General features: G+C 40.8%; 3 protein-coding genes across 4 annotated transcripts in view; all 3 read right to left on the bottom strand.

Annotated features, from left to right (window-relative positions):
* The window catches only part of LOC123759871 (ice nucleation protein InaU-like), a 4,196-nt gene extending 288 nt beyond the window's left edge, over nucleotides 1-3,908 (bottom strand). Inside the window, exons 1-2 of the mRNA XM_045745121.2 lie at nucleotides 3,872-3,908; nucleotides 1-1,596 (exon numbers count right to left, since the gene is read on the bottom strand). The exon at nucleotides 1-1,596 is cut by the window's left edge and continues 288 nt beyond it. Coding sequence (XP_045601077.2) covers nucleotides 328-1,596; nucleotides 3,872-3,877 — 1,275 coding nt within the window. The 5' untranslated portion in view covers nucleotides 3,878-3,908 and the 3' untranslated portion in view covers nucleotides 1-327. The remainder of the gene's footprint in view (nucleotides 1,597-3,871) is intronic.
* A 9,402-nt stretch (nucleotides 3,909-13,310) lies between these two features.
* Nucleotides 13,311-16,548, bottom strand: LOC123759613 (uncharacterized). The gene is made up of 2 exons (XM_045744745.2): nucleotides 16,445-16,548; nucleotides 13,311-14,424 (listed from the first exon to the last, which is right to left on the bottom strand). Exons 1-2 carry the CDS (start codon nucleotides 16,448-16,450, stop codon nucleotides 14,002-14,004), a joined length of 429 nt encoding a protein of 142 aa, XP_045600701.2. The 5' UTR covers nucleotides 16,451-16,548; the 3' UTR covers nucleotides 13,311-14,001.
* A 30,262-nt stretch (nucleotides 16,549-46,810) lies between these two features.
* Nucleotides 46,811-54,718, bottom strand: Rab39 (RAS oncogene family member Rab39). 2 transcript variants are annotated; one of them, XM_045744743.2, is made up of 5 exons: nucleotides 54,512-54,718; nucleotides 52,646-52,755; nucleotides 52,099-52,255; nucleotides 50,626-50,775; nucleotides 46,811-49,103 (listed from the first exon to the last, which is right to left on the bottom strand). In XM_045744743.2, the coding sequence occupies exons 1-5, from the start codon at nucleotides 54,617-54,619 to the stop codon at nucleotides 48,981-48,983; spliced, it is 648 nt and encodes a 215-aa protein (XP_045600699.1). In that variant the 5' UTR covers nucleotides 54,620-54,718; the 3' UTR covers nucleotides 46,811-48,980. The 2 variants fall into 2 exon arrangements, with proteins under 2 accessions (XP_045600699.1, XP_045600700.1); XM_045744744.2 differs by lacking the exon at nucleotides 54,512-54,718 and adding an exon at nucleotides 54,260-54,446.
* Nucleotides 54,719-72,089: the final 17,371 nt, after the last annotated feature.

Below are 72,089 nucleotides of genomic sequence, written 5' to 3'. Positions count from 1 at the left end.
GTCGTCAGGTCCTGCTGGTGCAAGGGTCGTCAGGTCCTGCTGGTGCAAGGGTCGTCAGGTCCTGCTGGTGCAAGGGTCTTCAGGTCCTGCTGGTGCAAGGGTCGTCAGGTCCTGCTGGTGCAAGGGTCGTCAGGTCCTGCTGGTGCAAGGATCGTCAGGTCCTGCTGGTGCAAGGGTCGTCAGGTCCTGCTGGGGCAAGGGTCGTCAGGTCCTGCTGGGGCAAGGATCGTCAAGTCCTGCTGGTGCAAGGGTCGTCTGGGTCTGCTGGTGCAAGGGTCGTCTGGGTCTGCTGGAGCGAGAGTGTCAGGGCCTGCTGGTAGCAGGGCCTTACTGGGTGCCAGGGGCGGGAGCGTCGTTGATATGGTGGGAGGCGTAACCCAGACCGGCAGGGAGAGGAGCGATGTGTGTGGCACCTGGAGTCTTGGCCATGTAACCGGCCTTCACAGCTTTTGTGTTAGTGGGCTTGTACATGTAGGGCACAGTGCCGGGTTTACGATACATAGAGGGCTCGGCCTTTTGATACATGGAGGGCTCGGCACCTGCATACATGGGGGACTCTGCGCCGGCATACATGGAGGGTTCGGCTGTTTGATACATGGAGGGCTCAGTCTTTTTATACATAGAGGACTCAGCGCTGGCATACATGGAAAGCTCAGCTTTAGCAGCATACATGGAGGGATTCCCGGCGGTATACATGGAGGGATCTGCGGCGGTGGAGGGCTTTACAGCAGTATACATGGAAGGCTCCCCGGCGGTATACATGGAGGGATTCCCGGCGGTATACATGGAGGGATTTCCGGCAGTATACTTGGAGGGCTCTTCGGCGGTAGAGGGCTTCTCGGCGGTATACATGGAGGGATTCCCGGCAGTATACTTGGAGGGCTCTTCGGCGGTAGAGGGCTTCCCGTCGGTATACATGGAGGGATTTCCAGCTGAATACATGGAGGGATTTCCAGCTGAATACACGGAGGACTCCCCGGCGGTATACATGGAGGACTCTGCGACGGTAGAGGGCTTCCCGTCGGTATACATGGAGGGATTTCCAGCTGCATACATGGAGGGATTTCCAGCTGCATACATGGAGGGATTTCCAGCTGAATACATGGAGGACTCCCCGGCGGTATACATGGAGGACTCTGCGGCGGTAGAGGGCTTCCCGTCGGTATACATGGAGGGATTTCCAGCTGAATACATGGAGGACTCCCCGGCGGTATACATGGAGGACTCTGCGGCGGTAGAGGGCTTCCCGTCGGTATACATGGAGGGATTTTCAGCTGAATACATGGAGGGATTTCCCGCTGAATACATGGAGGGATTTCCCGCTGAATACATGGAGGACTCCCCGGCGGTATACATGGAGGGCTCTGCGGCGGTAGAGGGCTTCCCGTTAGTATACATGGAGGGATTTCCAGCTGAATACATGGAGGGATTTCCAGCTGAATACCTGGAGGGCTCTGCGGCAGTAGAGGGCTTCCCGTCGGTATACATGGAGGGCTCCCCAGCAGTATACATGGAGGGCGCGGCCTCCTTAGACTTATAGTTGGATTTCTTGGGAGCGGCGGAGGCGGCTCCCAGGACACACAGAGCGAGGAGGACCTGTGAGGGATAGCAACAGCCGGGTGAACACAACACAACAGTCACACTAAACTCCTCTACCACCAATTAGTTTCAAGATTACAAGAAAGTGTCAGTGTGAACTGTCACTTAAACGGTTGGGTGTGAGAGCATTACAATGAACAATTTATTGGCGTATAATGAAAGGCTTTCAGTGACAGAGTTAATGTGTGATATATATTTTACGTAGCATGTTACGAAGCGAACACACATGCAAGGTTAATGAACGTTAGGACTATCTTCATGTATCTGAATATGTATCCACAAACAAATCTTTACATACGCTAGACTCGTTCTAGAATATGCAACGTTAGCATGGAAGCTCTAGTTTTCCAGCTCATAATGTAGGTAAACACACTTGAAGTGCGCCACCACCATACCGCCCCCAGAGGTAAGAGGAAAGACTAAGCCTCACGTCACTGGAGGAGAGAAGAATCAAGGAAGTCTTGCTGCCGAAGATCTTAAGCTTGCCGGCAATGTCGCACGCGACAACAACAACTGTATCATCCTCCGTGAAGTTCGCCATCCGCGATGATCAAGAACTGAACAACCTTCTGTCTGGCGTAATCACTAATAGGTTACCAGACACCAGCTAGGATACACACACTAGCCACCCCAGCCAATGCACTGACAACCCTACATATCACCCAGCCAAACTAACTCACGCTAACCAGACAAACGACCCACACCGCATGTCAACCCATGGTGGACAGGCACTGACATAACGTACAAAAGAACTCTGTGGAATCTACATTTAGGTAGGCAGACTTTGGTTATGGCGGGGGATCAGGTAGCGGTGAGACGTGGAAAGTACTCAGTGCAGCCCGTCCTCCCAACGTCAAGAAAACTAATTTTAAAGTGCCCTTATCCCAACCTACCAGAGGACCCAAAGCAGAAAACGGGACAGTACGTCACTTTCGCGAGCCGCTTCCATTTTCTAGACGACATTTTTTGGCCTCATATAACGCATACGTTCGAAATGCGACGTTCTTTGTAGGAGGACAGGTTGCTTAGTGAGCCAGAAGGACGCGGTCATTAAAAAAACCTGTGTGCCAGGGTTGTGACGACGTAAAAAATAAAGTATTACATGATGTGGAGGCAGAGACCATTCATGGATTCAATGTAGTTGCCAGATTCACAAACAATTGTACTAGTTGATATAAAGTGTGGTTGAAGTGTGTGATATAGTTCTAATCCACAAGAATAGATATGTGACTACATCCCCCAGTTATTTAAACCTACTTAGAAGTGATTACATATTATTGAAAGTATTGTATCAAGTTAATTACAACTTGTATAATGAGAAACTACAAAACACTGATTAGAGCGGTAGAATTATATGAGAGGAATATATGCTAGAGTAATATTCCAGAATAACTAAATGTAATCGAGAAGAACAGATAAATAGTATATATTAAACATTTAACAACTATAATATAGAAACCGAGGCGCAAAACATTTCTGTCCGAAATTTAGAAAACAAACGAAATGACAAAGATTCGTTCAACAACAGGTGTTGGAAAACCCCTAGTAAAGAAATAATGATGTGAACTAAAACAAACACCATCCCATTCCACAAAGCTTCCAGAGACTCAAACAGACTAAACACGAAAGCATCAAGAGTGTCTTCACGCCTGGTGGATGGGTCTCCAAGCCTAGTGGATGGTCACCAAGCCTGGTGGATGAGTCTTTAGGCCTAGTAGATGGGTCTTTAAGCCTCACAAGCGAACCTTCAAGCCTGGTGGATGAGTCTTTAGGCCTGGTAGATGGGTCGTTAAGCCTGGTAGATGGGTCTCGAAGAGAAGACAATAGGTACACAACCGATGCGAAGTTACATACAGAAGATGCACCAAATAGCCTCATTCCTATCAAACCAATAGGCAGATACAAATAGGTGTCCCCAACTCTACGAAATATGCCAATGTGCCAATTTAGAAGGCATTTCGAAATGCATACATCGGACAATAATAGAAATTGTAATATTTTTGTTTTGATAATACTTGTTTATACTTATAAGCTACAAGTAATAGAGTTAAACTGTCACTGTCTTTATCAAGTGTTTTGGTATAATTAAGTTCTCAAAATCCACATAAAATATAGTTGGTATATTAGTGCACAATAGCCTGAGATTCTTTTAGTTAGTCAGAATTTGTAAGTTTAAAAATATTTGTTTAATTGTTGCCTCGTGGGGCAAGAGGCAGACTACGGCGAGCCACAACCCCATCAAGGTGTCCTACACACACACTAAGACACTTACCTTCATGGTTGAGACTTGAGGTCAGCAGTGACTAGCCATGGCGTGTCCCTGCCCGTGTATATATACGCAGGTGGTCAATGCTACTCCCTTCCCCCCCCCCACCCTACTCCCACGTTTGTTCTGCCCCCCCCCCCCCCCCCACTAAATCTGCTCCCAGTTGTTGTTGAGTCCAGTTCCTCTTACTCAACCTGACCCACTAATTCTTCCCTAAGTCATCCCACTCACTCAACCCTAACGTACCTCACTCATTCACACTATTTTTTTCCCCTTAACTCCCCTTGCCATTTCCGGGGGAGGGGATAAGGGTATTGATCAACTTACTTACCCCATCCCATCTACCCTAATTTACACCATTCACTTTACCCAACCTTGAAACACTCACTCAACTCACACTTACCCCATTTACTACTCAGATGTACCCAGCTACCTAGCCGCTTGTTCCTCATCTCGTCTCTTCTTCTAACAACTTATTTTTAGCCTTTAATGGAAATGATTTTTTTTGTCGCATAAGTAAAATCATCACATCCAGGTTCATTAATACGTATTTGGCTTGAATCAGTTTTTGCGAGGATTTTGTCACTACTGCGGAGTAGTAGCCTAGTGTGAGTATGTTAATACTTTTATGTCCTTCAGAAGTGTATCTTGTTTAAAGTTGACATGATGTTTTACCCTATGTTTCACCTGTCAGTAAAGTTTCATCTTCTGCTTAGTGAAACAAGTTCTTTCTTCAACTTAGTTTATATGTCATGTCTTAAATAGTTCACGAGGCTACTCAAACGGAAAAGTAAACATGAATGGCCACTTGGCGCCAGGCTCAGGACAGTTTCGTGACAGACGGCCATTACGAGCTGTTAAGTGAGGTCTAAGCACCATTGGTGAGACATTCACAATTACATACCTGGTTGGAGAGTTAACCTTGGGCTCCAGGTCACTCGAGGCAGTGTAATCACAGTGCCTGGAGTGGTATAGGTCACTGTTGACCAGCGGCAGGGAGCGTGTCAGGTGCCAGGAGAGGCATTACGTGTACCAAGGCTTCAGGCATTTTGGAGTCTCGCCATTCCTCAGAACGTCATGTGGAGGTGAAGGAAAAACGAGAAAGGTCACTAAGTTCCAGGCGCGTAAATCAATACATCCTTGGATGGTGAACCAGGTGAGACAAGTTCTTCAATGTCACAGCTGTGCTACATGTCTCTCACCAACCAGATGGAACATCCTCAGAGCTATGCTACAGATCTGTCACCAACCGGTTGGTACATCCTTAGAACTGTCTTACAGATCTGTCACCAGCCGGATGGTATGTCCTTAGAACTGTCCTAAAGATCTGTCACCAGCCGAATGGTACATCCTTAGAACTGTCTTACAGATCTGTCACCAGCCGGATTGTACGTCTTTAGAACTGTCCTAAAGATCCGTCACCAGCCAGATGGCACGTCCTTAGAACTGTCCTACATATCTGTTACCAACCAGATGGTGCGTCCTTAGAGGCTCTTAGGTAATTATATACGTCTGATTAATTAATAATTCATAATTCAAGGTCCCCCCCTTGAGTTTGAAGGTTATTCAAACCAATTTTAATCTTCAAGTTTCATCTTGAAGCAAGTGTAACAAGTTTTATCTTGAAGTTAGTCTAGAAAGTTTCAACTTGAATCTAGCGTATAAAGTTTATTCTTTAAGTTGGTTTAGCAAGATTCGCCATTATGCTATCGTAACAAGTTTCATCTCTAAACTAATATAACTAGTTTTAAATTGGTGATAATTTAACAAATTTCATTTTAAAGCGGGTGTAACAAAATTCATCTTGAAGCTACTGTAGGAAGTTTCATCTTCAAAGTGTACCGAGTTTCATCTTGATGTTATTATAAAAAAAGTTTCATCTTCAAGTTAGTGTATCAAGTATCATTTTTACCCTAGTGTAACAACATTCATCTTCAAGCTAGTATAACAAGTTTTATTTTAAAAATATTGTAACAAATTTAATTTTAAAGCGTGTCACAACTTTATTATTGAAACTAGTGTAATACGTTTAATTTTGAAGCTAGTGTAGCTAGTTTCATGTTTAAGCTAGTGTAACATGTTTCAAATTGAAGCAAGTGAAATAAGGTATATCTTCTAATTAGTTCAACAAGTTTCATTTGAATGATAATATGACGAGTGAAGTTTTTCACGCTAGTGTAACTAGTGTAAGTTCTTCACACTAGTGTAAGTTCTTCACGCTAGTGTAACTAGTGTAAGTTCTTCACGCTAGTGTAACTAGTGTAAGTTCTTCACGCTAGTGTAACTAGTGTAAGTTCTTCACGCTAGTGTAACAAGTGTAAGTTCTTCACGCTAGTGTAACTAGTGTAAGTTCTTCACGCTAGTGTAACTAGTGTAAGTTCTTCACGCTAGTGTAACTAGTATAACAAGAGTCATCTTCACATTAGTACAACGAGCCATAAACTGAAACAAGTTTAATGTTTTGTAGGTAGTGTAAAAAGTTTCATCTTGAAGCTAATCTAACAAGTTCCAGTATAAAACTGGAGTAAGAAGTTCCTTCTTGAAGCAAGTGTAACACTTTTCATCTTTAAGCAAGTGTAGCAAGTTTCATCTCGAAGCTATTGTAACACATTTCATCTGGATGCTTATGAAACGAATTTCATCTGGAAGCCAACATAGCCCACATCAACTTGAAGTACGTTATATCCCAGCCTGAGATAGAACTACTAGAACTATATAAGAACATCAAAGCCACTACTAGCCAACAAGAACAAGACAGCAGTTGAATTCATAAATAACTTTGAAAATCAGTGGAAAATACGTACAAATAAACAAAGCTTCCAGATAATACACATTGCAACAAGAAACCCAGACCACATTATCCTTGACAACCGCCTGATCCAATATGCGGATGTAGGCAGAATACTGGAGCAATAGAATATAGATCAATAGAACAGGTATAAAAATTCACGTCAAGGATAGAATAAACAGAGCAAAAACGGCCTGATGAAAACTGAGAAGATTCCAAAGCCTCAGCACAAACATACAGCCACACTTATATAAGGCTCTAGTCCGGCCGCATCTAGCATACCCTTCAGTACCGCTACTGGAGGTAGCTTACAGAAAACAAACATGCAAAAACTACAAGTAGTGCAAAATAAGGCGCTAAGGAGAGAAGCAAAACACCGTCCACCATACGATCAGACAATCTAGGAGCTCGATGAATTCCAGAATTGAAGAACTTGGATTTTGACTCCAAGGTCTTTTTCTTCAATCTGCTGTAATGTTATTAATTTGGTAGTTGTGGCTTGGGTTGTTATGCCCCACATGCATGGTCGATATTAAAATCTGCAAATTTGATGATATAGTTTGTAATATTCTCAACTATGTCATTGATGTATGATATAGTTCACCTCCAACTATGTCATACTTCTAAGAATTTACAAATTCTTTAATTCAGCTCTTACATCATTAAGCTCGTGCAGCTCTTGTCAGTCTTGACACAGCCAAGGACCCCTTGTACTGTATTTAAATTAATTTTCCCATGGACTTTGAAAGGCTCGTGTAGTCAACAAGTCAATTTTATTATTAAAAACAGAATCGTGTTTGCAGTTTCATCTCTCAATTGAAAGAGATGTAGATGTAATAATAGAAAAAGATGAGTAGAAATAGATGCTGTAGCTATTGTAGCAAGTTTATATTATATTACCGTAGCATCATCAAGCTAATGTAATACTTTCATCAAGCTAACGTAATTCTTTCATTTTAGGTAAGTTCAACAAGTTTAATTTTAGGCTATTGTAACAAGTTTCATCCTGATGATAATGTTACATTTTTCGTTTTCATGTTAGTGATGCAAGTTTATTCTTGAAGTTACTGTAAAAAGCATCATTATCATCTTGCATCATTAATTTAGTGTAAAACGTTTCATCTTAAATATAGTGTTACAAATTTCATACTTAACTTATACAACAAATTTATTTCTTAAGCTAGTTAAATAGCTTTCAGCCTGAAGCTAATATAACAAGTATCATCTTGAATCTATTGTAACAAATTTAATCTTGAAGGTTATGGAACAAGATTATGTTAATACTAGTTAATCATGGTTCATTTCTAACCTAGTTTCATCTTCAAGTTAGTGTTTCTGGTCATCTTGAATCTAGTGGACCAAGTTCCTAATTGAAGCTTGTGTAACAAATTTCATCTTGAAGCAAGTTTACTCTTCAACTGGTGAAACAAGTTTTATATTAAAGCTAGTGTACCGTTTCATTTTGATGGTAGTGTAACAAGTGTCAACTTTAAGCAAGTGTCACAAGTTTCATTCTCACAGCTAGTATAACAAGTTTCATCTTGAAGGTAAAGTTTCATCCTGATGATATTGTAATAGGTTTCACTGTGTAACAACTTTTATTTTGAAGCTAGTATTCCAAGTTTAAGCATTAAACTTTTGAACATGTTTCGCCTCGAAACTAGCTTAACAAGATTCGTATTGGTGCTAGTGAAGCAAGTTTCATCTTTAAAATCTGGTGTAACAAGTTTAATTTTCATGCGAGTGTAACAAGTTTCGTCTTCAAGCTTGTATAACAAGTTTCGTCTTTAAGTTAGTACAGTAAATTTTATTTTGAAGCTTGTGTAATAACCTTCATTTATGAGCTAGAGTAAAAAGTTTCAACTCGAAACTAGTGTAGAACGATTCGGGTTGAAGCTTGCATAACGAGTTTCACGATGATGCTAGTGAACCAAGAATCATTTTGCAGCATGAGTAAGAAGTTTCATCTTGAAGCTAGTGAATCTAGTCTTGTCATGATGCTAGTGCAACACGTTTCATCTTTGTACTAGTTGTAACATGTTTTAGATTGAAACTAGTGTAACATGTTATAGATGGAAACTAGTGTAACATGTTTACTTTTGTTGCTAATCTAACAAGTTTCATTTTTATGTGAGTGCTGTAAATTTCATCTGCAAGTTGGTGGGGGGGGGGGGTAGAAATAGCCTAAGCTACTCTATCCCTTTGAGATGTATTTTTTTCTTGTCTCCATAAACATACTTGAACTTGAACTTGAACTTGCAAGTTGGTGTAACAAGTTTGATATTAAAGCTGATGTAACAAATTTCATCTTGATGCTATTTTAACAAGATTTTATATTGATTCGATTGTAAAAAGGTGTTTCCCTAAGCTGATGAAATAAGTTTCATCTACACAAGTGTAGCAATTTTTTTTTATCTTTATGATAGTGTAGCAAGTTTCAACTTTAAACTAACGAAACATATTTCATCAAAAGGTGTCAGGTTTCATGTCCAAGACAGACATACAGAGATAGACAGAGATAGACAGGAAGAGAAGGAAGAAAAAGGGGAAGAAGAAGTATGTTTGAAGACAGAGTCAGTCTCTCTCTCTCTCTCTCTCTCTCTCTCTGCCTCTCTCTCTCTCTCTCTCTCTGCCTCTCTCTCTCTCTCTCTCTCTCTCTCTCTCTCTCTCTCTCTCTCTCTCTCTCTCTCTCTCTCTCTCTCTCTCTCTCTCTCTCTCTCTCTCTAATTACCATAACATGCGAATGTCACGTAAATTTGAACAAATGTTATGCATAATACATTCTGAACTAGAGTCCTATTAGTTTGACATCAGTGTTTTGATAAAAAACAATTACACACAATTTATTCAGGAACTATATGCAGGAACACACAAAATTATTAATTATGCAGGAACATGATAGTATTATTCTAGTTGATCCCAACTCATAATGACTGATAACCAACATAAGTTTCGTAAAAAATATTCCTGCCTAACAAATCTATTAGAATTCTTCATTTACATGCACAAAAACTGGGACTCCAAACTTTGCACTTTGCGTAGATGTAATTTACCAAGACTCTCAAACAGTCTCAGACAAAATTGGAGCAAAAGATTACTTAATAATTATGCTTCATTACCATGATATTAAGTGTGGATTACGAGCCTCTGTTCAAGACTTTTTCGAAAGAAAATTTAATAATATTGAATACAGAATTGTCCAACTGTAACGGATGTGGTGACTCAGGATACTGTACTATGTGAATGAATGATTTAGAAGGTAAAATAACCTCAAAAATCCATATTTTTGCTGATACATAACTGCGAAAAAATATTACAGTAAGGCAGATTGTATATTTAAGTTGCCAGGTTTCATCTGGTACCATCCTTCTTGTAGAAGTTAGTGGGCGACTCCTGACGCGAATTACCGTACTTAACTTCCTCAATTAGGCTCTTGAATTCTACAGTTGTTGTTGTTTTAGATTTAGCTACTCAGAACTAAATGTCCATGTAGTACGGGCTATAGTGAGCCCGTAAATTATACAATCTAGGATTGAATTAAGTAGCTACAGTGAAGACTGGGTTGAGGTGGGGCGCTGACTCCAGCCTCACAAAATACGCTAGGCTGCCAGGTCCCGTTCTCACTCTGCTGATCTCAAAAGCCCGTTTTCTCAATTGTCACAATGTAAAAAATGGAGCAGTTTTACATAAGTAGGAGCAACCCACCTAACCTTCCGGAGCCGATATCAATGAGTCGTAGGAAACATCAAAATTGCGGTAATGTGAATTTATCCAAACCACCGCAGTTCTTACGTTAGGATCGAGTATAAAAAAATGTAATGTGTTCAGTACAAAGTTAATTCAGTTCATTTATACCCATTTTTTGGACTGTAGTGGAAAGGGTTACAGCGGCACATAATGGACTCAGGGACTGAGCCCCAAAATTCATTTAGCTAAGCAAGTTACAATCTTGATGAACTAGTTACAAAATTCAATGCACCTCGTTACATCAACAATGGGTTCGAGACCGACCACAAGTAGTTTCTAAACTTAGCAACTGACATGTAGAGAGCTAGTGTCACAATTGATATGTTTGTCCTGCACACCGCCCCCCATCCAGTGGGCAGCGGTGGATAGGTCAGTCACTTAGTACTACCTACAGTTAGCAAACTGAGGATATTTGGCTAAGATTTCTGGCAGCTTATCATTTTAAATAAAATATTTACACATCTCTTGAATATATGCTAGAGTTGTTTCTGAATTCACGTATCTTTTCACATTCCATCACATAGTGACGGAGGGTGTGCGAATAATTTTGTTGACAGTTTAAATTTGGTCAGGTCTACATCAGCAAATAATGAGAATTCCCAGAGATACTTGTAACCGAGTCTAAGCCGAGCAGTAGTAACATCTAGAAGTCTGCTGATTTTATTGGATGAACCATAAATGTGTGGCTCCTCTTGCATGATAGTATGATGATAGATGGAATTACTGGTGTCGATTTACTTTGCTTCAGATCTACAAGATAGGCTCCAACTTCACCACACTTCATTACCATGTCATAATCTGCTTCAACGTGATTGTCTTGTGGTGTTGAATTATCCAGCTCTTCACACTTATCACATTTACATTTTGTCCTCAACACAAGCTGGATATGCAGTCATTTGGCTTTTCCTCACTCGGGTCCTCTAGATTCCTTCAAAAGCTTTAGATGCCTTCAAAAGCTGTAAAAAACTTTTGAAGCTTCCTTCAAAAGCTTCTTCCATCGCCAGCTGCGTCTTCTTCATTCACGCCGACTATTTCTTGTGAGTTTTTTTTTTTTTTGTAATGACTTTAAATGACTTGTAATGACTTGCAAACTTTTGCACCTTTTCCAGCTTCCTTGTATGTTTTTTTAAGAAGGGGCTCGATGATGGGGACGGCATACTCTAAAACTCGTCTCACATTGGCGGTATACAGTGATCTAAAACCCTCCTCATTTAAGTTTCTCGAGGATGTTCTGACTTTTGGTAGGGTAGAGTATGCGGTTGCTTTTATTCCATTTATATGATCCTCTGAATTTAGGTTTGGTATTATGTCCACTCCGAGGTCTTTGTATTGGCCTTTCGGTCTTCTGGTTCCTGTTTCCATTTCCATCACCTTGCACTTGCTGGTATTGAACTCTAGCAGCCCTTTCATGGATCACCTCTACAGCTTGTTTAAGTCATCTTGGAGAATCTTACAATCCTCATCAGTCTCAACCCTTCTCATTATAAGACTCAACTCTTGCAGTCAAGGCGTTTACATAAATGAGGAATAGTATGGGTCCCAGCACCGGTCCTTGAGGCACCCCGCTTGTTACTCTACGCCAGTCGGACTCCTCACTGTCACTCTCTGATACCTGTCTGATAGGTAATTCCTTACCCATGTTAGTGCTTTTTCGCTTACTCCCGTCTACCTTTCAAGTTTGTATAGTAGCCTTCTTTGTGGTAGTGTATCAAAAGGCATGTTGGGAGTGCAGAGATACGCAATCTGCCCATACTTCTCTGTCTTGCCTTATTTTCCTTACCTTATCATAAAACTTCAGGAGGTTCGTTAGGCATGATTTCCCTTCCCTAAGGTCATGTTGATGTCTCCTTGTAAACCTCATTCTTACCAGGTGTGCAACTAGTCTTAACCTTATAATTGTTTCCAGTACTTTACAAAGGATGCTTGTGAGTTACCCTGTCTGTAGTTAAGTGACTCTTCTCTAGCTCCTTTCTTTCCATCATTTCTTCGGACTGCACCACATTTGCCTTCTTCCAGCAGCTGGGCAATTCGCCCTTTGTAAGTGAGATTAAAGATCACTTCCAGAGGTATGCTGAGGGCCTGTGGAGCTTGATTTATCATCCATGGTGTTCAAGTTCAAGTAAGTAGATTGAGACAATAAGATACATGCCAAAAGGATGTATGTTGACCAAACCACACACTAGAAAGTGAAGGGACGACGACGTTTCGGTCCGTCCTGGACTGGACCATTCTCAAGTCGATTGTGATGTAATATAGCACAATCGACTTAAGAATGGTCCAGGACGGACCGAAACGTCGTCGTCCCTTCACCTTCTAGTGTGCGGTTTGGTCAACATATTTCTACCACGTTATTGTGACTCCTCGTCTGCAAAAGAATGTATGTTATTGTCTCGCCTGCCGAGAACCGCCTACCCGCAGAAACCGTAAATGCCAAAACTTCAATTCTAAAATCATGGAGACAAATGAGGGAACCTTTGACACGCCACTGTCTTCCTGTCCTCGTCAAGGCCACTTGAGTGTTAGTGACCCTCAGGTAAATTTCAGGTAAATATGAGGGCGAGGAGCAGCGATGTGAGGACAAGGGGCGTGGACAAGTGAACAAGGAGCTGGGATACGAGGAGAAAGATCTAGGATACGAGGACAAGGAGCTGCGATATGGGGACAAGGAGCTAGGATATGATGACAAGGATCTGTAAAATAATGCTAATGAGCTGAGATACGACGAAAGGATCTGGGTTATGAGAGCAAGGAGCTGCGGTATGAGGACAATTACGTAGCTGGCATGTAAGAACAAGGAGATCGGATATGAAGATAAGGAACTGAGAAATAAGGACAATGAGCTGGGATACGAAGGCGGGTGAAGGAACGGTGCCCAACAACTAGGATTTGAGAACAAATTAAATCACATACTACGGTTAACAAATTTATTTAAAAATTTATCACAAAATGTAATATAACAAAATCGCTGTCATGTCGTGCTAGTAAAACTGACAACCAAAATTCAGTCTGAATACAAAAATAATGCTTTTGTCTATAGTAACATTCTTGATAAATTTGGCTGATATGACGTTATGACGAGGTGGAGTCTGGGGGTCGTGCAGGCTGCTGGAATAGCGAGAATATGTCACCTACAGTCCCATCTTCTACTGCACGCGGCTGCCTGCTAGTCCCAGGGTCGTCAGAGCCGGCTGGTACCAGGGTCGTCAGAGCCGGCTTGTGCCAGGGTCGTCAGAGCCGGCTAGTACCAGGGTCGTCAGAGCCGGCTGGTGCCAGGGTCGTCAGAGCCGGCTGGTACCAGGGTCGTCAGAGCCGGCTGGTACCAGGGTCGTCAGAGCCGGCTGGTGCCAGGGTCGTCAGAGCCGGCTGGTGCCAGGGTCGTCAGAGCCGGCTGGTGCCAGGGTCGTCAGAGCCGGCTGGTGCCAGGGTCGTCAGAGCCGGCTGGTGCCAGGGTCGTCAGAGCCGGCTGGTGCCAGGGTCGTCAGAGCCGGCTGGTGCCAGGGTCGTCAGAGCCGGCTGGTGCGAGGGGTCGTCGGGGGAGGCCGGTGCGAGGGTCGTAACGGAATGTTGATCACTGAGTCGTCGGAACCTGCTGGCGCCAAGCTTACTGGGTGCCAGGGGCGGGAGCCACATTGATATGGTGGGAGGCGTAACCCAGACCGGCAGGGAGAGGAGCGATGTGTGTGGAACCTGGAGTCTTGGCCACGTAACCCGGTTGCACAACCTTCGCCTCAACGGGCTTGTACTGTACTGGTACAGAGTACACGGAGGGGAACCCGTAGCCGGAGTGCGCGACGCCGGCGTAGGGGATGACGCCACCGGTGTAGGGAAGAACGTTAGCCGTGTTAGGGATGACTCCAGTCGTGTATGGGATCACACCAGCAGTGTAGGGGAAATTGCCAGCAGAGTAGGGGAAATTGCCAGCAGTGTAGGGGAAGGTGTAGGGGAAGGCGCCGTAGGAGTAAGGGCTGCTGACATAGTTGAGAGCGGCGGAGGCCACACCCAGAAGACACAGAGCGAGGATGACCTGTGGATGACAAAAACGTTGTTAGACAAAAGACTACTCTTTGCGCCCTGGAGAGGCCACTCCAGACCGACAACCAGAGCGCAACTCCATAGTCTCCTGAGACTGATGGATGCCTACATACTCTTACCCCCAAGAATCTTCACGATAACATGCATGTGACACGTTATAACTGACACTCACTTACACGAGGAAGTGATCACATCAATGAGTAACTTATACTTTACGTTCTGTGGTCAGTGTTTAGTGACAAAACTTAATGGTTAGTTATTATTACTATAGACTCGGGATACCATGAAATGTGGACCAACTCTGTGTGGTGTCTCATCTCTCACAAGTAATGAGACCCGAGGGAACCATAGCCCAAGTAAAGTGAGTAAAGTGATCGACTTACATCACTTACTTCTCCTCTACTTTTATTTTATATAAGAAACTTTGTTAATTTAGATTTTTATTTTGTTTTGGTGTTGGACTTAAGGCCCATGAAACTCTGGAGGAATATTAAGCCTACCACAAGAGAACAAATCCACAAGGGTCGTGACGAGGATTCGAACCCACATCTGAGAGCATCCCAGACCCTATCCCATCCCTACCACAAGAGTTTGTTGATCAAGCAGCAAGAAAATTATGATCAGGGTTAATGAAGATGAAAGAAAGACCCAGTATATGTATAAATGTATTAAAACCAAAATTTTTGGATGTAACCTACATCCTTTTTGAAAGTATTGTATGTAATATTCAGAACATTGTATCCAGTATTCATTGTATACAGGATACAATGTTCTGAACATTGTATACGGTATCTTGTGAAAGGATGTCGGTTCCGTCCGAAAATTTGGTTTTAAATACTTTTACATGCAGGCGATGAGTCACAATAACGTGGCTGAAGAATGTTGACCAGACCACACACTTGAAGGTGAAGGGACGACGACGTTTCGGTCCCTCCTGGACCATTCTCAAGTCAAAATACTTTTACATATATATTGGGTCTTTCCTTCACCTTCACTCAAAGACTAGGGCATTGTATAGTGAGTTTCACCATCATAGTTAATGTTAACTCTCAGTGTTTACACATGTGGATGGTGAAGCTCCTCAGGGCCTATATATCCTCCTTATAATGTTGTTAAGTCCACCATTTGGTCACCATTTGGTCACCATTTGGTCACCATTTGGTCCGGGAGACATCTCCCGTCACGCAGGGTGCAGTCGCACCTCCACAGATCTCCAGTATCAGCTCTTGATACTGGTAATGGCTCTAAAGGGCCACCACTTACGGGCTATTCATACCCGTGCCACCTTTTGGGTGGCTTAATCTTTATCAATCAATCGTTGTTAAGTCAATAACTGGTTCACCTTATGGCTCCCCATCATCGGGGACAGGAAGCCTGTTAGGCTTATCGAGGTCCCCATAGGCCTACCCCCCAGATGTGTCCACCAAACGGTTGCCTGATGAACATTAAGTCACCCAAGAGGTGGCACGGGCATGAATAGCCCGTAATGCCTCACTCCCGAGTGCCTTTATACTGAACAGATGCATCAGATGAGAGGAAACGTGGCCTAATCGTTTTAGTCCTGCACCACAGGACCCGTATACTGGTTATGCAGACAATGATAAACTATGTGATTAAACATTTCATTATCCAAAGACCCTGATGCTTACACACAGAAATTACAATAACGTAATGCATAAATGAACAAATCCACAAGGGCCGTGACTAGGATTCGAACCTACGCTTGTGAGCATCTTAAGGCAGCGTCTGGGATTCTCACAGACGTAGGTTCGAATCCTCGTCACGGCTCTTGTGGATTTGTTCATTTACCCTGATGCTTGTTGAAACATGTCTTTATTTTTTCCTATATATATATATATATATATATATATATATATATATATATATATATATACATATATATTAAGATATGCGAACAAGCCTGAATGGTCCCCAGGACTATATGCAACTGAATACAGTATTAGGATATACATAAGATACAGTGGGTGAGGACAGGAGACCCAGACACTTACCTTCATGGTGAAGACTTGAGGTGAGCTGTGAGTGTGTGTCCAGGTGTGTTCCTGCCCGTCTATATATACCAAGGCAGGTGAGACCACGCCCTCACCCTACCCCCACACACTGCCCCGGGCACACCCATCATCAGTGTCACCCTCCTCTCTCAACTACCATCACCCCATCTCCCTCCGGTGTTGCGGCTCTTATACAACCATCACTTAAATGGCCCAAACTATTACGAAATTTGTAGACTCTTACTTTTGTATTTAAATGACCATATATCCTGGTTGGGAACTCTAAATGACCCATCCAGGATTCGAACCCATGGCGTCCAGGATCCAGGCCGTCCTCATAAACAAAGGCCAAAGTCGATTCCATGCACCCGCCAAAAACCCTGTTTATGAATGAGAAACGGTTTACACACGACTCACAACAGATGACGTTCGAACACTTCTGGAACAAGTGCTTCGCTGACTACTTTTGTTCGAACCACAACGCTGTAAATGCTTCACCCACGTACTACAAATACAAATATTCCCCAATAAAACTTAAACACCTAACCTAACCTACGCCTAACTATACACAATATGCTAATATTCAATAATATTAATTTTTATTTGAGAAAATTACTATTTTTGTTCAACAGCATGTTTAAATTAGTAAATGCTTCTGTGGGGTCGACCGCTGGATGGAATGGACTTGGGCTGAGGACGGGTTGAAATGCTTCACCCACGTACTACAAATACAATATTCGCCAACACAACCTTAAGACTGAACCAAACCATTATATAAATATGCACAATATGCTTATATAATTAATATTAATTTATATTTGAGAAAATTTCAGTTTTGAATGAACAGCATGTTAAATTTATGGAAACGGAAGCCAAATTGGCAGGGACTTAACATGTTGAATGTTGCAAGATAGGAGTAGACCTGTTTGTACATAATCTGTTCTAATAGTGTTGATAGGTTTGATATTGGTTTGTAATTGTTTGTCTGCTGTATCGCCTCCTTTATGAACTGGAATTACTCTTGCTTTGTTAAGGACATTAGCCTGATGTTTCTGTGAGCAGCGTGGAGGTGGTATAGGCTGCCTACCTCATGGAGTATGATGCTCTTGAGGTCACAAACTTTCATTTATTTGGGACGTTTGCCAGGAGGTGTGGACGGTGGCCAGGTGCTGGAGGTGGTGGCCAGATGGTGATGGAGGGGGCCAGGTGCTGGTGAAGGTGGCCATGTGGTGATGGAGGGGGCCAGGTGCTGGAGGTGGTGGCCAGATGGTGATGGAGGGGGCCAGGTGCTGGTGAAGGTGGCCATGTGGTGATGGAGGGGGCCAGGTGCTGGAGGTGGTGGCCAGATGGTGATGGAGGGGGCCAGGTGCTGGTGAAGGTGGCCATGTGGTGATGGAGGGGGCCAGGTGCTGGAGGTGGTGGCCAGGTGGTGATGGAGGGGGCCAGGTGCTGGAGGTGGTGGCCATGTGGTGATGGAGGGGGCCAGGTGCTGGTGGTGGTGGCCATGTGGTGATGGAGGGGGCCAGGTGCTGGTGGTGGTGGCCATGTGGTGATGGAGGGGGCCAGGTGCTGGTGAACCTAACACCTAATTCGCTAAACTATTCTGAGTGTATCTTAGCTCACTGATATGTTACTGTATTATGTTTAAACAAATAACATTCAATTATCTTCCTTAAACTCTCACCCGTTGCACAAAATTCACAATATAATCGCTCTTTGTTTAGGTTTACAAAAGACCTGTACAAAAGATGGAGATGTGTGAGGGAAGAGCATGCAGGGGTGTAAGTGTGGGTGTAGACTGGAGTGTTCCTGATCCACAGTGGTGCTGCGGGCCATTGTAACCCAGGGTACGCCAGGCCGGCTGGCCGGCAGAACCATCCCCACACACGCCCGGCCTTACAAAGCATCCTCCCTAGCGGACGGGGCCAATGTTCCCGGTCGACCTTGGCTTTACACATATATTCCTATTGTTGCTTTACATGGGGTTTTTACCATTTGTTTGTGTACACATAATGGTAAACTGCCTCATGTGGAGTGTATGAGCTACATATCCGGGTTTCTTTATGCGCTCAAGTAATAATATGTTAAATAATAGCTTTTGGTGAGCGTTGGTGTGACGCTTCCTCAAGGACACGCTCCAGGTCCCACGTTGTTCTTTGTTGTGTGTGTTCATTTAGGACTGTTTTAGTGTCTTATACATTTATGTCATTCATTGATTTATTATGCAACCCATACCTATCCTGTGAGTGGTAGTGGACACTATACCTATCTTGTGAGTGGTAGTGCACCCCCATACCTATCCTGTGAGTGGTAGTGGACCCCATACCTATCTTGTGAGTGGTAGTGCACCCCATACCTATCCTGTGAGTGGTAGTGCACACCATACCTATCCTGTGAGCGGTAGTGCACCCCATACCTATCCTGTGAGTGGTAGTGGACACTATACCTATCTTGTGAGTGGTAGTGCACCCCCATACCTATCCTGTGAGTGGTAGTGGACACTATACCTATCTTGTGAGTGGTAGTGCGCCCCATACCTATCTTGTGAGTGGTAGTGCACACCAGAGGTATGACAATGGAGTCCCCATAGGCGGTCTTGTTCGCCCAGTCATTCATGTCTCAAGTTGAGTCGTCCATTATACAGAGGGAAGGGCTGAACCCTAGTATCTACTGCAGATATGTCGGCGACATATTCGTAGTGTTGACAATGATAACACATTGGAGAGGCTACAATTCTTGGATTGCAAGAGGCAATTCTTAGCAAGCTCCAAGAATTCTCAGGCTTGAGGATCACTTTTGAGAAAAGTGAAGGAGGCAGGATTCCATTCCTCGATGTTCTCGTTGATGGTAATTCGAGTAGGTGTCTCACAGATGTGTCTCCTAAACCAGCTGATGCAGGTGAATGTATCAACGGTAGGAGTGACTCCACTGACTAAGAGGATTCGTCCAGTCATTTATTATATCAACCCTCGTCCAGCTTCCCTCATTATGAGAAGTAACATCTGTGGCTCCTCTGACACACTGAGGTGTACCAATGTAGTGTATCAATACAACTGCAGCTCTGGAGGTTGTGCGCACCGAAACATATGTAACATTGGACATACCACGAATACATTGAGTACACGTCTTACGCTTCATCTGCAAGTGGGAGGTATTAAGCAACATCATTCTCAGCACCACGACACCATCCTGGATCACCAAGACATAGAGATACGACCATAATCACACGCACCGACGATCGTAGGAAGTTTCGTACACCTGAGGCTGTGTTCATTCGGGAGCTGACACCAGTCATCAACATCCAGATGAATTTGACTTGGAGGAGCGTACAGGTGTTTGATGGTCCTCCATTGACCTAGAGGGAAGATGTAAGACCTGGCGGACAGCTTGAAGCCAGAGTCAGGCAACACCCACGTCACCCCTATCCTTCGCCGCTCCCTACCATTAAGGTGGCTAGGTGAATCGTAGAGTGAGGTGTACCCACACTTATAAATGTCTAGATTTCCTTGTAAGCGATGTACATGTTCCTTGACCTCACAAAGTAAGATCCTGTTGCGGTCACTTGGCTGCTTTTTGTATAGCTTTTGGACTTCTCAAACTAGACCTTCTGCTTGGAATAGAGCAGACATAGTGCCGATCCCAAAACCCAAAGATCCAGCTAATCCCAGGCCCATCTCTCTTCAAAGCTGTGCAGCCAAGACGGCTGACAGAATGGCACTCAACAGACTGGAGTGGAAAATGCCTAAACTGCACCATGATATGTATGCCTATAGAAGAGGGGTTGGCACAGTGGAATGTATTACAACTTTGTTAGCCCACATGAATGACAGACCAGGAATGCTGATATTCCTGGACCTCGAAAAAGCCTTTGAACTGGCTAGCGCCCCAGCTATTCTCTGCTGCCTCATTGACAAAGAGGTCAGAGGCAACCTGCTCTCCTGGACCAAAAACTGTCTCATAAACAGAGAAGCAAGAGTGAAACTTCATGGCACAGTCTCTGAGTACAAAAGACATGAAAATGGTACACCGCAAGGAGGTATTCTCAGCCCTCTTCTCTTCAACTGTTTAATGGAAAGAATAATGAGGTTGAAACTCCCACATCACTGCAGGCTGCTAAACTACGCGGACGACTTTGTCATCATCATAAAAGGAAGGGATGCGGCGCGCCTTGCACCCAAATGCTTAGACTGCATCAGTAAAGAGGCAAAACAGATTGGGATCAAACTCAACCCCTCAAAGTCAAAGGCCATGCCCATAAAAATAGCGAAGCCCAACATCCAACTTACAGTACAGGGTCAACCAATAGAATGGGTCGACACCTATCAGTATCTAGGAATCATCCTGGACACACGCATGAATTTCAATGCTGAGGTCACTTACTTGAGAGAGCGAACTGCGGCCCGGACGGCAATCCTCAGGTCGCTAACCTCCCTTTCTGGAGGAGCCAATCTGCAAGTCCTTCGCACATACTATGTACAGGCAGTCAGATCAGTGATCGATTATGCCGCACCTGCACTCACAAATCTATCACACCAACAGTGGAAAAAGCTTGAAGTTGCCCAAAACAATGCTATGAGAGCTGCACTGGGAGCCCCCATGTGGACCAGGCTTGAAACTCTTAGACTGGAGACGGGTTTGCCCTCTCTACAAGAAAGAATATCACAAAGGACAGCTACAATTATCAGTAAGATAATTATTTCTTCTGATCCAATCCCAGTACGGCAGGCCTTGGTGGTTGGACTAGGCCAAAACAATGGAAACTCTTGGGTTGCAAGAGCAGGAAAAGTCCTAAACAGATTACATTTTAAAAACATGATTCTTGATAGAGAGGGTGATCATCCACACCCAAATTACACTTCTTCCGCGCCGTGGGAAGAGCCTACTTTCAAAATAGTAGTAGAAAGCCTCCCAATGAAAAAGGCTGGTTATGATCCGACAATCCTAAGGCGCATAATAGAAGAGCAAATGTATAGCATAGCAGTAGCAGGAGCCACCCACATCTTCACAGACGGATCGGTGGACACAGAAAATGAGAGTGCTGGCGCTGCTCTTTGCACGACCAGCGTACAGGCATATTGGAGACTGGGAGGACTAGTATCATCAACCCAAACTGAGCTGTTTGCCATACAACAGGCATTCGCATATGTGATTGCACAAAACACTCAAAATGCAATCATACACACAGACTCAAAAGCTGCACTTCAAATACTAGGACAAAAACAGTGGAAAGATAATGTGGAAATAATTACCACCATTTTGTATCTTGGAGCAGTCGTTAAAGGCAAAGGACTCAACATAACTTTAAACTGGATCCCATCCCATATTGGAATCCCATTAAATGAAAAAGCTGATGAAATTGCTAAATTGGCAACTCGTCATCCAGTGAGACATAAAACAATTCAACCCAGCCTAGAGAACATAAAAAATATCATCACCAAAAAACTCTCACATCTCAACAAAGCCTTCCTACACCAGAGAATAGCTGAAGGTTCGCCCTCTGCAACATGGTATCTTCAGGCAACCAAATTAGAAAGGTTAAATATCCCAAAAGGAATCCACAGGGAAATAGCAGTTAGGTTATATAGGCTACGTCTAGGTTACAGATGCAACTGGGAGATTGGTGAACCCCGACAGAGAGAGTGCATCTTCTGCCAAACTGTCACAGAAAAGCCATTACTTCACTATCTTCTGGAATGTGAAGCAACCAATGACCTTAGAAGAGCTTTCAGAGTTCCTGAATCATGCAGTGGCCACCCTGAAGCCATCAACACAGCCACTCTCCTGGTCAACAAAGGTGTCCAGCAGCTGGACACCCTCATAAAGACTGTGAAGCAGTATCCTCCCCCGCGATAACAGCTTGATGGTTAAATGCAACCTCAGAATACTGAAGAAAAAAAAAATTGTACCACTTACGGGCTATTCATGCCCGTGCCACCTCTTAGGTGGCTTAATCTTTATCAATCAATCAATCTTGTAAGCGACCGCTCTTGTGCCAGGTAAGTCCACCACGGGCTCACCATTGCCTGTGCTACTTGGAACTTGTTCCGAATAGGTGAATCTATAACTACAACAACAACCTTGTAAGCTTTATATATATATATATATATATATATATATATATATATATATATATATATATATATATATATATATATATATATATATATATATATCGTACTTAATAGCCAGAACGCACTACTTGGCCTAGTATGCAAGGCCCGATTTGCCTAACAGGCAGAATGATTTTCATTATTTTATTTAATTATTTCAAATTGGTTTATTTGAATTAATATTATTATATTAAGAACATGAATTACTGACTTAGTTATGTTAGGTAAGTTTGGTTATGTCTGGTCTTGTACGCTAGAGTGAACTTAAATTAAAAAAATTATATCAAAGAGAGAAAAAATAAAAGAGAAAGAGAAAACATAATATTAGTAGATTTCAATGTGGACATTGTTCATTAATAAGACTACAGCTCTGGCGTCTTTATCAACGAACACAGCAGAGTGCAACACACTGGTGTTGCACTCTGCTGTGTAACACTACAATCGACTTGAGAATCCAACACCACAATCGACTTGTGAATGGTCCAGGATGGACCGAAACGTCGTGGTCCCTTCAACTTCTAGTGTGTGGTCTTGGTCAACACCAGTGTGCTCCAGCCAGCTCATCTGCAGGCTACACCACTCCTGCCACCCCTCACCCCTCACTGGCCACCTCCCCACTCACCACTCCTGCCACCCCTCACCCCTCACTGGCCACCTCCCCACTCACCACTCCTGCCACCCCTCACCCCTCACTGGCCACCTCCCCACTCACCACTCCTGCCACCCCTCACCCCTCACTGGCCACCTCCCCACTCACCACTCCTGCCACCCCTCACCCCTCACTGGCCACCTCCCCACTCACCACTCCTGCCACCCCTCACCCCTCACTGGCCACCTCCCCACTCACCCCTCCTGGCACCTGCTGCTCCACACAGGTCGTCTCCGAGCCGTGACATTGTAATTGCCAGAATTAGGCTGCGATATCGATGCTTATGGCAGGTGGCCGCAGGTAACCAATCCCCCAATTGTAATCCAAATGAAACAAAAGCTTGGACACTGCAATACTATATCTCTGATTTCCCAATTATCAACGATTTCAGTCCAATTGGTGTGAGATACTTTGATGCTAACTACTTTATACATTAACGAATATTAGAAGATATTCTAGTGCACGTTTATACATCAGACTAGCATTTCCTGTTGTCTCCTGGTCCACGCAGGACTAACCATCCTGTCAGACAGGGATATTAGATCAACTCATAGCTAGCCTTTGATCTTCAGCCTGTAAGCCCTCGTATAGAACTGCGTAACAGTACATTGATGTCTTAATAAACCTGCTAATACAAAAAATAATCCGCATGCCTCACCTGCACCCAGGACACTGTAACCTGTTACCCAGCTTACCTGTTGCTCAGCTTACCTGTTACCCATCACCTATCAGTCATTTCAGTGCTTAATATCCCGTGATCCAGTGCAATATCACATACACATATAATAATTAATTTATTTTGTTAGGGGGCAGGCAGCCAGTGTGTATATATACAAGTTAGGCCTATATAGAGGTCCCCCCCCAACCCCCCGCTGAGGTCGAATTACTGACCCCGCCCCAGGATGCAACCCCACAACAACCTGACTAACTCCTGAGAACCTACTTACTACTAGGTGAACAGGTGCATTAGGTGGTAGGAAATGCGCCCAATCATTTTTGCCCCGCCCGGGATTCGAACCCGGAACTCTCGGCATTGCTAAAGTGGCTTCAATTCAGAGTTAAATAATGTTAATATCATACTGTACAAGGAAATAAACATATACATAAACCGACTGATAGCTGGATGTAAGGTGGAACTCTGCCTTGTAACATCTGTAAGGTGGAACTCTGCCTTGTAACATCTGTAAGGTGGAACTCTACCTTGTAACATCTGTAAGGTGGAACTCTGCCTTGTAACATCTGTAAGGTGGAACTCTGCCTTGTAACATCTGTAAGGTGGAACTCTGCCTTGTAACATCTGTAAGGTGGAACTCTGCCTTGTAACATCTGTAAGGTGGAACTCTGCCTTGTAACATCTGTAAGGTGGAACTCTACCTAACAACCACATCTGGGCGAGAGTATACATATACACATACATATACACGTTCCCTGTGGGTTCTGGAAAGACCATAAATAAGGTCAGCAATGGTTGCTACCTTTGAATTTTTATGGATTCTGTGTTTTATATTTTGGACAATTATTTTTACGCCCTCGTAAAAGCTCAAGGTTGCAACCTTTGCATATCTTAAGTATGGTCACCATGCCACCACCCACAGGCACGCTGAGGCACTCACAGTCTCCTGAGACACATTGTCCTACGTACTAGCAAGACTTCTTGGACTTGAGAATGGTCCAGGACGGACCGAAACGTCGTCGTCCCTTCACCGTCTAGTGTGTGGTCTGGTCAACATACTTCAGCCACGTTATTGTGACTCTTCGTCTGCACTTCTTGGATAAGTTCTCGCTGTTCGTATTACATGTTCAGAACATTTCACTAAAATAAATATAAATAAAGAAATTAATCAAATTGAGGATGATATAGATAATATACACAGAAATCAGACATCACAATAGCGTGATACATCAAATAAACACATTCACAAGGGCCGTGATGAGGGTTCGAACTTACGTCCAGGATGATCCCAGACACGCGCCTTTGTTCGCTAAATTTTGCGCCAAATCCGATTGCGGATTTGTTCATGATATCTATATAAATGAAAATGGAAATGTTCGTTTGTTCAAAACCGCTAATCTCCGAAAGTTCTTCACCGATTGCTTTGAAATTTTCACACAACGTTCCATTCACCTCCGAGGAGGTTTTTATATACATACTATATTGATGTCACGTCTGTGACGGGAAAAAAACATACTTTTCTGAAAACTGTGTTTTTCATGTGAGGAAAATCTTCGAAACCTCTACCAATTGCTTTGAAATTTTAACACAACATTGCATTCGAATAGGCATGTCTTTTTCTAAATCTACTATATACATGCTTCACCTGTGACAGGAAAAAACATGCTTTTTTAAAAAACAACGCCATCTGTTGGAAAGACAGCAACACACGCTGTATTCTCCGAAAGTTTTTCACCAATTGCTTTGAAATTTTGACACAACGTTGCATTCGAATAGGTGCGTGGTTTTATATACCTACTATATAGATGCCACCCCTGTGACAGGTAAAAACATGCGTTTATGAAAAACAGCGCCATCTGTTGCACATAATAACAACATGCATGCTATACTAAATATGTCACGAATTCCATTTCAATGTTTCCGATTACAATGATAAATTTTATTTTCATAGATTTCGATTTATTATATTTTTTATTGAATTATTTTGTGTGACGTTGTGTTGGAATTGAGCTGTGTTGTTTACCATATTGTTCATTTTGTAAGTATAAGTATAGATGTCACAAATGAGACAGGTAAAACTATGCTTTTCTTGAAAAACAGCGCCATCTGTTGCATGTGAGAGCAACAAACATGCTATACTAAATATGGTACAATTCCATTTCAATGTTTCTGATTGCATTGATAAATTGAATTTTCATATATTTTGATTTATTATAATTTTGATTTAATTATTTTGTGTGAATTGCGTTGGAATTGAGCTGTGTTGTTTACCATGCCGTTCATTTAGTGAGTATAGTTTATTTTTTATTTTTTCATATTTTCATTTTATTTTTTAACTGTCAGGAAATGACAGTTAAAACTTTTTTGGGAACATCAGATCACTTGATGTTCCCAATTTTCTGATGGGAACATCAGACCATTTGGGAAGGCATCGGACATGGGAATGGGGAATGGTGGGGATGACGAGGGGACGGAAGTGAGAGATGGTGGGGAGGACGAGGGGACAATCAGGGAGGGGGTAATGGTGGGGAAGGACAAGGGGACGGGGGATTTTGGAATGGTGGGGACGAGGGGATGGGGGAAAGGAGAATGGTGGGGAGGACAAGGGGACAAGGGAGTGGGGCATGGTGGGGAGGCCGAGGAGACGGGTGAGGGGAGAATAGTTCAGAGGACTGGGGGGACAGGGAAGGTTGCTGTGGCTCAGTAACGCACATGCGTTATGAGCCACAGCACCGCGTGGCCGGGTACTGCTAGTAGATAATATAATTCGCAAACCAGATGGCGAGGGTTGGGCAACGGACGTAGGACTTAACAATGATGTATTAATTGGCAACATGGTTTGTGTGAGTGAGAATGGTGAGACATAATTTTGGCCGCCAACGTGTCAAGTACAAAACCACCGCGGCAGATACCAGGACAAGAGCGGCCAAGGGGTCAAGAAGAGAACGATCGGAATCAAGGGTCAAGGGGCAGACAACGATCAGTACCAGATAACGGCGATGAAGGTGAGAGAATAAACATAGGTGAAGAGGACGTGTTGTTGTTGTTGTTTTAGATTCAGCTACTTAGAACAAAAGTTCCAAAGTAGCACGGGCTATGGCGAGCCCGTAGTGGCACAGGAGCGGGGCTGTAACTCCAGAGGACGCGGTTTAGGATGACCAAGTGGGACTGTTGGCGTGGTAACAGGTGAGGAAGGGCGTGGTCGAGTCATCCCCGCCCCGGTCCTCACTCGCACTCGCCTCCTCAACACCTTATACATAACTGAATATTGTATTCAAGGTTATTAGAGGGCGCTGTTGCGATGCTTTCTTGGACCGACATTCTATTTTTGTCTTGTGGATGTAGGCAAGGTTTCTGGGAGCCGGTCGGCCGAGCGGACAGCACACTGGACTTGTGATCCTGTGGTCCCGGGTTCAATCCCGGGCGCCGGCGAGAAAATATGGGCAGAGTTTCTTTCACCCTATGCCCCTGTTACCTAGCAGTAAAATAGGTACCTGGGTGTTAGCCAGCTGTCACGGGCTGCTTCCTGGGGGTGGAGGCCTGGTCGAGGACCGGGCCGTGGGGACACTAAAGCCCCGAAATCATCTCAAGATAACCTCAATTAGGTGAAATGCGCCATCTGAGGTGGATGTTTGTGTCCGGTCAGTGTTTTTATGTATTGAAGTAACACTAAAAATGATACGTGTATTACATATCATTGCGAATGTGCGAATGAGCGTGACACTATGCTTCATGTTTATGGGGGTAGGTGACTGGCACCGAGCTTGGTGTCGGTGAGACTAGGTACTGGCTAGCGAAACCCTCCACGTACAGGTGAAACCCGTCCTTAGACCACGTCCATTCCATCCGGCGGTCGACCCCAAAGACGCATTCATCAATTTTAGCATTCAGTTCATTCTAAACCAAACTTTTCTCAAATATAAATTAATATTATTATATATTAGCATATTGTGTATATCTAGGCATTGGTTAGGTTGGGTGTTTAGGTTCTGTTGGCGATTATTTGTATTTGTAGTACGTGGGTGAAGCATTTATAGCGTTGTGGTTCGAATAAAAGTCGTCAGCAAAGCACTTGTTCCAGAAGTGTTCGGACGTCATCAGTTGTGAGTCGTGTGTAAACCGTTTTTCATTTGTAGAGTATATTATATAAACAATATACTCGCTCCAAACCCATTAGCACTAATTACTAAGCTCAAATCTTTTCCCTAATTACAGTTAACATTCCTTCCATCCTTCCAACCTATTGGAGGACGGTGAGATGTAGTCTAAACATATAAGCAATCGAGAAGCGAGTAATCACCCCTCCATAGATCTCCAGTATCATCTATTGATACTGGTAATGGCTCAAAAGGGCCACCACTTACGGGCTATTCATGCCCGTGTCACCTTTTGGGTGGCTTAATCTTCATCAATCAATCAATCAATCGAGTAATCACCACAGAGACTCATACAACTCCTCACAGAAATCCAACATATAGAAAAAGAAGCCTATAATCTAGGGCTGTCAGTCACCCTAAATTGGATACCAAGTCACACTGGCATAGATGGTAATGAAAAGGCAGACTCACTAGCAAAAACTGCCACTGCTTTACCTGTTGTACAGATTCAAATACCTCCAAGTTTTTCACAGATTAGGGAGCAAATCAAAAAGAAAATATTCTCAACTATCAAAAGTCGCCACAGAGCCAAGTAGCGGAAGAAAGATCCACTGCGATATGGTACGAACAAGCCACTGGGTACTACTCTTTCAAGCCTGACAAAAAGATATCCAGAGACTTTGCAGTAGCCATACACAGACTGAGATTTGGTTACAAGTGCTGCTGGGAGGTAATGAACCCAATAGTTAAAGAGTGTCATATCTGTGGAACAGAAACAGAGGCGCCACTATTGCACTACTTACTGGAATGTGAAGCTACTGATCGAAGCCCTGCGCATCAAACTCAACATTAATCCAACGACAGCAGCTGCATTAGATGCACATTCCACAGCGACTACAATAATTAGAAAAGCCGTTGAGGAATGGGACTCACTAGTGAGCATCCTGCATCTGCATCCGCCACCAAGATAATGTTATTAAAACAAGACTAAAACCAGTACACTAAAACAGAAGCGAAAAAGAAACAGGGAAAAAGGAGGAAACCCCACCTCCATTTAAAACTTTGACCCAAATACCGGAGTAACAAGGTTATCGCGAATAACCGAACTCAATTACGGGTCCATGTAGCACGGGCCCGTGCTACATGGACACTTCGTTCTGAGTAGCTAAATCTAAAACAACAACAGAGTAACCACCAGTATAATTTCCATAGTGATTCAGTTATCTTCAGTACAGACGTTTCGAAATTACCACACTCCTTCCAACCTTTTGAGGTTGAACATCCATAAATAGAGGGTTTGGCGGGTACATGGATTGAACTTTAGCCTTTGTTTACAAGGACGGGCTGTACAACTGATGACGTCCGAACACTTGTGGAACAAGTGCTTCGCTAACGACTTTTGTTCGAACCACAACGCTGTAAACGCTTCACCCACGTACTACAAATACAACTAATCGCTAACTTATACATTTGACCTAACTGATGCCTAAATATGTACAGTATGCTAATATATAATAATATTAATTTATATTTTAGAAAATTCCCATTTTGAATTAACATCATGTTAAAAATTGATGAATGCGTCATTGGGGTCGACCGCTGGATGGAATAGACTTGGTCTGAGAACGGGTTGCGTCCTCCGGACAACAGCAGATATCCTCCGAGGAATAGAGCAGTCATGAAAATGATGTACAAGTTACTAAAGGAGTTGATATAGAAGTAAGGTTCAAAATAAGGAACAATAAAACGAGAGGACATAGTTGAAAATTGAAAAAAGGAGATGTCTCAGCAACGTCAGAAAAAAAACTTTCTTCAGTGTCAAAGTCGTAAATAAGTGGAACGAACTAGATGAGGAAGCTGTCGAAGCCAATTCGATACACAGATTTAAATGTAAATACGATAAAAAACGAGTGAAAAAAGGCCACTGTATTAAAGAAATGATGATCGAAAGGCGGGGCTTAAGAGCAGATCCTCCTCCCTGCAAGCTCAATTAGGTGAGTCCACTCACCAACCATAAACATGGACCACCAAGTTGGTCCATGAAACAGTGTGTAGTGTAGGACCGCCAATGCCGTGGCCTTCCTCATACTATCTAGTGTGTCAAGGGTCACTCTAACAATGTCCTTCCAAACTGTCTGTTGTGTAAATGACCATTCTTCTCCAGCAACCCGTTCGCGCACTTTCGTAGTCAATATTGACTTATTAAATACGTAAATATGTGACATACTAATTTATTGTGAATATTTTAGTTTACCTTGAAAAGCTTCATATAAAACACTGACTTTACCTAACCTTCTTAGTATGTTAAGATAAATATCTTATTGCTTCATAATTACAATTATTACTTCACCTATTATAGGTATAGGTTAAGTAATAATTATAATTACGAAGCAATAAGATGCTTATCTTAACATACTAAGAAGGTTAGGTAAGGTCGGTGTTTTCTATGAAGCTTTTCAAGATAAACTAAAATATTCACAATAAATTAGTATGTCACATATGCACTTATTTAATAAGTCAATATTGACTGTAAGAAAGTGCGAGAACGGGTTGTCTCCATCCACCTACCGGGCCACCAGTGACTGTCAAACACTACTGTATGAAGGACCACTATGGCCGAGGTTCTCCAACCGGCGTCCAGCTCACTCCTCATCCGTCAGCTGGAAATTTAAGACCAGTTTAGCGTCAGTATCGAGTCATACTCTTGTTGCTTCTTGGTAATAATGTCAGAGTTGTGTGGAGAGCAAGTAAGCTATAGTGGTGAGGAGATGGTGTCCTTGAACACTGAGGAGGATACCCGGGTCCTGCAGGATGGTATCATTTACCCAACTTGCTTCACTCCACCTTCCGTGTTGGCGAGTCACGATCACCCGGGCAAGGCTCTGGTGAATGCAAGAGAACACATTTTGCAACACGCATTAAAGTCGCACGCCGTTTTAACCTATCAAATTGAACTAGTAATAAATGCATATCTTGTTAACAAAAATATCAAGAAATAAATATCCGCCAACTATGAACAAAATACCAATATTACACTTAAGAAACTTCTTCACAAAAGTAATTTCCGTTATTTTAAACAAAAAGTTTGTCTGGGGGCGCTGTATCAAACCGGGTAACCTTGGAGATGAGCTGACGCACGCGAGTAAAAACTTGGTATTACGAGGGAGTTACTGCGGTGGAGGAGGTGGTCCAGCGGGCCGCCCCTGTCGTCAAGGCGCCCCTCACCACACCCCTCCACAGTGCTAGGAGAAGAAGGGGAATGGAGAAGTAGGGAGAAGGGGAATGGAGAAGTAGGGATTGGTGTTGTTGTTTAAGATTCGCTACTCAGAACAATAAGTTTGACGGGAGACATCTCCCGTCACGCAGGGTGCAGTCGCGCCTCCACAGATCTCCAGTATCTTCTATTGATACTGGTAATGGCTCAAAAGGGCCACCACTTACGAGCTATTCATGCCCGTGCTACCTTTTGGGTGGCTTCATCTTCATCTTAACACATTCACAAAGGAGACATCTCCCGTCATGCAGGGTGCATTCGCACCTCCACAGATCTCCAGTATCAGCTTTTGATACTGGTAATGGCTCAAAAGGGCCACCACTTACGGGCTATTCATGCCCGTGCCACCTTTTGGGTGGCTTAATCTTCATCAATCATCAATCAACAATAAGTTCCAGTAGCACGGGCTATGGTGAGCCCGTAAGTGGAGGCTCTTTGGAGCCATTATCTGTATCAGTGGCTGATACTAGAGATGTGGCGATGGATGGGGGTCCTCATGATGGTTTTCAGCCTGCGGGGCTGGCTATACCAGTTATGGAGCTGGTGGGATTAGTGTGGACCTCTAGGTTTTCCGTTTTTTCTTTGGAGAAGTAAGAAGGGGAATGGAGAAACAGGGAGACGGGACCTCAGTCCTGATACAACAACAATACAGAATGAGTAGCGCCAACCTTCACTCTTAACTCAGGATATCTCTATGGAGAAGGACTTCATATTAAATTTATGCGACGCAGTCTTAGTTAATATTAATGTTAAGTTCTCAATTTACACTGGATGATGTTTGCTCTATTAATTGTATGGTCGTTTTTTGAATAAGTATTTACATTTAACTTTCTGACACCATCTCAAGATTGGTTTTATCCTCTACCATGCCAGCACGAGGCAGGTGGTAGCGGGCTTAGGGTGGGTTTCAAGAGAGGCCGGATGCACAAGGTCGACCTCTCGCCCACGGTGGTGGAGATCGACCAGGGCAACGAGGACAACTCCCGAAGAAGGCTCCGCTCATGGCAACTACTGCCCAGCTCCATACTCGCCTCTCGTAGCTTCAGATTTACTACAGGCAAATTTTAAGCACACTATTGCACACCTGAGCATGCAATGGTCGAGTTACCATCGCAATGTATTAGATAACTGACAGAACAACAGGCTATATTCTGCAACAACTATGAGCCACATAAGATCACAACACGTTTGACAGGTTTAAATGTTAAACGCACTTTAGAAATTAACTATTAATGAGCTTATGACAAAAAAATAACATGAAAAAAATAACATGGAACTCGCCAATCTCTCTAAACTCTGACACATCAAATGCCCAGTCAGTGTCTAGAGGCTGATGAGATATTGGTTTTAATGATACTGTATATTTAGAAAATTTTCTTTTGACGATATTAAATGGATAATGTGGTAAGTGAAGAGGCTAGACAGAGTGCAAGATTAATGTTTATGTGCACTCGTAATAACTGTTGCACTCTCACCTGTCGTAGCTACTCTCCCTGCACAGTCGCACGGGGTCACCTTGAGTGAAAAACACACATGTTAAACCTTGGAGGTAGAACATAATATGGCAGGCAGAGGGGCACAGATCAAGGAATGAATGGGTGGGTAAAAATCAGAATAAGGAATGGCTTTTCGGGGGAAAAGGACAAGTGCGAATAACTAACCTCCTTATAGTGACAGTGGCCACACGCGTATATATACAGTACCGATATGGCTGGCGACCCAGTAAAACTGAACCTGTTTAAATCATTGTGATGGACAATGTTTTTAAATAAACATGATAGACATGTTTTATTGGCAGAGTAAAAACCCACTTTAAAAGTACTTCCCAACATTTATAGTGTACAAATCACATCTAGAAGGCAACCAGTTTTGAACTTTCAACTGAAGGCTAAAAGAAATGTAAACAAGGTTCGTGTAAATCTATTTAGCATCATTTATATATATTTACACTTTTACAGCATATAAAATTGCTTAATATATCTATAACATATTATTCAGTCCAATAGAAAATCATATTTACAAATTGTTAGAAAAAGAACTTGAATAAGCCATTAACCCACCCAGAGGACACAATATCCACGAATGGCGTTGGTCCGACATTGATTCGGCATTGAAATGATGTTGCCTTTGGATATCGTACCCACCGGGTACCATCCTAACCTATAAATTCCTAATCAACTGTCAAGTGATAACTTTCTTGACAAATGTGTTAACACAAGCATCATGCAGTATATCTATACATAGGTTGAGACATGAAGCAACCAATTACTGGCAGATTGGGCACCACTTAGTATCTATTTTTAAGGTACCCTCAAGTATTAATTTACTTTTTACATAAAAAGTTAATATAAAAAGTGAAAAATCTACTCATCATGAGAACTTCAAATATTCCGTAATTCACTGATATGACTGCTTGATGTTCAGGTTGAGTACAGTAAGCTCAATACAGCTGGTACAGTATAATGTGCAGGTGCTGAAAAGCAACATTTTTGGAAAATGCTAGAAAGATCATTACGTACAATACAATACGTATCTATCAGGTAAGAAAGGGAGCAGTAAGTGCACACAGTTCCACTGCTGATGTTTATAGTTGTCAATACCTTGCCTTTTTCTGTTATCCATAACAATTATCAAGGGGATATATCTAACTAAAGTGCAAAAGTTGGTAATTGGAAGGATTAACACAATATTAAATGTAGCGTAAACACGCATAGAACATTATTTTTAATTATGTAATGGTGTAAGTTTGTGTATATAAAAGGGGCTGGAATGAGTGCTGGGGAGGGCGGAACGGTCTGGTAAGGAGAAGGGAAAAACGAAGAATATAAATGAGAATTATTCAGTGAATAAATTGTATAGTCATGAAATATCATAAATTAATTATTTAATTCATTTTGTTGGGGACAGGCAGACTGTGTACCTATATGTTAGGTTATATCAAAGTTCCTCTGGGATGAACTACTGATTCTTTCCCTGGATGCAACCACACAACAGTTGACTAATTCCTTGTTTGGTGAACATAAGTATTAGGTGACAGGAAATGAACCAAACTACAGTATTTCTGTCTTCCCCTAGATACCCATCATCACTCGGCTAAATAAAGGATTGACAGATGCATCAACAACTGTGGTCAAGTGATTGTTATGCTGAGTTTTTTTATTTAATTTTTATTTGTTTTTCACCCTCATTTATTAGGCACCATTTACCGGGGACATGTATTTACCTGCGCGACACTGTACGCATATTCCGTAGTTGTTGGGCCGTTTGATAACCCAACTCTGTTCACTGTGGACAATATTTCCCTAAGCATTCCAGAGGTTTTATCTACATATTTATTATAAAGCCTATAACTCTTGCTAATTTCTTGAAGGAAATTATATGATTAGGCTTGAGTGATAATAACTTATTAATTATTTTATTCTATTGTTAAGTATTGCAGATGTTCTATACATCATATAATATGTAATTTGCTCATACAGTATAGTACTGCTATTTACATTTTTAAAATTTTAATACTCCAGAAAACATACATGGACAGTATAAACAAAAATATTTATTTACCAAAAGTTTGATGCTACAGTATTTAGAATTATTTTACAATTTACAGCACCTCACTGTTTTAATATTTTAACTTTGTAATAAATACGTACAAATGTCTATTAAAATAAATATAATTATGCTTTTGAATGCCAGCTATGAATACTGCATATAGATGAATGTGTATTACTGAACTCTTATGCATATATAGTAACTGTGCTATTATTTATGCTCTTTTCATCAATTGAGCATTATTAAATAAATAGGCAATTATCAGGAGAAAGTACTAAGCCAGGTTGGCCATATAGCACTGTCTGTGTTACAGAATATACAAAATTTCCTACATATCATTCAGGATGTCAATATAAGGGTAAAATGACGTAAGATGAGCAATAACAAAGATATAAAATTTGTCAAGGGGGGCATGTGGTATATAGAAACAGTAGGATAGCAAACTTTCCAATCATTCTGAATTAGGACATTTCACTAGAAGACGAGTTACCATAAACAGAACAATGCAACTCTGACAGCACGGCATAGGCCTCTATTCGATTAACAAATTACATATACTACCTATATTATTAAAAGAATGAAGATATTCATCTCATCTTCCTCTAAAGCTGCCTTTTATCCCGTTTTACAGAGCTGAGGCTTATAATGCCTACACCTTACTCAAACAAAGCCTAATACTATTGAATATATATTTCTTTTATAAATCATCCCAAACATCTTTCAAAGTTTGAGAATTGCTTTATCACTTTGGCTGTTATTTATGGTTACCAGGTAACAACCAAAATTTTCAACAAGATTTTTAATGAATTTGTTGTGCCTATCTATTTTTTCTAGTTCCACAGTGATATGTCAGAATTCCCGCCAGTCTTGATACTCATCCTATTCAGTCTGTAGTACTGCATTTATGAGTACAAAGTCTACAGCGCTTTCCTGAATAATAAAATGGACCGTGTCTTGGTCAACATGTTATACCTGCCAACCCCCATTTTTATATCTCGGTTTGCACTGTTTGGCATTATTTTGCCTTTACTTTTCAAGCACCACTTTTACCTTAATATCATGCATTAATTAGGCACATTTCAAATTAAGGGAGACTGCAAAAATTCCACTAGCTTCTGTTTGATGCTCTTACCTACATATGCTCAAACTTTTCGACCTGCTTAAATGTTATTTTTTAAAACATATACAGTATAAGCTCAATTTTATTATTTTTTCTGGTGATCTATATGGCTTCTAAAAGGTACAGTATATGCTCTGCTATTTTCTTGTTCCTATCGTTCTTGTTATCCTTTTCATAAGAGCTACTTAAATTGTTTGTGGTTTAATACAAACTATATACTTTTTTACTGTATTTAACATTACATACAAAGAAATTTTTCCATTCCACTGCAAAGATGTAGAATTTTGTATGCTCTGTCTTTCCCTAATCCTTTGCACTCTCTTCCTTCAAGAGAATGTTTAATAGCTACCTAACAAAAAATCTATGATTCTTCTAAGAGCACCTCTGGAAAGCCATCAGAGTAGCAAACTGTGGCATGTCACGAGGTCGATGCTTCCAAAGAAATTCAACTGGACTTTGCCAATGATCTGTGTCAAAACAAATGTAAAGCAGCTCTACATACTTTCATGAAACAGGTAAGCATCAGCCTCAAACTGGAGAATGCTGTATTGTAATATTGGAAAATATCAGATACTCAAAAATACATCCTACCTTTTCTCGACATCTTCTACACTACATTCTGCAGCATCACATAGTAACAGTATGATCACATTCCATATTAAAACATCCACAGCAGCAGCCTGCTAATTCAAATGACTATTGTAGGTGTAAAGTACTTTCTATAATTTGTCATTTAAGAAAATAATTTATAGGGTATTTACTCCCTATTAATTAACAGACTGACCGCTTCTCGTCTTGTTCCTTACCATTAAACTCGCCCATGTGTGTATTTTCTGCTTTCAGATTCACCTTAATGCTTTACTATTATATTATCATCCATTCACTCAATATGACCAAACCATCTTAATTTAAACTTCTCAATCTTATGATTTACTGATTTTTGGAATTCATATTTCTCCCAAGGCACTCTCTTTATACTCATAACACCACAAATGCATCTCAGGTTGTCCATTTCTACAGCTCTAACTTCATGTTTCATGCTTATGTCACAAGAGTACCTGATATTCACACAAGGATAGTGACTACCACTCTTTGCAATCCTCTAGCTGCATGTCTCCCTACTATCACTCCATGCAGCCCTCAAGTATCATCTCTTCCTACTACCACTATACACAGCACTTGAGCATAAGGTCTCCTTGTTACTACTACAACGTGCAGCCCTTAAGCATCATGTTTCCCTACTACCACTCTATGCTGCCCCTCAAGCTGTATGTTCCTCTACAACCCTTTCGAGCTGCAAGTCTTCTAATATTATTTTTCCAAACCACAACTCTCATTGCGTAAGCCAGTTTTCTTTCATGATTTCTCTACACTCACCTTTGCACAAGTTCCTCTTAATAAGGCATGTGTGAGTATTAAGTACCGGTCTGTATTGCAGTGACTAGTAGAATATCTATGCAAGAGTATGCTAAGGCTATGATGTCTCTGGTTATTCAATGAACATATGGATGAGATTAAGGTAAAGAATACTTGAAATGTGTGTGACATTAGTGTAAGATAGAAATAAATGGGGTATAAAAAGTTTGATGCATGCAGATGATGCAGTTCTCAAGCAGAAATTATAGATATATTGTAGATCATTTGAAAGTTTTGTTAACCTATTTGGTGATAGAAGTAACAATGAGAAATGGGTGTTAAAATGGGCTTTGTTCTAATAGGGTAACCTAACCCATGTAATCCTTGAAATCTGCCCAAGTAAAATTAATATTCTATACAAATTATTGTATAAATGTTTCAACCATGTAGCTCACAAATATTATTAGGAAACCTAAATTATTAATATTTTCAGAAAAAACAATTATTTTACACAGTATATCAATGTATTTTGGACATTTTCACATGAATAAAGAAAAGAGTACTTTTATGAGATTGCAACTAGTCCTTGTTGGTCTAATATTCAATACTCTATCTGGTTAAGTTTATGAGACAAATTAAACATCAACATTGGAGCCATACGGTTAATACTGTACAATATAAAAATTTAAGCATTAAATAACACTATAAAAAGGCATTAGAATGGTTTCCAATAGCAATCTAAAACATAAATGAATATCTATGCTTTTAACATTTTCATACAAAAACATATACTATGATGTAACTTACCTCTAAAAACCTTCCCCTAGCATTAAAACTTCAATTTAAATAAAAGACTTTCAATGCTACACCATCTAAGCAGTACACCATCTAAGATTAACTACAACATAACTGACACAAGGTGGTAATGCTGCTCTCATTAATCTTATGAGCACAGTTACAAATGTCCAAGCATTACTCCTTACTAAGCTTTACATTATTCCACATGTTGATTCCTACATATTTCTCAACTCAAAAGCAAAACAGTTATAGAGTGAGCAGGTACTGAGCATAATTCTTACAAAAATGTAAATTATACCAATACTGTAAACAGACATGATCACTGCTGCCTAGTTAACCTTACTCTCATAGATCATATACTGTACAGTATATACTTACCTTACATATATACTTTGTTCATACTGTTACTGTATGAACAAAAATTATTCTCTTTCACGTTTCCTGCAATTAATTTACCATTGTGTACATACCTGGTATATCTGTTTTGTCTAAGGTGAAACATGCTACTATTTTATCATCCTTTTGTATTATATCCCGTGAAATATACATATTATCAAACAAATTATTTTATATCACTACACTAGCAAAATATAACCTTAAAAGTACTTTGTGAAAAGTCTTGACATAAAAATTCTTCTTAATTTTCAAGACAATAAAATGTTATTATTGAGGCTTAGGTATCATTATATTTATATACTATCTATATATATTTATATATACTGTGTGTGTATATTATATATATATATATATATATATATATATATATATATATATATATATATATATATATATATATATATATATATATATATATATATATATTAATCTTTATTCACTTGTTTAAGAACTCTCAGTGGCAGCAAAGGTACTGAATATCACTGGAAGAAGTGATAGTTAATAAACAGATTCCTATGCCGGTAACATAAAAAGAAACTACACTTTACCAGCATCATTTTTTGGTGGTAAATGGCAGCATAGCAATTATTCAGCCAATCTTCCTGTTTTGGGAGTACTGTACTTATAGTAACAATGATGACCATAGTACATGTATCGACTTACAACACAATTAGAAAATAGAAATCTGTACTAATTGAATTTGGATAAACTGGAAAAGATTTTGTATTTATGTTGCAAAGCCAACCTAAACTAACCTAACCTTTTTAGGTCTAATACACCCTAACTGAGGCCTAATATGGTTCAGGTGTGCTATACTAGGCCTAGGTATATTTTAGTTAGTTTTTTTTGCTTCATTTTTTCAGACTATGAAGTGAATACTGTAGTACCAAATTCTACTATCTAACTGCTAAGTTCGTCAATGTTTGTACTATGATGCACACACTGTAGTTTCATAAACTATTATAAAACAGGAGGATGGATTGAATTATTGTAATTCTTTTAATGTTCATAAAGCATATATATATATTATTGTAGTGGGTAAAATTACTGTATAAGTATTATCTATATGAACCCACAGTGAATTTTCCTAACCATTTACCTACATAAAGTGTTAACACTTGACACTATAAAAATTGACCCAAGCAGCGATATGTGATCTCAGTTAAAAGTCTCTACAAAAAATTTCCAAATCATGCAATGTTTGACCTAGTTTGACCCTAAAAACATGTGCCTGGACCCTGTAAATGCTGCTATTGATTGGCAACAGCATCAATTAACTATCAAATTATTCCACTTTCTCGTTGTATACATCAGTTACTAGCTATATTTCTTTAAGACTGACTGACTCTTTTTAACTTAAAATTCCTTACAAATTTTGTGTCAGATTTAAGATGCTGAAAGACTAGACATGTTAGTGGCTGTGCAAGAATGTTCCATTTAATCACCAGTATGTGTACTTACAAAACTAATTGTATCTCCTTATAAATATATAAATACAAATCATATATACTGTATATATAAATAGATAAGTAAATAAATAAATGTCATCCTACATGGCAGGTCCAAGAATTGCAATTAAGCTTTCATCAAATTAAAAAAAAAAAAAATCAAAATGTGATTGTGTTCTAATTAAGGTATGTCCTGTAATTAAGGTATAATTACAGAATAGTGGATATAAATAGCAGCTGCCACATATGGGCCAATAGGCCCTCTGCAGTTTCCTACAATCTTCTGTTTTTATGTTCCAAGTTAAAAAATGTGATGTATAGGTATTCAATATAATAAGGTTCCTTAAACTCCATGTTTACTAACCCTCAGCTACCTTGTTAATCTGTGTAGTGCTTTCCTAAATACATTCATATTTACATACACTGAAGACCAAACATTCTGCATAGACAAAACACACTAGCAATTCATTTTCACTTTCCTATGTACCAAATATATAAATGCTAGTACTGTACAGTATTTTCCAATTTTGACTTTTTGTAGTACACATGCAACTGAAAAGGCAGTAACTGCCTCATTTATTTTGGTATTGCAAAATTAACAATTCACTGGCAAGGTGTTGAGCAATATTGAAGGGAACGAACATCAGAAAGTGACAATCTAATAATATACAGTATTACTAAATGTATCTCACTTCTTAAAATATAGAACACAGCTTCATGATAATAAATATGAATGGACAATGCATTTGTATTTACAATTAGTTATACATAACACTGATCTTATTAGGTTCAAGTAAAAGTATTATAAATAATATCACAATGCGAAGAACCAAAATAAGGCAACACCAAATACTTCACAAAACAAAGACAAAAGAAAAAAGATGCTGTCATCAAAGTATGACGCTGCCGGTCAAAACAAGTATTGTGAGCCCACCATATGTTGTCTTGTGCATGACTGTGTCCATAAAAATCATGGTGAAAATATTATATACAGGGACTGACAAGTAGATATAAAGATTAGAGACTATATTTCTACATTACTGAAGGGGATAAATGTTATCATGACTTTTTCTAAGCAAAAACAAACGGTACATATTTTACCTTTCAAAATACTGTATTTGATTCATAACACGAAAAACAGAACATGGATTAGCTTAACTAAGATTATTTTCAAAGCATTATGCTCTTCATGATATATTTTTTTGTTGTATTTTGTTGTGACAACCATTAAAGTAAGTGAAGTAAAATAAGTAGACATTACCATTACTAATTTATCCTATTAAAGTAAGTAGTGTTGTGCTGTAGTACATTTCCATTTTGACTTTAATTTTGCATGACAAAATGATTCACTAAACCAACCAATACAATAAGACAAGATCACTTTCAACAGAATACCCTGGTTGATAATTAAATTGATTTACACCTTACCATATTTGACATCTGAAAATAGAATGATTAAGGGGACTTCATTCAATACTCCACTATTAATCTTCAAAATTACATAATGAGAGTTGGAAAGAGCAAGCAAACTAAGTGACAATGAGAAATATATTGTATAAGGGGGAGAGATTAAGTGTAAGGAGATGTTGTTATGAGTGAAAGTTAAACAGTAAGAGGAAGGGAGGCTGGCGATGTTTACCAAATCACTGATTATAGGAGGGGAAGATCGAGGTCTTTATTACCCACCTCATAGCCATTTATTCCTGGTGCACTAATTACATCTCTTATCATTAAAGTTTTCATCATATTTTGTCTTGAAAGTTGTGGATGGAATTAGCATTGAGAAACGTCCTTGAATGAGTTAAGAGTTGGAGTGAGAGATTCAGCCAGGTACCTACTCATGGTTAAAAGGGTGAATTAACTTATACGTACTTGGCCTTCTCTCACACTCTCTCCTACCCTTCACTCTTCATTTTCATCACAGTTACAGTTCTCTCATACTCATCTCTCTCTCTCTCTCCTCTCTCTGCAGTTCTTTAGCCTATACTTTCTTATCACTTCTTACTTCACAGCTATAGTAAAATTTCAATGCCAAAAAGACAAAATCTTTGTTTTTGATTTATGAAGTCTAGAAATCTTTAATATGCTAAACAACCATGACACTGTAAATTACATTTATGATATTTGTACAAGGTGATTCACACGTGTTAAAACAACAAAAGGCATTATGAAAATTATCCAACACATCTCACTAATTTAAACCTGCAAAAAGTATGGGAACTAAAAGAATTCAAGCCTCTCAACACACACTTTTTTTTTTTTTACTCCATTGGTATTTACGGATGAATTCAAACTAGTGTCTAGCTTGCATGAGACAGCTCATTATTTTCAACCACACTTTGGAAAATACAATTTTTAGACATTTCTAGCTACTCTTGGTCCCTATAAATCTAATAATTTTTAGATGATCCAGTGACACACCTTTTTTTTAGAATGAAACACTACAGTAAGCTGCCATTCTGTGTGCAGTTAGTAACAGCAATAACGATAATCAAAACATTAAATAGAAAAAATTAATACAATACTGTATTCCCTAAAATCATTACCATATTTTGCACTGAGACGATGTTTCCTGGACCCACCTCAAGATAAACTCATGGTAGCAGTTTTTAAAAAATGATAATCAGGTATTACAGTAAGCACATCTTAACACTATAGGACCTGCAGTTGTTATCCTGAAGGGTTTACCAGAAGAACACAATTGAATATAAGTTACATACTTACTTCAGAAAGATGCTACAGTCTGGTCTTTAATATCCTGAAGATTCTGCATGTACCTCTTCTGGCCTTCAGTATCATGATGATGATACAGTACAACTTTGTTTTCTAACATGATTAATATACTGCACTACGTCTTCTGATCTTACGTTATCTTGAAGATGACACAGTACCCCTTCTGGTCTTCCATCATCATGAAGATGCTACAATACCTCTTCTGGTCTTCTAAAATATAATTAAGATGCTGTAGTACCTCTTCTGACCTTGAAAAATTATTTACAGCAGCTGGAGTGCATTTGCAAGTTGGTTGAAGCTAGTGCAGGAGTAGATGCTGAAGATGTACTGCGAGTCCAATTAATGTTATTCATTTCATTACATGTAATTTTTGTTTTCTCAGTACCGAGAACATCACATTTGAAAGATAAAATCGTAAGGTAATTCTTATTTTAATTCATATATGCTTAGGCACACCTTAATAGACAAAGATGCCCATCTGGTGGCTGAGTGTACACATGAAGGGCACCATACAGACAAGAGTGCCATCTTATGGCTGGTTCAGGAACTGCTGCACCTCTATATTAATAATTGATTAATAATCAGAACACAATAATTGTAACTAAATTTGGTTATCCATTGAATTTGAGAAACAGGTATTTGGATGCCATGTTATTTACTGTAAAAACACATGAACTCTCAACATGATCATATACTTTACTGTATTCTTACGAACCTTCCATACATATTCACTACTAATCTTTACTAGGATTAGTATTTAAAAGATTTCAATGCTTTCATCCAAAATATAAGAAGGAGATCAACTAAGAATAATGCTATGTACATGAAATCCAAACTCATCCATCTTTCACTGAATGAGAACAAATCTTCTCAATAGAAAATGTTAATTACTACTGTTCCACAACTTGTAAACCTACTCGTACACACACACACACACACACACACACACACACACACACACACACACACACACACAATGATATCTGAATACTTAAAGGGGATATGTTATTTATGTTTTATTGCATAATTGTAAGTGCTGCTCTGAAATCAGGTATTTTCTGAGTTATGAACATGAGAAATAAGAGTTCATTGATTATAAATAATTCATTTGTAGATAGTATCACACATTCTCTGCTCACCACCTCCCCAAAATATCTCTACCATTCCCACGTAACTTACTGAAGCATACTTTATCCAAGATAGACATCACCTAATAACTAAAGTGAATTAATTAAATCTGACACTGTGCATACTGTTTCGAAGGCAGAAATGGGACGAAGTGAGTACACTTTATATACTGTAACCTCTTACCACATGCTTCATTTACTTAGTTACACTTTGTGTACATAGTTTATTTTTACATAGTTTATTTAAATATACACACACAATAAATGAGAAACAAAAAACAAACAAAATTCTCAGTTACTTATTTACCATGATAAAAAATAAGATCGACATTATAATAGAGATTTATCATCTGTAGTCTTTTCTATAGAAAAGTTGTGCAGGAACTTCAGTACATAAACCTAACACTATACAACAAGTTTATGTACATATGTATACTTATATACTTGTATACATGTGCTTATATGTATGTATACATAAGTAGGCCTATATAACTATGCATATATGAATCAATGCACATGTACATGTTGTACCAAATAGGCAAAGTTGCCTAGCAAGTCAAATTTTCCTGAAATATTATATTTTTCACAGTTTTTTGTTTATTTAATGATATAGCTTTCCATAACATTACATAGGATCTAATTTTTTAAGTTAAAACTAGCAGATGTTTAATCGAACCTTACATAACCTATCATAACCTAACTAAATCAGTAATTCATGTTCTTAATATACTGTAATATAATAATATTAATTGGATTAAACCAATTTGGAAAGAAATATTTGAAAATAATGAAAATCATTGTGCCTGTTAGGTAAATCGGGCCCTGCATACTAGGCCAAGTAGTGCGGTTCTGGTTGTTAAGTACGACATATACATATATGTACTGTAAATACATTTATACATATACTGTAAATACATATAAACACACACACACACACATTCAAAATGCTTAGGACAAAGGAACTTCAAAAACTTTTTTTTTTTTTTTTTTTGCAATCTTGGGAATACAGAATACCACCTCCAGCTACCCCAGTGAGGCATTTCATTCATATCTCAGACTATCCAATACTTATACACCTGTCAACATAGAAATCTGAAAATGTAGGATAAAAAAATCAAATATATACAAAACATTTGAGTGTTAATTTACATAAATAAAAATCAATGGAACAACATTATTTAAAAAATGCAACATCTTCATCAAAATATCATCAGTGTTTTTGCTTATAAATTAAGGATGTACGAGTATCGCACAAGTGGTAAGCCTTGAGGAATAGTATCAGGTGCAGACAGTGTAGAGTCTTAACACATGTAACATACAGCCAGCGCTTTATGCATTATGTTTAGAGAAGTTTCACAGTTGCATGGTATGGTTTTCTTTTTTTTCTTTTTTTGGAGGGGAGGGTGGGGGGAAATAGCCCCCTGTGGTCCCTGAAGCTATTTCAGAGATTGCTCCCAGCTACTAGGTCACACAAGTAGTGGAGTTCTATTTGGCCTTTGATAGACCTATATTATCTATCTGGTCTATTAGGACCAGAGCCAGAACCTGGCCACCAACTTCACTGAGGAGCAGATGACAGCCCACCACTCCACAGGGAAAAAGCATCCAGAGTTACTGTACTTCTCTGGTGTGTTCTAAAGTTCGCTCTTTTGAGGCTGGACTACCAGGGTGGGGTGCCTTACCTCAGGTATTTCAAGGTTTTTTTTAATAGAAATAGAAACGATTGAGCTAAAGTATCAAGAATCATAAAATCCAAGAGAGGTAGAGAGCAAAAGGCCACAAGCAAAACCAAGAGGAATCCAAAACACTTTTTTCTTATGTAAAATCCAGAACAATACCTACATCCTGCATTGGGTACTTGTGCAAGGGTTATGGAATATTCACAGATGACAGCAGAGAAATGAGCGACATACTGAGGTTACAGTACAATTCTGTTTTCAGGAACCCTTAAATTGAAAGAAGTTCTTTACGAATGTGACATCACCATTAAAACATATGTCGGACGTTACCCAAACCCCACTTGACTTTGGAGTAGCAATAGACAGCATGACATGCACTCTGCGCCAAATTTTCAACGAAGTGACCATGGTGTTATTGCACACAAAGAATTACTGCCAAAGTAAGGAGATGGATCTTTAACTTCCTAGCAAACAGAACCCAAAGTGTGATGGTCAACAACATAAACTCTGAACCATCCACCATGAAAAAGCTCCTGCACCAAGGTACCTTTTCCTCAACTTCATATCAGACATAGACAAGAACTATAGTATAGACTATAGTATTATACAGAGTGTGTGTGTGTGTGTGTGTAATAAATAAATAAATAAATTATATATATATATATGTCGTACCTAATAGCCAGAACGCACTTCTCAGCCTACTATGCAAGGCCCGATTTGCCAAATCGGGCCTTATAAATCGACATATATATATATATATATATGTCGTACCTAGTAGCCAGAACTCACTTCTCAGCCTACTATGCAAGGCCTGATTTGCCTAATAAGCCTAGTTTTCATGAATTAATGTTTTTTCGACAACCTAACCTACCTAACCTAACCTAACCTAACGTTTTCGGCTACCTAACCTAACCTAACCTATAGAGATAGGTTAGGTTAGGTTAGGTAGGGTTGGTTAGGTTCGGTCATATATCTACGTTAATTTTAACTCCAATAAAAAAAAATTGACCTCATACATAATGAAATGGGTAGCTTTATCATTTCATAAGAAAAAAATTAGAGAAAATATATTAATTCAGTAAAACTTGGCTTATTAGGCAAATCAGGCCTCGCATAGTAGGCTGAGAAGTGAGTTCTGGCTACTAGGTACGACATATATTATATATATATATATATATATATATATATATATATATATATATATATATATATATATATATATATATATATATAAAACAGTAACTATAGTACTGTATCATCTTTTGCAGATGACGCTAAATTTTTAACAAAAGTAGACACAATAGAGGACACAGTAAACCTCCACTCCAATGATAATCAGGTCTTTCAAAGGGCCACAGACAATAACATGTTTAATGAGGACAAGTGATAAGTTCCAATTACTGCACTATGGATAAAAGGAAAACATCATATCAGAAACCACATATAAAACACAGTCAAACCACACTCTTGGAAAAAAAATGTAAAAGATTTAGGAGTAATCATGTCGAAAACCTTAATTTTTAAGAACACAACAAAGTTGCTGTCAAAACTGCAATAACAACCAGAGTTTAATGTAATGAAATGCCAATTTCTGGGTGAGCTCCAGTGGTTTTCTGAAGCTACTATGCTGATACAATATCAAACTACTAGGTGCCTGAGCCTGCTCATGCACCGCCTGAGTATGCTCATACACCACCTGAGCCTGCTTTTGTGCTGCCCGAGCCTGCTCATGCATTGCCTGAGCCTGCTTGATCTCTGGACTGGGTGCTCCGTTTCCTCTCTCTTGCTCAGTTCATTTCACAATGTCCCCATCCATTCGGGATCATTTTCTCAAGGCTCTTTTCCTGATTTCCCAGGCTTCTGGTTGCCATGTTGGTGAGCTTCATGTCCTCATGTCCAGGCCTGAACGCCTTGGGTTCGCTCTCACCACCAAGTGTTTCTTCTTGGCTCTGATTCCTGCAGTGCTTCTCCTTCCTGGTAAGTGCCTATTTGTTTCCTTCTCCACCGGTAGCTAGCTTCAAGGAGCCACAAGGAGCTTTCCCTAAAAAACCAGCATTGAATGCAATATAACGGCAATTTCTGGGTGTGCCTGACACCCTTCCTCCCTGAGGGAGTCGGGTCTCTTTGCATCCTTCATTGAAGTGACATTGGAGAGACTTATAGACCGCAGCCTGCCCCACAAACCTCATTTGGGGGCAGCCTCCCCCCCTCGTTTGGGGGGCCCTCCCCCCCTCGTATGGGGGGGTCCTCCCCCTTTCATTTGGAGGGGAGGGTGGGGCAAATAGGCTCGTGCTACTTTCATGACTTTTTCACACACACAACAACCAAAATAACATACATGTGTAAGTGTGTACATTATATTATATATATATATATATATTATATATATATATATATATATATATATATATATATATATATATATATATATATATATATATATATATATATAATATGTACACATGCACTGTGTAAGTGTGAGTATCAATGATAAGCATCATCATATTAACAACTCTTTGACATAGAATAAATAAATAAAATAGTATATCATTGCCGATAGGAATATACACACAACAGATCTTTCTTCCATATAGTCTGTACAGTATATTTACATTCATAATCTATGCATATATAAAATACTATAAAATTGCCTGTGTGTATACACATGAATGTTTGTACAAGAAAGATGTTATAAAGGGAGGGTGAAAAGAATGATGAGGGAATAGAGAGAAGGAAGAGAGAGTCATGCAAGATGATAAGGGGTGTGGAGAGGGGATAAGAAAGTGTGGGAAGGGGTGAGGTAGTGTAGGTAAGGGAGAGAGTGATGTATGGAGGGCAAGGTTGGAAAATATATACATGTTTGTATGTGCATGTGTATGTATGTGTATGTTCATGCCCACAAGCACCCACACATGCAAATGCATACAAAATAACATACAACTTATACTGGCCTTATCACAGTCATAAACTGAGCTCTCAAAATAAATACTTAAATCAGGAATAAAAGTAGTAGCCAGTCCCAGTGAGGTCTCAAGATAATGACATTACAGTACAATATCATATAAAGCACTCCTATTCCAAATTATTCTGGACAAGTTTCACATTCTGGTAAAAATGTTATCTGTACTCTATAAATAAGCATAAAAATTATATTTAGTTCTGTTGATAAAACATGATACAGTACTGTAGTTCTTGTTGATAAAAATAAACACTAACTAATACAGCCAGTGTTAGAGCCCTTGTTAAAATAAACAGTATCTAATACAGCCAGTGTCAGAGCCCTTAATAGAGCACTGTTAAACAATGCACATTTGAGGCAGAAGGTGGATGGGACTAGGATACTTCCTTTGGTTTATTTGCAAATCTTCACTGAGTGTTAAGAATGTCCTTGCAACATGATTTTATCAAATCAGCACTTTAGCTAAACAAAAAATCTGTTACATCAGAAAATAGTCACCTTCAATAAATAAAATGTTTCCTTAAAAGAAAAAAAAAAAAAGACTCAACACACAGTATTTTAGAAACTCCTAGCAACAAAATCCCGACTTCTCTGCCTCAGCTTCCATTAAACTGTACGAGGGATTTGGTCTGGAGAATCCTGTCTTAATGCCATCCCAGCCATCCTCAATTTTGAACTCTCCAGACTGTATCTGTTTATAGGTGAAAGACATATGACAATAAGTAACACTCACATTCTTCAAGTGCTATAATTATATTACGTACATATAAATCAAATGAGTTGACCAAACATTTGCTTCATGTATCTTACGTACTTACGAGAAACACCTGATTCTGACAAAAATAAAATATTTGATAATATATTAACTGATGTTTGAAATCTCAGCAAACTGCATCCATTATATTTCATGCCATAGGTATTACTTAATGCCCATTTCATATTTTAAATAACAACATAGGCAACTTAATGAAAAATTTCCTCTATATTCTAGCTCTCAGTTCATTTACACTATGGTTTTCCCTCTCAAAGTTCGACCCTTAATAAATTTTATAATAACAAACCATTATTAATTTCTCAGATATTATTATGCGTTTAGTTTTCTCTCCATCATGATATAATTTCCCTCAACCTCAATATTTCACAGACCTCTCCTTCCATAATTTATAAAAATTCTTTGTTTATTTTCTCCTATGCAGAAAATATAATGAAATTAACCTATTTATTGCTCAGTAATGAAAACTATAAACCATGCCCATCTCTCAAGATAAGTTTTTTCAAAGGTATAATTTGAAATACAAACTTCTAGTTGTTGAAAAATATTTTGATGAATTGAAAAAACTTGACCCAATTAATGTATGTACAGCACCAGTACTGTGATAAACATTTCAAAGAGAAACTTACTACAATGCAGTAGTGATTGAATGAAGGTGAAAGACTCAATACATACATGTGTATGTATTGGGTCCACCCAGAGAGCGTCCACAGACACCGAAGATAGTGTCCCGCAGATAGTGATGTAAAGCTGCCACCGGACAGAAGACATGATGCACCCCTGGCCTAATCAACCAAACATCCACAACCAACAGACCCCTCCTGATGCCAGTCATCTCATTCTTTGCCAGAAAAGAAGGAGAAGGCAGCAAACAAACAAAACGCCCACCAGGGCCAAAAAAACAGAAACTCCCTGTGCCAGAGAAGCACACAAAGCTCCGCCACCCAAACCTCAGAGGCGTCGCAGGATGGCATTCAATCCCTGATGGTTCAAGTGGCTGGGCACCTTTCCTTTCCTCCATTCTATGCCAGCACTTTGTTCTCATATCTCTTCCAAGTGCTATATACAGTAGTCATATTAGCTTAGCATCCTTTTCCAGTTTGCTACTCTAATTTTAAAAGGTAAATATTTATTTTGAATCACTTTGTTACATCCTTTCAGCATTTTGTTCCCCCTGTTTCAGCACTTTTCTTGATTTTCCACATATGTAGTATAATGTACTGTAGTCTAGATTAAATGCAAACCTATATGTTCTGTACATTTCAGCTACTGTAGTCTCTACATTTAAATCCATACAAAATTTGCATTTCTTTTCATACCTTAGTCTATAATTTATGATTGTTTAATTTTAGCTCTTTATATACTAGAACCACTTTGGAGCAGCAGTACAATGATTCTACATTTTCTGAGAAAAGATAATCTATAAGACAGTAATACTTACCTTATCGTATACTTCTTGTGTGATAGTTCTGAAAGCCTCTTCTACATTAATTCCTTTCATTGAGCTTGTTTCTACATAGCTAATATTATAAAACTTTGCTAGAGATATAGCATCCTCTTTTCTCACCTCTCGTTCATCTTCCATATCAATCTGTAATATCAAAATTGAAAGATTCATTGATAAATAAAGCTCAAGGTAGTGTGTACAGTGATTAATTGCCTGGGTCCTTAACACATTTTTAATTAAATTGTGCAACCTTCTCTAAAGTGCAAATTACAAGAAATTTAACAAATTGGTGAAGTATTCTCTATTATAAATATATAGAGTATACCAAACTTCCATTGCATGGATATTTTTCCACATGCACAAATGGATAACAAAATGTAAGCAGTTAATGTTTTGATCATGGCCAATCAAGTAAGACCAAGCCATCAATCTATGAGGCAGTTTGGATCAAGAAAAAAAGCCCTGCCATGTAAAACTCATCCAAGTCTAAATGATGATAAAGGGAAAAAAAAGCTAGCGTTGAATGTAATGAAACGCTAGTTACTGGGTGAGCCCTGTTGGCTCCCTGAAGCTATCACATTGATTAAGTGTCATACTACTAGGTGTCATCAGTTGCAGAGTTCTATTGGCCTACCAGAGACCATGAGCCAGAACCTGCCCCCCCCCCCCCCCCCTCTAGAAAGGAACTGGAAACGATGGTCTATCAAAAAAAAATTTCCATTTAAAGTTTATCGTCTTTGCCACCACCAGGGAAGCACCCAGAAAGATAGGTAAATCAAAGCAAACTACTGCATGATTTAAAGAGACTGAAGCCCTAACATTGCCAGAAGGACTCCCCAACAATGAAAACAACCAAAATTTTGTGAAACTAGACCCCACCCATTAGTTTGCCCAACATCTCCCCTCATTTGGGGAAGGAGGGAGCCAGCCCAGGTCAACAGACCCACCCCACCATCCAGTTCTATAATGATAAAACATGCGGCATGAGGGAGGGAGGGTATCAGGGAGCCTCCGGGTGGCTTTGAGGGGGGCCAGGTTCTGGTGCTGGTCCCTGGTAGGATAAACAAGGCTATCTACAACTTATGTGACCTTTTAGTATGAAGCAATCACAGGGAGATAGCTTCAGGCAGCCACAAGGATCTCCCTCCAGAAAGTTTTTTTTTTCAAACTTGTCCAGGTTCTTTAAACAAAAGAGGCAGGGCCAGGCAGGTTCTACTTGCCTGGCCCTGGCAGGTAGGTGCATGGCTACCATATCAACCCCTGGCACAAAATGTAAAAATTTACCACAAATGTGAATAAGAACTTCAGGAAATATCTCTAACCTATTTAAGATCATGCCTTTTGGTTGATTATTTATCAAACAATTATTTCCTGTGTCATCAAGTTTTGTACACTTGTATCTCTTGTACACAAATATTTATGCAAACAGTGTGAGGACAGTTTAAAGAAAGGGGCAATATTCCATACCTTTGTGCCAACTAGTATGAATACAGACTTGTGCGGTTCAATGTGTCGTTTGGCTTCCATGATCCACATAGGGACATGCTCCAGAGACTTTTTGTTACATACATCAAAGACCACTAATGCTCCAACAGAATTGCGGTAGTAGGTACGTGTGATAGACCTGTGAGTAAAACTTGCCTTAGTAAAAGTCTGAGCAAAATTTTTATTTATCAGTAGATATTAGTACATTCATTTTTTGTTACAAAAAGTCTGAATATCTTCCTTATTTAACTGTACACAATAGGGTTCTGTAAAGCTCTGGTGAATTTCTGCTTATCAGTAAACTACTTCAGATCCCCACTATTGCATTCCCTGTGAATGTTTGTGAAATACCTGCATACATAAATACTAAGGACTTAGGGTATGGTTGCAAGTCTCCAGACAGTTGCCAGTCATTAGAGGTTAATGATAAATATTCACAATGAAGATCAAGTCTGGATAAGTGAGCTTAGACAGAACTGTACTGTACTATATAGGGTGCTACACCAGACACATCAGTAGGAAACATTACCTAAACCTTTCCTGGCCTGCTGTATCCCACAACTGCAATTTTATTCTTGTGCCGTCTCTCACTTCAATAAGTCGTGCAAAGAAGTCAACACCAACAGTGGGATCAGAGATCTGTAAGGAAATATACCCAGACAGTAATCCATTAATTTATTTTTAAACAGAGATAAAGATATGTTGGTGAAAAATTCTTTTGTAAATTAACTAGGCAGAAAAAATAAGTCTTAAGTTAATTAATTATGTTTTAGGTGAAAATTTCAATTCTAGAGGACGAATGTTCCGTAAATTGTAGGAATTGGTGATATCAGAAATTTTGTAGTATTGGTATTGATCAAATTTTAGCCAATACTTCAAGACTTTTGTGCAGAGAGGGGAAGGCAATGAGGGGTAAAGGAGCAGATGACTACTGACTAATGTTAGTAAGAGCCAGAAATTTCTAAGCCATCATGTAAAGTGAGCAGTAACATCTGCAACAGTCCATAACCAGATGAAACAGCTTCTTCCCATTCAGCTGGCAGTCAGTCTGGACTACAGCTGTAGCAAGATATATAAGACAGCCAAACACACAGATTTTTATGGGCTATTCATGCCCGTGCCACCTCTTGGCTGGCTTAATATTTATCAATCAATCACAGATAAGTCAGCCAGAACTCAACACAGCTAGGAGTCACTTCTCTCACCAGCCTTATTTCAGCCACTCAACATCGTGCATTTAATAAGGAACTCTGCCAACAACCTGACAACATGGCCTACAGTGTCCTGACTCTGAATCACAAATTACTCAAGCACTATAATGTAATCACATATAATAAATGTTTAGCTTAAATGGTCCCCAGGAATCAGTTTTATCATCAATACTCTAATGATCCCTCAATGTGTATCTGGCTGGGTATCATAAAGAGTTAAGACACCTCTTGGATTTTAGACCTTTGTATGCACAGGACTTTACATTTACTAGCACTAAAAATTTTATCTGCCATTCTTTTAACCAAATCACTAATGTGTTTTAGATGGCTTATAATCTTGCCCGTCTACTGGCATTATAACTCTGCTTCCTTGTAATGTTCTTGCATGCATTCTTGTAAAGCTGTTAACACACACACAGCATTTCAGGCATTGTCATTGGCATATTTAGATATTGCACATCATGAGTGAGTGTCAATGTCATTCATATAAGTAAAAAAACAAAAAAAAAAACGGTTTCTAAGACTGATGCCTGTGGCACTCCACCTGAAATGGTTATCCAATGTGACATTTCTATTTAGAAGTTCACATTGTTTGAATCCACACAACCCAATTTCCATCTAATTTGATGCACAACCATCTGTTCTGTGTTTTTATTTTTAACCCATAAAGTGTGGTTATCATTACATGTTGATCCCCCAGAGTAATGTAGTTATCATCACATGTTGATTGATCCCAGGGTAATGTTTTTATCATTACAAGTTGATTGATCCCTAGGGTAGTGTAGTTATCATCATATGTTGATCCCCAGGGTAATGTAGTTATCATATATTGATCCCCAGGGTAATGTAGTTATCTGTAACATCATATGCTGATTTTAGTTAATTTGTCCACTTGGACAAATTTACAACAAATCCTAACAAATGACTCACACCTGGACAAAATTCATCTTCTTCTTCTTCTTGATGGTACAGGTAGAGCAGTTTGCACGAAGAGTTTATCCTCCCTGATGACTGCACGGACAAAATTCAGACATCCCAGAAGCAGTAACTCACACCTGGACAATATCCCCCACTTCCCTGTGTCAGTAACACACACCTGGACAAAAGTCCAAACAAACAATAACAAGTGACTCACACCTGGACTAAAGTGCCTCCCTCGTCCCTACGCAACTCTACTGACTTACCTCGAAGAACTTTCCGTCAGTAAAATACTTCAAAAGGGAACTCTTGCCAACTGTCGAGTCTCCTATAAGTATTAATCTGAACTGATAGTCAAATATTGGCTCCACCATGACTGATTATACACTGGGACGGGTGCAAGAGACACTCTTTAAGTCACACTCAAATGACAGTGAGGCTTGCGGGCCCGGGTTTGTTTTTACTTCTCAGCTGACTGTAAATATTCCAGTAATATTCCTCTTGTTGACCCTTAAAAAATCCAACGAATAACATTCCAAAAAAAATAACTTTCGAAAGCAAAAGTGAGTAATTTGAAATAAAACAGAGATATATGTTGGTGCATTTGTTAGTTAATTAGCTGGGAAATGTGCGGAGTAATTTATTGTGAAGAATATTGGTGTGTGTGAGCGGCAGCGCGCCTGTGGTCGTGTTGACATGGTACGAACTCACGGGTCGACTCGTACACCATACAATTTACTTAACAATATTAAACCCCAACTTCACCCATATCACGAAAATAATGTATGAAGTATAACATGTAAATTATAGTGTACAAACGAGCCACAAGTAACAAAATGTAGAGATTGTTATAATGAGTATATATGGAGTAAAGCATGTGTGTGCGAAAGAGTGGTGTAGGAGATGTGGTCGGCCGGCGCGCCGCCACCAGTTTCCCGCTCGGGACGCGTCACGTGACCGACTGCGCCAATCAAAACTCCCAAATCTGCGCGAAGTTGGGGCAGACGAGCTTTAAAAATGGCAGAGAGAGGTGTTGGTAGGAGGATCACGATAGAATATAACCATGAGGATAGTGACAACGCCGGTGGATGCTGTCTTAGCACTATTAACAACTCGCTTCCGGAACTTGGCCGATGGTAAGTGGAGGCGGAGAGGCTGTAGAGCGAGGGAATCAATACATAAACCACGAGATGAGACTCCAGCATCAATTGATCTGTGTGCGGGGGGGATGGATGGATGGATAGGGGGGGGGGCGACGTGTAAGTCGGCCGTGGTGTACAAGTTACCATGAATGAAGCTACGAGCGCGACAAGTCGTCGTGTGTACAACGCTTATACTCTCCAAGACACGCTTACTGCTGGAAAAGATCACTTTTGTGTACGACTTCTTAATGCGCTCACTAAACCTGCTGTTGGTCAGTGGTAATACTTGCCCATAACGCCTATAGTGCCTACTTTTAGGCCTACTGCATCAAGCCACAACGTTTGGGCTCGCTGTGATAACAATATATATGCACAGTTCGACGATATGGACTTCCTTATGCACGTAAAATGGACTGTCACCAAGTTAGAAAGTTAATAATCTGTGTTGTCGTGTAGGATTACGTTAATAGCCTGTGTTGTGCACGGTTATTAGCCTGTGTTGTGCACGGTTGTTAGCCTGTGTTGTGCACGGTTATTAGCCTGTGTTGTGCACGGTTGTTAGCCTGTGTTGTGCACGGTTATTAGCCTGTGTTGTGCACGGTTGTTAGCCTGTGTTGTGCACGGTTATTAGCCTGTGTTGTGCACGGTTGTTAGCCTGTGTTGTGCACGGTTATTAGCCTGTGTTGTGCACGGTTGTTAGCCTGTGTTGTGCACGGTTATTAGCCTGTGTTGTGCACGGTTGTTAGCCTGTGTTGTGCACGGTTATTAGCCTGTGTTGTGCACGGTTGTTAGCCTGTGTTGTGCACGGTTATTAGCCTGTGTTGTGCACGGTTATTAGCCTGTGTTGTGCACGGTTATTAGTCTGTGTTGTGCACGGTTATTAGCCTGTGTTGTGCATGGTTATTAGCCTGTGTTGTGCACGGTTGTTAGCCTGTGTTGTGCACGATTATTAGCCTGTGATGTGCACGGTTATTACCCTGTGTTGTGCACGGTTATTAGCCTGTGTTGTGCACGGTTATTAGTCTATGTTGTGCACGGTTATTAGCCTGTGTTGTGAACGATTAATAACCTGTTTTGGAACGATTAATAGTGTGTTGTATACGATTATTAGCCAGTGTTGTGTACGATTAATAGACTGTGTTTTATTCGGTTAATAGACTGTTGTGTACGATTAATAGACTGATGTGTGCGATTAATAGTCTGCGTTGTTTACGATTAAGTTAATAGCCTGTGTTTCGTGTATTATTAGGTTAATAACCCGTGTTGCCGTGTATGAATTAAATTAGTTCACTTATGAAATCCTGAATGCTGTACGTAATTTATATATACTAATGACATTATTCCATTTATATTGATGACCAGACCACACACTAGAAAGTGAAGGGACGACGACGTTTCGGTCCGTCCTGGACCATTCTCAAGTCGATTCCATTTATACATTTTATTTACAAAAGTTAATGCGTGCGCTGAAACAGTAATAATTGCATGTTGATGTGTCTCACTTTTTATTTATTTATTTATTTATTTATTTATTTATTTATATACAAGAAAGTACATTGGGATTGTGAGGATACATAATATGGTAATTACAATCTTGTAAAGCCACTAGTACGCGCAGCGTTTCGGGCAATGACTACTAGGCTAATGACACCAAGAAAACCAACCATTGTTATGTAATTGACGCTGACAAATTCAAGGATGTTTAATTAGATAAATGATGCAATATAGAAGCCTTGCTAATTCCCGGTATTTATATCCCAAGTGTATGATAATAGTGATCATAATTCATTGTATCGAGGGACAGGCAGCGAGTTTATACATACAGTACATGTTAAGCTTACATACAGGGCTCCCCCCTTCCCCCCCCCCCCTCCCACCCCCCTAGGGTCGAATTACCTCCCTCCCCAGGAAGCAACCCCATAACACGCTAACTCCTGATTACCTATTTGCTGCTAGGTGGACAGAGGCATTAGGTAATAGGAAACGCGCCCAACCATTTATGTCCCGCCCGCGAAATGAAAAATTGGGAATAAAAAGAGAGAGTATGTAGTTGTTGGTTTTATAATGTATATTATAAAATCCATCTTAAAATTTAGGGCTTGCAAGCATGTTCAGTGGGGACAGGGCTTGTGCCACGGAGAAAAACGCCTTCTGCAGTGGAGAGAAGACTCGTGCAGTGGAAGCAGGACTTGTGTAGTGGAGACAAGACTTTTGCATGAAGACAGAACTTGTGCAGTGAATATGGGACTTGTCCAGTGTAGATACAATGAAGACAGGACTAGTACAATGTAGATACAACTTATGCAGTGAAGACAGCACTAGTACAGTGCAGATACAACTTATGCAGTGAAGACAGCACTAGTACAGTGCAGATACAACTTATGCAGTGAAGACAGCACTTGTAAAGCAATAGAGACGAGTCTTAGAGAAGTGGAGGCGACTTGTTTAGCAGTGTAAACGACTATTAGAGTAGTGAAAATGACTCGTAAAGCAGTGGAGATAAGATTTGTACAGTGAGGAGAGAATTTGTTCCTAGGTGACTGTAACCGCCCAGAGGAGTCGTGGCTTGTAGGGAGAGAACATGTGTAGTGAGGACTTGTGCAGTGGACACATAATTTGTGCAAGTGAGACAGGACGCGTGTTATGGAGACAAGATTATGCAGAGAAGTTTTACAGTGAGGGACAGAAATTCTTCAGCTTAGACAGCAGTTATACCATTCAGACAGAATTTGAGGCGTGGAGACCAAGTTTGTATAGTGGAGATATATATAATTTTAGTGGCGGAGATAAAACTTTTGTAGCTTTAAACTCGACATTAAATTTAGGTCTTATTTTTGAGATTTTATGTAATATTAAAGAAATCTGACGTGATATTACGGTAAAAAAAGTAGCAAAATATATTTCCTTCATCCATGACAACGTTAGGGAGGAGAGACGGAATGACCTAGTCCAAAATGTAGTGGGAACTATACCCTTCATTCATTTCTACTTCATTCATATATATTGTATAAATTATCTTAAGTTTATGTGGTTTGGAAGAAGTTGGTGGGAAGGGCCTGGTTAATTAAGAAAACCCGCTGGTGTATATACATACCATATGCTGCTAGTATACATACCATATGCTACTGGCGCCGAGAACTCTATATTACACATAGAAACCACAATAGCGTGATGCATCAAATGAACAAATTTGAAGCATCATAACAATTTATTTGTTATATATACATTACAGGCCAAGGGTGGGAGTAATGTTATTGCTGTTATCATCAAGGACTGTGTAGTCTGGAGAAGCATTGGTTGTATACTGGCATGTTTATCTCTAGTATCTCTCCATTCATCTATCCATCCATGCATTTATCTCTCCATATGTCTGTCCCTCTATCCATCTATCAATCACTATCCATGCATCTGTATATTCATATATCAACATATCCATCCATTTATCTATCCATCTATTTACCCATCAATTTATACATCCATGTATGTGGATGTATAAATATGTGGATGGATGTATGTGGTTGTATATCTTCATCTACTCATATATTCATCTATTTGCCTATCTAACTTTATATTCATTTATCCATCCATCCATCTCTCTATCCATCCATCTATTCATCTATCCATCCTTCCATCTCTCTATCCATCCATCTATTCATCTATCCATCCTTCCATCTCTATATCCATCCATCTATTAATTTATCTATCTATCTATCTACCCGTCCAGCCATTCATCTATCCATCCATCTATCTATCCATCTACTCATTTATTTATCATCTATTTATCCATAAATCCGTTCACAATTGACTTGAGAATGGTCCACGACGGACCGAAACGTCGTCGTCCCTTCACTTTCTAGTGTGTGGTCTGGTCAACATACTTCAGCCACGTTATTGTGACTCCTCGTCTGCAGAGAGAGAGAGAGAGAGAGAGAGAGAGAGAGAGAGAGAGAGAGAGAGATAGAGATAGAGAGAGAGAGAGAGAGATAGAGAGAGAGAGAGAGAGAGATAGAGATAGTGAGAGAGAGAGATAGAGAGAGAGAGATAGAGAGAGAGAGAGAGATAGAGAGAGAGAGAGATAGATAGAGAGAGAGAGAGAGAGAGAGAGAGAGAGAGAGAGAGAGAGAGAGAGAGAGAGAGAGAGAGAGAGAGAGAGAGAGAGAGAGAGAGAGAGAGAGAGCGAGAGCGCGCGCGTTTAGTAATTACCCGCTTGGAAGTAAAATCGTGAAAGTGATCTAAGACTGTTATAAACGCCAAAACCCCAAACGTTATACAAGAAAGTCCAGTCTCATAAGTATATAGCGTCTTGTATAAAGTCTGGTGTCTTCCCGAAGAAAAGATATATACAAAACTCGCAGATATCACGAAAACAAATTTCAGAAAGAGACTTGATTGAGCTGTCAGGAGCAGGTTAGAGCAAGCTTTGACGGCGGCAACTTCAGCTTGGGTCGCTCCACGTGTTTAGCTGTACTGCCATTTTACCAAGATATCTTAAAAGCCAACGAACTTAATATAATAAAATTTCGTATGCTTTTAGGGGAGTGGAACGAAGCAAAGTGATTAAATTTTGAATATAAACGGATTAACTGGAGGTTTGCAACTAAAGGGCAAAATGGCGTTGGTATAAGCCCTCTGAAGGCAAGATAAAGTTTGGGTCATCCTGTTAGGTAGGCTCAGTTTGGGTTTTATCCATGGCAGGTTCTTTTTGGGTTCATCCTGTAAGGCAGGTTCAGTAGGTTATCTTGAGATGATTTCGGGGCTTAGCGTCCCCGCGGCCCGGTCCTCGACCAGGGCCTCCTTTTTGTTACAACCCCCCCCCCCCCCAGGAAGTAGCCCGTAGCAGCAGGTTCGTTTGTGCTGGTACAAGTTGTAGTCACTATTAAAGGTTAATGAGCACTCTCAAGGTGAGGTAACGACCAGGAGAACACATGGTAACTCTCACCTACAACAACACATCTGATGGTGCTTGTTAGGATCCATTCTGGGTGGGTGCTAATTTGGTGGCCATCACTAGGCTTGAATGAATTAGCACAAGTAGGCTGGTTAATAATGCAGGACAACACTGTATGGAAATGTGAGGATCTTAGCCAATAATTAGCCTTTGATCATAACTACTGACAACTCTGAGCATAACAAAGCGACATTCACTATATAATCATCTATTTATTCAATGATGTTTAATTATTCAATTTTGTTACTTTCAGGTAAGGTATCAGGTGAATGGATTTACAACCCATCAACTTCCGCCAGCTTCCAAGATAAGTAAAACTGTCTTATTTGATCAAATGGGCAAGTCATTAACAAGGTTACATGTTAGTGGTCAACCCGTCCTCGACTCAAGTCCATTACATTCAGCGGTCAACCCCACAGACGCATTCATAAATTTTAACATGCTGTTCATTCAAAACTGGAATTTTCTCAAGTATAAATTAATATTATAATATATTAGCATATTGTGTATATATAGGCATAGGATAGGTTAGGTTAGGTGTTTTGGTTCTGTTGGTGATTATTTGTATTTGTAGTACGTGGGTGAAGCATTTATAGCGTTGTGGTTCGAACAAAATTCGCCAGTGAAGCACTTGTTCCGGATATGTTCGAACGTCAACAGTTGTGAGTCGTGTGTAAACCGCTTTTCATTCATAAACAGGGGGTTTGGCGGGTGCATGGAATCACTTTTGGGTCTTTGGTGGACGGGCTGTAGTGGTAGTACAGTCGGGTTCGTTCTCGACTCACAATCGAGAAGTCAGTGTTCAAATCCCGGGCGGAACAGAAATGGCTGCCGCGTGTCCTGTCACCTAATGCTGCTGTTCACCTAAGCAGTATATCGCTACTCATTGGTGGGTGGACTCCAGTGAGGTGCAGTAGTAGTTATGTGCTGGGAATACTCCAGTGAAGTGCATTAATTCTGCGCTGGGTGTAATCCAATAAGATATAGCATGACGGTGCTGGGTGTAATTCAATGCGGTGCAACAATTATGTAGTGATCAGGTGGTGGTGCACGGAGACGTGCCAAGTCCACGTTGGGTGTTAGACGTGGTGGGTGTAGCCTCCTACGTGGCCAGTGGTGTACTGTGTCCTCGAGTGATGGGCGTCCTCAGGGCGGGGGGAGGAGGAGGAACGGGTGTTGATCATGTCAGTATATTAACTCTCGTTGATTGTCGATGTTCCGTGTCGGAAATGTCGATTGATTTCTGGGCTCCGTGGTGCTGGCGCGCAGGTGGGGAATTGTCGAGTGAGTCTTTCACACCTAGTTATGGATTTACCTTATTGGGCTATTGGCATTGATTCTCCTTTATTTGCTGTTAATCCTTAAGTGTTAATTCAGGTGTTTCTAAGGAAGTGGTGGCGGGAGGGGGTTATTGTTATACGGAACTGCTTGAGCAGACACCACAAGGTATAGTCGTGTCTGCTTAAGCAGAAGGCCAATTTTAGAATGAATAATTTAAACAGGGAGATTGAAGAGCGGAGACTGAAATAGTCATATCAGATTAAATAACTGCGGCTAGAACATAAAGCCATACATCATATAAAACATAATTTCCCCCTTAACCTCCATTCGTCTTATGTGTGAGGGATATTAAAGTGGGGTTAGTAAATAGTGAGGTGACTGGTGGAAGGTGGAAGTTTTGGTTAGCATACACAGGCAGTTTCACCACGACACATTGGCTGGACTGAAAGTTGTGGGGGTGGAAGATGACGGATAGCATCTTCTGAGGCCTTTATGAGAGCAGTATCTTTATCAGTCGATGTATTTCCTTCCTGTATATACCATTGAGTGCTCATCACATGCACAGTTCATACAAAAACCACCACACACACATATGGTTCCTGTCGTTGGGGAACAAACCAAATGGATCCAAACCAACCCGTCCTTCCGTCCTTCTAAGATTTCCCAACGTCAAGAAACCGTCGTACCAAAGTGCCCTTGTCCTAACCTACCAGAAGACACAACACAGAAAGGGGAACAATATGTCAATTTCGCGAATCGCGACCATTTTCTAGTACGAAGATTTTTGGCCTTAGGCAGAGTATACGTCAAAATGCGACGTTGTATGAGTTCTGAACGTGGCCACCACATGTAGGGGTTCTGAACGTGGCCACCACATGTAGGGGTTCTGAACGTGGCCACCACATGTAGGGGTTCTGAACGTGGCCACCACATGTAGGGGTTCTGAACGTGGCCACCACATGTAGGGGTTCTGAACGTGGCCACCACATGTAGGGGTTCTGAACGTGGCCACCACATGTAGGGGTTCTGAACGTGGCCACCACATGTAGGGGTTCTGAACGTGGCCACCACATGTAGGGGTTCTGAACGTGGCCACCACATGTAGGGGTTCTGAACGTGGCCACCACATGTAGGGGTTCTGAACGTGGCCACCACATGTAGGGGTTCTGAACGTGGCCGTCACATGTAGGGGTTCTGAACGTGGCCGTCACATGTAGGGGTTCTGAACGTGGCCGTCACATGTAGGGGTTCTGAACGTGGCCGTCACATGTAGGGGTTCTGAACGTGGCCGTCACATGTAGGGGTTCTGAACGTGGCCACCACAGGCATGGTTCGTGCTCAACGCCAAATACTTCATCTTTTCTCCTTTTGTCGTGTCTCAAACTCGCTCTTGAATATGAGGGATGTGAATGGCAAGGAGTTCACGGGATTTCCAGTGTGTGTGTGTCTTGCACTGTGAGCAGGCGTCGTGTGTGTTGAAGGAGGTGATCTGAGGATCGGATTCGAGTGCCTGGTAATCTGGCCATCCAGACACCCGCAGATGAACGGTTCAGGTATGATCCGGAATACTTGGCCGCTCTTAGAACCTGCCACGACGGCTTCAATCCACCCGAATGTGGGGGGGGAAAAGTATTTATATATTTTTTTTACAATCTTGGTCTGTGTTCATGTAGTTTTCTTATATACTTTTTTGTGTGATGGGTGAGGGAGGAAGAAGGAGGAGAGGAGAAAGACGAGTGAAATGCTTTAAGACGCTCGTCATGTTCAATTCACTTTGCCTGAGTGCTTTGCCTTTTGTAAAGCTAAATTTAGCTTTACAAAGTCCCGCTATCATACTTCGTTTCCTAAACAAACTCGCTGACGCTGTTGCTAATTCTGCCAAGACGTCTGCGAGGAAGTGGATTGCTTGTGCGAAATTTTATGCAAATGCAATCTAAGATTTTGCCTCTTGCAGCCGTGCTAAATCGTAGTGTTTGGTGTACTCATTCTCCGAGTTGAGGCCTCTTATCCCATATGCAGTACACACTCTCTCATGTCAAGACGACTTGTTCACTATATTGTAAACATTCCTTCATGTGTGTAGGTGTCTTACCACATCCTCTGTACATTCTCTCATGTGTGAAGGGGACTTACCACATATGTAGTACACATTCTCCCATGTGTGAAGGTGACTTGGCGCGTTCATGTGAACACCAGTATTGATCTACGGTTCTGCTCACTATAAGTTCTCTTGCTGAAGAAAGAGAAGTGTTTAACTATGTTGACACTTGCCACCCAACGTGTGATATAGAGTAGAGCTTGAGCTGTATAGTGGGGCTCTGTGAGGCTCCCATGGCAGAGTCGACAAAGAATTTGCACGTCAAAATTGTTCAGCTATAACGCAACAGGTACAAGGAGGCTGGCAGGCGGGGACTCAAGAGCTAGACCCTACTCCCCCATAGTTACTGATAGGTCAGCACAGACGGCTGACCACTGTTTTAGAGTTACAGAGCAGCAATAGAGTAGTGACACAGACCAGCGAGTTAGCGGCACAGAACAGCTTGAAAGCTTAGTACAGTAGATCAGCTTTAAAGTTAGTGGCACAGAGCAGCATGAGAATAACACAGAGCAGCAATAGAGTAGTGACAGAGACTAGCATAAGTTAGTGGTACAGAGCAGTATGAGTTAGGGGTACAGACCTTTATGGAAGTGACTCACGCCAGTATGAGAGTTGAATAGTGACATACACAAGCATGAAAGTTTCAACGTAGCACAGATTAGCACGAAAATTCCCACGTGACACAGTTCAGCATAAGAATTACCACGCGACACAGACCAGCATGAACGTATACAATTATGCCCCCCATTAAATCTAGCGTGTGTGGCGGGGGATATCAGTCTATACCTATTCCCCCACTTCACCATATAACTGTAACAAGTGATCTCTTATAATTGGTTTAGCCCCATTTTATTGATTCGGTCCCTTTGTAATTGTTGGCTGCACTGGACTGCAGCAGCGTGCAACTTGCACTGTTAGTCACGGCAAACAATCTACAAACTGGAAGCAATTGGTAGCTGGGATTTGCCTCGTGTAAACATTACATTTCTCATAGAAAATGGGAGACAAGAGGTGAAGGATAATTAAAAAACACACATATTTGTAGTTGGGGTTTAAGCTCTTATGTTCGTTAATATTACGCGAACTGATTATTTGGTCCATGTAATAGTCCACGAGGATTTATTTTACGTTCTGTAATATTATACTCACGACTGTTGTGATAACTGTAGCTTGTTGATGTCCTGTAATATTATACTCACGACTGTTGTGATAACTGTAGCTTGTTGATATCCTGTAATATTATACTCACGACTGTTGTGATAACTGTAGCTTGTTGATATCCTGTAATATTATACTCACGACTGTTGTGATAACTGTAGCTTGTTGATATCCTGTAATATTATACTCACGACTGTTGTGATAACTGTAGCTTGTTGATATCCTGTAATATTATACTCACGACTGTTGTGATAACTGTAGCTTGTTGATATCCTGTAATATTATACTCACGACTGTTGTGATAACTGTAGCTTGTTGATATCCTGTAATATTATAATAACTCTTAACATTTTTATTGGGCTTAAGGCTTATTAATCTCTGGAGGCTTATTAACGCCTATCAATAGCTTCTGGAGGGCTATTATGGCTACCAGCCTCTGGATGGCCACGAGGGCTATCGGCCGCTGAAGGGGTATTATGGCCAATCAACAACTCGAGGGTTATTGAGGCCTATGAAACTCTGGAGGGTTATTATTGTCTATCAACATCTGAAAGGTTATTATGGCGTATCAACGTCTATTAAGACCTGTCAACTTCTGCAGGGAAATTATGGTCTTCTCATCTGTGGGTGGTTATTATTGGTTATTAACCTCTGGAGGGTTATTATTGGTTATTAACCTCTGGAGGGTTATTATTGGTTATTAACCTCTGGAGGGTTATTATTGGTTATTAACCTCTGGAGGGTTATTATTGGTTATTAACCTCTGGAGGGTTATTATTGGTTATTAACCTCTGGAGGGTTATTATTGGTTATTAACCTCTGGAGGGTTATTATTGGTTATTAACCTCTGGAGGGTTATTATTGGTTATTAACCTCTGGAGGGTTATTATTGGTTATTAACCTCTGGAGGGTTATTATTGGTTATTAACCTCTGGAGGGTTATTATTGGTTATTAACCTCTGGAGGGTTATTATTGGTTATTAACCTCTGGAGGGTTATTATTGGTTATTAACCTCTGGAGGGTTATTATTGGTTATTAACCTCTGGAGGGTTATTATTGGTTATTAACCTCTGGAGGGTTATTATTGGTTATTAACCTCTGGAGGGTTATTATTGGTTATTAACCTCTGGAGGGTTATTATTGGTTATTAACCTCTGGAGGGTTATTATTGGTTATTAACCTCTGGAGGGTTATTATTGGTTATTAACCTCTGGAGGGTTATTATTGGTTATTAACCTCTGGAGGGTTATTATTGGTTATTAACCTCTGGAGGGTTATTATTGGTTATTAACCTCTGGAGGGTTATTATTGGTTATTAACCTCTGGAGGGTTATTATTGGTTATTAACCTCTGGAGGGTTATTATTGGTTATTAACCTCTGGAGGGTTATTATTGGTTATTAACCTCTGGAGGGTTATTATTGGTTATTAACCTCTGGAGGGTTATTATTGGTTATTAACCTCTGGAGGGTTATTATTGGTTATTAACCTCTGGAGGGTTATTATTGGTTATTAACCTCTGGAGGGTTATTATTGGTTATTAACCTCTGGAGGGTTATTATTGGTTATTAACCTCTGGAGGGTTATTATTGGTTATTAACCTCTGGAGGGTTATTATTGGTTATTAACCTCTGGAGGGTTATTATTGGTTATTAACCTCTGGAGGGTTATTATTGGTTATTAACCTCTGGAGGGTTATTATTGGTTATTAACCTCTGGAGGGTTATTATTGGTTATTAACCTCTGGAGGGTTATTATTGGTTATTAACCTCTGGAGGGTTATTATTGGTTATTAACCTCTGGAGGGTTATTATTGGTTATTAACCTCTGGAGGGTTATTATTGGTTATTAACCTCTGGAGGGTTATTATTGGTTATTAACCTCTGGAGGGTTATTATTGGTTATTAACCTCTGGAGGGTTATTATTGGTTATTAACCTCTGGAGGGTTATTATTGGTTATTAACCTCTGGAGGGTTATTATTGGTTATTAACCTCTGGAGGGTTATTATTGGTTATTAACCTCTGGAGGGTTATTATTGGTTATTAACCTCTGGAGGGTTATTATGTATTATCAACCTCTGGAGGGTTATTAAGGTCTATCAACCTCTGGATGGGTATTGAGGTCTATCAACCTCTGGATGGGTATTGAGGTCTATCAACCTCTGGATGGGTATTGAGGTCTATCAACCTCTGGATGGGTATTGAGGTCTATCAACCTCTGGATGGGTATTGAGGTCTATCAACCTCTGGATGGGTATTGAGGTCTATTAACCTCTGGATGGGTATTGAGGTCTATCAACCTCTGGAGGGTTATTAAGGTCTATCAACCTCTGGAGGGTTATTAAGGTCTATCAACCTCTGGAGGGTTATTAAGGTCTATCAACCTCTGGAGGGTTATTAAGATCTATCAACCTCTGGAGGGTTATTAAGATCTATCAACCTCTGGAGGGTTATTAAGGTCTATCAACCTCTGGATGGGTATTGAGGTCTATCAACCTCTGGAGGGTTATTAAGGTCTATCAACCTCTGGAGGGTTATTAAGGTCTATCAACCTCTGGAGGGTTATTAAGATCTATCAACCTCTGGAGGGTTATTAAGGTCTATCAACCTCTGGAGGGTTATTAAGGTCTATCAACCTCTGGAGGGTTATTAAGGTCTATCAACCTCTGGAGGGTTATTAAGGTCTATCAACCTCTGGAGGGTTATTAAGGTCCATCAACCTCTGGAGGGTTATTAAGGTCTATCAACCTCTGGAGGGTTATTAAGGTCTATCAACCTCTGGAGGGTTATTAAGGTCTATCAACCTCTGGAGGGTTATTATTGGTTATTAACCTCTGGAGGGTTATTATGTATTATCAACCTCTGGAGGGTTATTATTGCCTATCAATCTCTGGATGGGTATTTAGGCCTATCGACTATTGAAGAGTTATTTTGGCCAATTAACCTCAGGGATGGCCATTAAGACCACCGTAACAGCTTATTGACTAACCCTGCATCAAGTAGACTTCATTCTTGAATAATATCTTGTTAATACAGTCAGCTGTCAGTATAGACACAGCGAGTAGCAGGACATACCTCACCGTGTAGAGCCATTGATCAACGGTTGTATTAACAGCTGTAGTAATATCCTGGAATGTCTTGAGATGTTACAACAGCAACACCTGCATGTCCTGTAATGATACATTTCCAACCAAATGTAATGCTGGTTACTGGATCATGGGAACACTGTAATATTAGGTAACTGGACCATTTAATGTGCTAATGGAAAGAGGATAATGCAAGATTAAGGGGACAAAGTAATGTATACATTTCCACACAGGTGGAAACTGAGTACCCAAATGAGCCACAGGGACGTTAGAAAGAACTTTTTCAGTGTCAGAGTAGTTAACAAATGGAATGCATTAGGAAGTAATGTGGTGGAGGCTGACTCCATACACAGTTTCAAATGTAGATATGATAGAGCCCAGTAGGCTCAGGAACCTGTACACCTGTTGATTGACAGTTGAGAGGCGGGCCGAAAGAGCCAGAGCTCAACCCCCACAAGCACAACTAGGTGAGTATATTGGCCAGGAGAGTAAAACAGTGAGATACTATGAGGTCAGTTGCCTGCTGTGTTAGGTGTTCCCTGCACGTGTCGGGCGCTGGCGTCCTGGGCACAAATATCGGGCTCACTTCAACCTGTCCTCTTAAAAATAACGTCGCGTTTGGCCGTTTACCAATATGGCCGAAAGTGGACGTAGGACGGGATGTACTGGTGACAGTGTTCCACGCGTTGTGATGCCTTCAACCCCTCCGCGTCCACACACACACAACGCTGTCTTAAAGTGTGTAGAGATGTTGCCGCATGACTGGCAGATATTGTGATCATACTTGAAACATTTTGCGAAAATGGTGAGAGAGTGAGTGAGAGAGAGAGAGAGAGAGAGAGTGAGTGAGTGAGTGAGTCCACGTGAGCGATGGGTCGAGTTTTCAAATCTGGACCATCACTGCTTGGCTGCTTAAAATAAGGGAAGGAAATTGGCGAGGCAGGAGAAGGTGAAGGGGCTGATGGCGAGGCAGGAGAAGGTGAGGGAGGGCTGATGGCGAGGCAGGAGAAGGTGAGGGAGGGCTGATGGCGAGGCAGGCTAGTTTACCCCGCCAGGTGAGGCAGGGTAAACCCTCACCACTCAGTCCCCCCCCCCCAACCACCACCACCACCACCACCACCACCACCACCAACCTGCTCTATCTCATGCCCCGGGTACTTAGCCTTATCCTCAGCTGGGAAATGGCTTACACGAGCAATTTCCCCCGAAATTGGAATTGGGTAGTTCAAGGCTGTGGCTTTTTGTTTACGTATCATCAGTCTGGCCGTACACGTCTTGGGGAGATCATTTCATTAGTGGTATTTCGTGTAGTCAACCACCTCCTCCTGGCTGTATAGCCTCTAGTTCTTAGGGCTTAGTCCGGGAGGCCGCTTTTGGCGGTTTATAGACAGAAAGAGTTGAAGTAGCCACCTTTGTTAATATTGCTTATTTTTATTCACTTGGGCACTAGGAGACTCAAACCGTCGCCCCACAAGCGTGAGGCAGAAGCTCTATCACTGTAGTATGAGACTTGCCTTAATAGGAAAGATGTCAGAAGCAACACTGCCCAACTGAAATTTTATACGTTCCCCGGCTTACTACTGAGTACATAGGCATGAGGGCTATATTTGTTGGGTGGCTGCAACAACCTTCAGTTGGCCGCAACAGCACCAATACTGGTGGTGGTCACACTGCAAGACGGCAGTTTGCCGAAGGTGACGGCAACATGCGTGACCAACCGCCGAGGTCTGCTGCATCTCAGGTGTTGTTGCTTAAGATTCACTACCTGGAACAAAAAGTTCCAAGTAGCACGGGCTATGGTGAGCCCGTAGGGGACTTATCTCAGGTGGAGAGAAAGGGTCAGGTGCCAGGGTGTGCAGGGATCTGCAACTACAGGGGCCCATTGGTGGACACTTAAGGGACAACCCTCGTCTCCATCCCACAGGTACAGGTACCTCCCATCAATGGGTCGTTAGTCCCTCAACTGCTTAAACAATCTAGAGGATAAACTAACGGGTTCTCACACCGACTTTATGTTCAGTGTTTGAGGCTACGACGTCTTGGTACCCGGAGCCAACACAGTTAATAACAAGTAGCAATAATTTAATAGCAGAGCAAAATAACAGGGCACTACTTTATTTATTTATTTATTTATATACAAGAGTTCTTACAGTCTTGTACAGCCACTAGTACGCCTAGCGTTTCGGGCAGGTCCATAATCCTATGTTCCTGGAATACGACCCCACCAAATCGTTTAGCAACCAGGTACCTATTTTACTGTTAGGTAAACAGAGGCTACAGTTAAGAACTGACGCCCAGTAAATCCTCCCCGGCCAGGATACGAACCCAGGACAAAGGGCTCGGGAAACATTAGGCGAGTGTCTTACCGCTACACCACGAGGACTGCTTATACTCGGAAAATATGATGACGGAAAGACACGTGTAGAGCTAAATAAATGTATTCAATAAACTTAGTGACTACATTACGTCATATCATAATGTATTAGAGTGTCACATTCAACAACTGAGCCCAACCACACGCAGCAGTAACTCCTTCCCGTCGCCCTGAATGGTAAGGTGTGAAGACCTTAGTCTCGACCCCCTGGAACAGGTCGAGATGGAGGTACTCGCCCACTAATTAAACCCATGTCTTACGTGCCACCAAGACCATACATTACCAAGGCACTAACACAGCCCGTGGCACTAAGACACCGTTACTGGAGTAGATGGTTACACTCCTAAACTGAAGTGTGTTTGCTCACCCACACACACAACAGTTACCCTCGAGAGGGGTGACACACTTGAAGTGTCATCACTCTCCCTCCTCCGACACGACGAGGAGGAGGGAGAACTTTAACCCTTCACAATCTGAGCAGATCCATACACAGAGAGCCCGCTGCCAGTGTACTCTCGTTAAACTGAGATTGGGTGATTACTCTTGATGACAAGCCATATATGGTACCATGAAAGAATCAGAATCCTGTACTTGCGTTAAGTCCTCGGGTACATTATACACGGTGTCGCGTACTGTTGACCTTACTGCGTCATTGTAACATTGTTCATCACGTTAATGAGTGATGAACAATGAGAATAGCTTGACGCTTCTTTGTGCATGTAAAGAGAAGCATATGAGGTAGAACTCCTGTACTACACCAGAGTGTATGGAGGCAATGTGGGGGAAACTCTGCTTTAGTATCGGCTGAAGGTCTCAGGTTCAGGTGCCTAGACGATTCACTCGAGTCCCAGCTGGTTACATCACTCTTGTAGCATATTGTGGTCCAGTGGTTTAAGGCGTGTGCTTGGGAGTACACACCGTGCAGGTTCGAATTCTTCTCACGGCTACTACTGGTTTTCTGGGACCAGATTCACGAAGCAGTTACGCAAGCAATTACGAACCTTTACATCTTTTCTCAATCTTCAGCGGCTTTGTTTACAATTATTAAACAGTTAATGAGCTCCGAAGCACCAGGGGGCTGTTTATAACAATAACAAGTTGATTGGAAAGTTTTCATACTTGTAAACTAATAAATGTAACCAAAGCCGTCAAAGTTTGGGGAAAGATGTACAGGTTCGTAAGTGCTTGCGTAACTGCTTCGTGGATCTGACCCTGAGTATTATAATCAGACGCAGGTGAAAATGAACTTCACGGTGGTCGTTGACCTCAAAATTGTTTAATAAAGTGAGGAATATAAAGGTAGCTCGGTTAGTTTAACTTGGATGGTACTCGATCTGGGTTATAACTCTCTTAAAATGTTTAAGAGGTTCCGGAAGCTGTAAAGTTGGAGTGGGGAAGTTTTCAAGATGGCAATGGAGGTCGGGGCAGGAAAGTCAAGAAGCTGGGTGGTGGACCTTTACACCACGACACTGAGGCAAGGTGGCAGGCTCTCTTAATGCTGTCAAGGTGTGAAGGGTTCCAGGCGTGGGAGAGGGTGGGTGTAGGGGAGGCTTCCAGGCGTGGGAGAGGGTGGGAGGGTGGGTGTAGGGGAAGGCTTGCAGGCGTGGGAGAGGGTGGGAGGGTGGGTGTAGGAGAAGGCTTCCAGGCGTGGGAGAGGGTGGGTGTAAGGGGAAGACTTGCAGGCGTGGGAGAGGGTGGGTGTAGGGGAAGGCTTCCAGGCGTGGGAGAGGGTGGGTGTAAGGGGAAGGCTTCCAGG

This window comes from Procambarus clarkii, chromosome 8, assembly GCF_040958095.1.
Source record: "Procambarus clarkii isolate CNS0578487 chromosome 8, FALCON_Pclarkii_2.0, whole genome shotgun sequence".
NCBI lineage: Eukaryota > Metazoa > Arthropoda > Malacostraca > Decapoda > Cambaridae > Procambarus > Procambarus clarkii.
The sequence above is the reverse complement of the archived record's forward strand: the minus strand, read 5'-3'. Positions and strand labels throughout refer to the sequence as shown.

Bases quoted from the DNA above. Each gene is read 5' to 3' on its own strand.
- Rab39 (XM_045744743.2), bottom strand. From the start codon at position 54,619: ATGGTGGAGCCAATATTTGACTATCAGTTCAGATTAATACTTATAGGA. The intron at 50,776-52,098 runs GTATGGAATATT...TTGATATTACAG, and splicing joins TCATACTAGTTGGCACAAAG to ATTGATATGGAAGATGAACG. The intron at 49,104-50,625 runs GTAAGTATTACT...ACCTATAAACAG, and splicing joins CACAAGAAGTATACGATAAG to ATACAGTCTGGAGAGTTCAA.